Genomic DNA, 71,328 nt, shown 5'->3' with positions numbered 1-71,328 from the left:
GATAAATTTCATACTGACACAGGGATACGTTAAATGTTCCAGTACCATGTCATAGTTTGGCATTTAGTCTGCTCCCAAGCTCCTAATCGACCCTTCCTTTTAGTTTTATAATAACCTTTTATCCACTGGACATAGAGAAGTACGAAAACGAGAATACAATGTCTGGACCACGCGTGGTAACCTGAAATCGGCGTCGGAGAGACCACTTCCTGCAACAAGCTCCACAGGCTCGCCTCCTTCGAGGTGGACGATATGAGTCCGGATGGCTTCTTTTTCAATCGCCATTCTCGTAAAGCTTCTCCTCAAAGACAGATTCCAAGGCCGCACAGGAGATGATAGCGAAAACAGAACATCAGCGGTAAAAATGAGAGAAGAGTAGCCAGCGGCAGAGAATACTGGCTGTTTCCGATTAGGTCTTTTATGCGAGCAGATGAAAGCAGGCAGTTTGGCTAAGCTGTGGAAACGACTCTGCATCGTCATCGGGGACGAGAGGAAAGGAGCATGTCTAAAGGTGCCTCCGATGCTCGTTGCGAGTCAAAATGTTCAAGCTGCATGGGCCCCACTAACGTCAAATCATAGCTGTTCACATTCTTAACCTGTAGTGCCAATTCAAAAGCACTTGAGTCGAGTTAAAAGAGAGACTATTTTGGAAAATGTATTTACCGGAAAAAAAATAAAAACATATGTACTTCCATTGCCGGGATTTGAACCCGGGTCGCCTGGGTGAAAGCCAGGTATCCTAACCGGACTAGACGACAATGGAAACGTTTATTTGTGTAATCCTTTAAAAAATATATTTTAAAACCAACGATATTCCTAATTAATGAAAATATTCATATATCTTTATATAACATCATCTTCAGAAATATTAATTATTAATAAAATTAGTTCCAACAACAACCTGATCAATCAATCGTGGATGTAGGGGCGTAAATAATATATAAACAAAACGAAATAAATAATTCCATATATTATTCAATTTATTTATAGTACATCAATATGTGAATACTCTCAGTATATAGAATAAATTACAAAATAAATATTTTTTTACCTATTTAAAAAAATGGTGGAATGGGGTAATCTGGTATAATAACAAAATTGACTTAAAATTTATAATTATAGATAAATCACATTATCATATATGCACATACCCTAAAAAACAATGTCATTGTTACATAATTTCTAAAATAATATAATAAATTTCTTAAACAAAGTAATTTGAATCATGATTTATCTCAAATATAAATTTAGTGAACTACTCTTACATATAATTGGCTACGTCCTTAAAGAGGTTCAGCATATGACATCATCTATATTCACGATGAATTCATTCTACTTGGATTTTCTAGATATTACTAACGCATCCTTATACTTATTTAGATTAAAATCTACAATTACCATAACATAAAGCTTAAGAATAACCTATCAATTGCACACAACTGGTACAAATCGTCATCACCAATCTTAGTCTAGGCTACGTTGGATTATCTTACAATTGAACCTATCTTTAATTATTATTTGTCATTTTCCATATCAACTCTCAAGGAGTCTTTTTTTTTTAATTCCTTTATTTTTACTTGCAAATTCTTTCCATGTTATTTTTTGGCTTTTTCTTCTTTTTGTGTGTGCATTAGTCACATAAGTGACATATTTTATTTGATTTCGTTTTTTGGTTTGCTGAATTTATGAAAAAGAGAATAACTTCATTGACTTGATGTAATCTGAGTATATGAACTCCTATTTATAATAGATGAAAATAATAAAGTTCAATTACAATTAAACTACCATTGTCCCAATTACACCCAAACTCTAACACTTAAAAATAAAGTCTTAGCATAATTAAATAACTCAACATAAATAGAAGACTAAAATAACTAAAACACCTTTAAATTGAAACTCTTATGTGAAACATTCTTCTATAATAATTTCGGCTCTGAAAGACTTCTTATTGTGAGAGTCATGTAAGACTCTTCCATATTTGCTCTTCAACACTCCCCCTCAAGTTGGAGTTTATAACTTTAGCTTGCAATGAAAATGATTTTTGGTCTTCAATTTTCTTTTGCTGAAAAAAATTTCTTCACAAATACTATTTGTCATACATGCAAAAACTTCATTTTTTGTGTTCCCCCTTTCTTAAATATTTTGGTCACATAAAAATTACCACAACATATAGAATAAAATGTCTTTTTCTTGTACTTCTACTTCTCCCCCTCAAACTGGGAGGTAATGGCGGCAATCTCAGATTGAACTAAATAACATACATGTAGTAATAAGTTCCTCCATCACGGTGTCTCAAAGATAAGTACGACACCAGGTACAAACTATCAAAGGGTATATATGGGTGATAAAATATAAGTCAAAACCAAACTCAAAGGATTTCGAATAAATATAGTGATAATAATCACTAAAGTGGCTAATGCCTATCATTCATAAGACGACGATAAAAGACCCCACGGATACATATAAAACCTCAATGGACTTAAACCCCTACACCCCCCCTCCCCTCTCTCACACACACATACCCTAAACCCCTACATATAAAACCTCTTGTGTGTGTGTGTGTGTGTGTGTGTGTGTGTAAAAGGTAAACCAACCGAAGCAACACACAAGAGGTTGGCCCAAAGGGGTATGTGAGAGTCAAATAAAGGATGGAAGGAGAAAGGCTACCAAATAACCAATGGGTAACGGGTAAAGAGGAAGATAAGATGATGAGGCCACCATGTGCTTTATTTATCTAAGAAATTCAATTTCTGCATTAGACGAACCAATGTCGACAATAATCAGCAAATAATGAACCTAAGGCAAGCAACCAAGGTGTCTCAATCAAAGAGACACAATAGTAGCAGCGAAAATGGGCTAATGCCCAAATAACATGTACCAAATTTGCAGAAGTATAGTATTAGATAACCGGAAAATAATGAAAGTCCTTAAGAGTAATAAAGACACGTGAAATAGTCCGTAATGAGTCCATCAGTAAATAAGGAAGTTGCAAAAAATAGTATGTTGGAACCGAGTAATAATCTAAGATAATAATTCAGCAAGAGATAGAGAACCAAGTCTAACCAAGTAAAATAGTAGACCAATATAGCCAAGTAAAAGAAGAAATATGTATAAAACTTAGGACCCGAACACGTATAATCGAGGCAGAAAAATAAGTGGGCCGACTCAGGTTGACGCAGACCGAGTTGACTCAATTGACCCAGACCGAGTTGATTTAGTTGACCCGACCCGCTGGTTTAACCCTGTATGAAATAAAATGAGTCAGTGCCCGCTCGCTAGGTTAACCCGGTGAAATAGATAACTCTCGGATCACTCTTGGGCTTGATTATAACCTAGTTTCCTAACTAAGGAACATTTTAATTTTTCAAAAGTAGCTTCTTCCCCACGGCGTTCTGGTTTCCGAACATTGCGTCTTCTTCCTCACGACGCCGATGATTGCAGAGAGACATCGTCCTGGCCGTTTGCTCAGACAAGTATTTTCGGAAGATGTCGACAGTTGGTAAGATCAAATAACTCGACGAAAATAAAGTTCTCGATGGAGGAAATAATCCAGCGAGCCGAAACAGAAAAAGGACTCAGCAGAGTCGTATTCTTCGACAACGACAATGGGAATCAATCAGCGAACAGAAATAGTATGCAAAACCAACATAATGTAATACTGGGCAAAAATAGAACCTCAACAGAGATACTCGACAAGCAATCGGCAACAACAGTGGAGAAACAATCTCACGATGTTGGAAATACGATGAACCAAGCTTAATTCGAGCAGAGTCAGTACTGCGATGGCAAGCGACAATTACGGGAACAACAGTAACTTCTGGGATTGAAAAGAGATTGAACAAGTTGGATCAAGCCAGCCACAATCTTCCAACCAAGCTCTAACCGAGTAGATATGCTTCAGAAAAAATATGCTAGCGACGAAGACAACAACTTACCAAACGAAGCAGAGAATCGACGGCTCGGTTCCAGCAAAATGCCAGCAGATAGAGGCTTAATCAAAGTCTCCTTCCTCCCCGCGATGCGTGAGCCAATAGAGATAGAGCAATAAGGATATTCCAAAAGATCACCGAGATACAACAGCAACATAGTTGGCGTTGAAGACGAGCCAGAGAATTACGGGAGCAACATCAGAGATAGCTAACGAACCAAACATCCCAGAGAAATTTTTCGACAGATCGATCATCCACCATGCAGATTGAGCTCTCGAAATCAATCGATTATGTTTTACAAACTGATTCAACTAGCAACATTAAACAAATAGAGAAGAAGATTATTCTCATAATATAACTCCATCAATATATAATATGAAATATTAAAAGCTCATTATAGAGGTGAAAGAGTAAAACAAACAATGGGTATAGGGACTGAAAAGAGAGAGAAAAAAAATAGATAATAAATCAGAAAAATGATCACATTATCTCTATGGGTTGACCGAGTCAACTCACAGAATTTGCTCTGATACTATGTTGAATTTATAGAAAAGAGAAAAACTTTTTTGATTTGATATAATCCAAGCCCATAAGATATGGACCCACCATGATCACACAAGCTAGTGGGACCCACCATGATCACGTGAGGTGGCATGATGAGTCATACACAATAAAAAGTCTTACAGAGCCAAAATTATTATGGAAGCAGGTCTCACAGAAGAGTTTTAGTTTAAAGGTGTTTTAGTTACGTTAGTCTTCTATTTATGTTGAGTTATTTAATTATGCTAGAACTTATCTTTAAGGGTTAGAATTTGGGTGTAATCGGGACAAAGGTAGTTTAATTGTAATTGGACTCTACTACTTTCCTCTATATAAATAGGGGTTTATGTACTTTGATTAAATCAATTCAATGAAGTATTTCTCTTTTCCATAAATTCAACATGGTATCATAGAAGGTTCTATGAGTTGACTTGGTCAACCCATAGAGATAATGAGATAATTTTCTGATCTATTATCTATAGCAGTTTAGGTTCATATTTATCTTTTTTCTATCTATAAAGTCCCTATACGTTTACTTTGCATTTTTACCTCTATATTGATATTTTTATATTGCATATTATATATCGACAAAAATATATTCGAGTATACTTTTCAATGCAAAATGAATTTTGGAAATCAGAGTTTTTTAAAAAAATAAATCATATTTTAAGCTGTAGAGGTCAGACTAAAAAAGAGGTTTGAACAACAGCAGAAAGTTTCAACTTTCGAGCTATTTTATGCTATCAAGAACAAGACTTTATATGGAAAAATATTTATCAAAAGAAAGAAATTTTGAAAACCAAGAATCCTGACTCGCAATAATAATTGTGGTAATTATTGGTGATACCTGACTCGACCCACTTATTTTCTGCCTTGGTTATACATGTTCAGGTATTGAGTTCTATACATATTTCTTCTACGACTTGGTTACATTAGTCTACTATTTGACTCAGTTCAACTCGGTTCTCTATCTCTGGTTGGATTATTATCTTGGATTATTACTCGGTTCCAACATACTATTTGTTGCAACTTCCTTATTTACTGATGGACACACTGCAGACTATTTCATGTCCTTATTACTCTTAAGGACTTTCATTATTTACCTGTTATCTACTGCTATACTATTGCAAATTTGGTACATGTTATTTGGGCATTGGCCCATTTCAGTTGCAACTATTGTGTCTCTTTGGATGAGGCATTATTATTGAAGTACTTCTCAGTTGCTAATTTTTTGGCTATCCTGATGGATGACGAAAGCCAATATGATCCGAAAATATTATCTTCCGAGTAATTATCCATTACCCCCCTTAATTGGCATTTATTACTCCTACCACTTGAGAGTTGGTGTCCTAGGTTGGGACACGATGATGGAGGAGTTTTATTAAACTTTTGAACACTGCGTATAAACCCACTACCTACAGAAGATAGGAGTGTGCCCTACCTCTAACATGGGTTATGATTGGAGTATGGAGCAATGTCATACGGCTTGGAGTGATTTTACTTTCACTTATCTTATGCCAGCTGGGCCTCATGAAAGAGATCACCAGTGTGAGGGGGAGTGTTGGAAGATATGGAGGACTGCCATTTTATACGAGAAGATCCTATATACCATTTGCAACAAGTTGGGAGTTCATAATGTTCTCTCACCCCCAACTCGAGGGGGAGTGTTGGAAGATGGGCCCAAGGTCATAAGATATGGACCCCCCATGATCACACAAGCTGGAGGGACCCACCATGATCACATGAGGTGGCATGATGAGTCTTACACAATAAGAAGTCTTACAAAGCCAAAATTATTATGGAAGTAGGTCTCACATAATAGTTTCAGTTTAAATGTGTTTTAGTTATGTTAGTCTTTTATTTATGTTGAGTTATTTAATGATGTTGACTTATCTTTAAGTGTTAGAGTTTGAGAGTAATTGGGACAAGGATAGTTTAATTGTAATTGGACTCTACTACTTTCCTCTATATAAATAGGGGTTCATGTACTCTGATTAAATCAAGTCAATGAAGTATTTCTCTTTTCCATAAATTCAACAAATATTGGAATGTAAGAATGATATTCTTCCTTCAATCTATGGATATGAACATATGGCGTGTAACCAAGAATGACCTTTTTGCACCTCAAAAGGTTGAGAATGGCATTTCAGCTACAAAAGAATTAAATGAGCTTAATAGGAAAGACAAAGAGCTGCTCGAAATAAACTCTAAGGTAATTAACCTTTTGTTATGTGCCTTAGGACCCAATGAGTTCAATAGGGTTTCCACATGCAAAAATTGCTAAGAAAATTTGAGAAAAATTAGAGGTTACACATGAGAGACCCATTAGAGTCAAGGACTCTAGAATTATTTTATTGATAGCCCAATATGACAAGTTCAAAATGAAGACGAGTGAATCAATTGCTGAGATGAAATCTAGGTTCACTCATAGAATCAATGAGATGAATATCTTAGGAGAAGAGATCTCCTTATATAAGCAAAAAAAAATGGCTTTTCAAGGCTTTTCCAAAGTCATGGGACATGAGGAAGACCTCCATTCGTGAGAATGTGAATTTTAGAACAATGAGCTTGGAAGAGTTACTAGGAATCCTTCTCGCTTATGAGATGGAACCCCAAGAAGTTGAGGAAGAGTGACCCAAAAGAAAACTATTGCTCTTAAGGCGAAAATGAGTGTTGAAAGCATCTCTAGTAAAGAAAGATCCGATGAGGTGAGTTTCATCACTAGACACATTCAAAGAATCTATAGGGGAAAGATTTTTTTTGAGAAAAGGCCGACATAGAAATGAAAATGACAAATCATTCAATAAATCTAATGTTTTTTTTTTTTTGAGTGTGGGAAACTAAGGCATAGAAGGAATGAATACCCAATCTACAAGCAAAGATCTGAAGAAGAAGAAGAAGAAGAAGGTCTTGATCTCACCATGGGATGCAATAGAAGATGAGTCTTGTCACTTGGAAGAAAAAAAAAAGCGATGTTGGACTCATGGCAATTGAAGATGATGAGTCTACTACTTCTAAAGAGGTAAGCGACTCAAACTACAAAACCAAACTTGAATTATTATTAGAAATGTACAATATAAACAAGTATAAAAAATGCAAAGCTCTATTACACAAGATTGCAAAGATCGAAGAAGAACTTAGTGTCTTGAAGGAGGCAAATGAAAATTATATAAAATACTAATCTACCTCTTGTATGAACAAGTAGAAGATGGCTAACATCAACAACTTCACTATTCAAATATTGTAAACCAAGTAACCCAAGCCAAGCAAAATATTTCAATATTTTCTTGCCTTAATTTTTAGGCAAGAATACTAAATCAAATTATTTGTATTTTTTCAAAATACCAATAAAATCCCACAAAATTCATTGAATGAGCGGAAAGTATTTTTGACTTTGACCATTTGACTGGAGTATGGAGCAATGCCTAATGACTAAGAGTAATTTTACTCTCTCTTATACAATGCTAGTTGGGTCTCTTTGAAAAGAACAAAGAGACCACCAGCTAGAGGGGCAGTGTTGGAAGATATGGTGGACTACCATTTTATACGAAAAAATCTTATAAATCATTTGCAACAAGTTGGGTGTTTATGATGTTCTCTCACCCTCAGATTGAGGTGGAGTGTTGAAAGATGGGCCCAAACCCACACATCCAAGTGTGTGGAGGATGGGCTCAAGCCACATACAAGGAGAGAGCCCACAAGCCCGCACAATGGTGTCATGATGGTAAATAAAGAGTCATCTCATAAAGATGACATTGATGTAATTAGTTTATGATTTATGTCTATTATTCACTCTTACAAGGTTGAAGGGTATTCTTGTAATATTAGTACTTTTGATATCTATAAATACAACTTAAGGGGGAGGGTTTGGACAAGTCCATTACCCTAATCTTCCTCCTCTTTTCTCCAAAATCGTCACTCTACCTCTTTCCTCCTAAAACCTTCTCTTCACAAAACTTCTTCTTCTTCTCACCCTTTTATCCTTTTCAATTGTGATTATACATCATGGAATCCTAAGTTTCAAGAAAATCCAACCCCAACTCCAATTTCTGATGATGAAGAGGGAAATACTTTCGATTCATCCTTGGGATCTCAACCTCACAACCAAAATCTTAAAGAAAACCCAAATAATCCGAATAACCAAGAAGAACCTCTTGTGGAGCCAAAGAACTACAAGTTCATGATTGATCATCTCTTAGAAAAAAATCATTGGTGACCTTCAAAGAAAAATTGCAAGTAGAAGAGAAACTAGCCCAAAAGCTTTGACAAAGCCAAAAAGGATGACTTTTGGATCATGGCCAAATCAGTTTGAAAGAAACAAAGTTTGGACTCTTGTACCTAGATCCAAAAATCAGCAAGTCATAGGAATAAAATGGGTCTTTAGGAACAAAGCAAATGAAGAAATTAAAGCAGGGAGAAACAAAGCTAGGTTAGTAGCCAAATGATATAACTAAGAAGAAGGAATCGATTTTGAAGAAACCTATGCAACTATGGCAAGACTAGAAGCAATTCAAATAATTTTAGCCTATACTTGTCACATGAAATTCAAATTGTACCAAATGGATGTAAATAGTGTATTCTTAAATTGGTACATCCAAGAGGAAGTCTATGTTGAACAACCCAAAGGTTTTGAAGACTCGAGCAAGCTTGACCATTTTTAAAAAATTGCAGGATTAAAGAAAACTCCTAGTGTGTGGTATGAAAGATTAAACAAATTCTTAGAAAAGAATGGCTATAAGAGAGGTAGTATAGATAAGACATTATTTGCTAAGAATCATAATCAAAAGTTGAATATCATTCAAATCTATGTGGATGATAGCATATTTGGTTGTCCAAACCCCTCTCAATGTGAAGAATTTGCTAGTGTAATAAAGAATGAGTCTGAAATAAGTTTAATGGGTGAACTCATATTCTTACTTGGAATTCAAGTAATGAAAAATGAAAATCACACATTTATAAATCGGTTCAAATATACTAAAGGATTGTTTAAGAGATTCAACATTGAAAATATTCAGTCAATTAGTACACCCATGAGTTCATCCTTGAAACTTGACTCGAACAACTCCAGTAGGACCATAGATAAAAAATTGGATAGAATCATGATAGGATCCCTACTCTATCTTTCAACTATTAGACCAGACATAATATTCTTGGTATGCCTATGTGCTAGATTTCAATCCGATTCTAGACTATCTCAGTGGAAAGAATTTTCCATTGTCAACTTGGGACACTCAACTTAGGTCTTTGGTACTCAAAATATTTAGCCATAGATCTAGTAGGGTGTTGACTTTGTCGATTGCAAAATTGAAAAAAAAGTACGAATTGTAGTTGTCAATTACTTAGAAATATGTTTGCCTCTTGGTTTTCCAAGAAACAATATTTGATTGCACTATCCACCACATAAGCTGAATATATTGCACGTGAAAATTATTGTACTCAACTTCTTTGGATGAAGCATCAAGTAGATGACTATGGCTTAGAGCAAAAAGAAAACTCAATTGATTGTGACAACCTGAGCACCATAAGTCTAATTAAGAAATTGGTTCACCACTCTCGATCAAAACACAGTGAAGTTAGTTGGTTCAAACCAAGGTTATCAAAATTGAATTTCTTTCCACAGAAAATCAATTAGTAGACATCTTTACAAAGCCATTGGGATTTGACCATTTCTCTGAGCTTTGAGGAAAACTAGGCATGAACAACCCACCTTGATTTACTTTGGTATAAAAGTATGAGCTTAATGGACACACTCCACCTTAGTAGTGCTAAAAGAGTGAATTGCAAAACAAAATATTATATTTTTGTCACTTTGCTTAGGTCATTGATCGATCAACTTGAATGATTGATCGATCAATCGAACTTGAATGATCAATTATTCATGGGAAAAATGTAAATTCGAAGTGACACAAATGATATTCAACCTAATTTGTTCACTATAAATCATTTCAAAACCCTATTCCAACAATTTCTCAGTGCTTTAAAGCCTAGTCTCCATTTTCCTTTCGATTTTGAGTGATTACTACTTCAATCTAAGGCTAAAAACCTCATTTTAGCCTCCCTTTCTGTCAAAATTCGTTTCCCCACTATGGTACACACAAAGGTCATTGCGAAGAAGAAAACCCCATCAAAGTAACCTGAGATCTTCGAGGATATGCCCAATTGGAGGGGACACTTCTGGATGAGGCAACAAAGGGGTAGGTATGTCTCCAACTTTGTAAATAAAATTATAGTGGAGTCGTGCAAAGTTGATATGCTTTTTTGCATGAGGGAAATATATGGTTTTGGGAGGATGTTCTCCTCCTATAAGGGGCTACTTGAACTAGATGAGCTAGTCTATCCCCTCCTCGTGAAGGTCTTCTATTCAAATCTTGAAATAGAAGAAGTGGGTCCAAACAATTTGAAGATCTCTTCCTATGTGAAGAAGACCCAAATTTCAATCCACTCTTTGGATTTGAATGACCTTCTTGGGACTATGTTCATGGGGATGACCTAGTATGTGAAGGAAAACTGACCAATTGACTTTCACCCCAAGTGCCCTCGAAACATACAAGATGCAATCATGTTAGGAGTCAATCAACAATCTAGCAGCTCCCACGAGGTCAAGAAGAAGGACCTCATGATGGCACACAAAATAATTATGGATGTTGACATTCACATTCTCAACCCAAGGAAGGAACGTATTCAAGCTTGACGACCATCGATATATTTTGGATGTAGGGGCTCACTCAAGGAATGCAACTCAATTTTGGCTATTTCATGGCTAGTTAGATGGCTCATATAGCAGCTAGTTCTAGAACAGATGGACTACCCTTCACTCAAGCCATCACTACCATCCTCCATCGGACTGGAGTTGACTTGTTAGATGTGTTAAGTTGTGGAGCCTAATCAACGCCTTATGCTGAGTCGGTACGCAGATCAACCTTCGTGGTAAGGTCACTGTGGGGGTTGGAAGAGGGGTGGAGCCCCCGAAAAGTCCACGATATATTGACTAGTTTTTCATTAAGAGTAGTTTGGAGATTTCTACTTGTAATTTGGTTACCCTAATTTTCTCTTTATATTTGGGGGCGTTGTTGTTAGGGTTTTATCATTCATCATCTGAGGAGCATCACAACTTTCACCCCAAGTGCCCTTGAAACATACAAGATGCAATCATGTTAGGAGTCGGGCAACAATCTAGCAGCTCCCACGAGGTCAAAATGAAGGACCTCATGATGGCACACAAAATAATTATGGATGTTGACATTCACATTCTCAACCCAAGGAAGGAACGTATTCAAGCTTGATGACCATCGATATATTTTGGATGTGGGGGCTCACTCAAGGAATGCAACTCAATTTTGGCTATTTCAGGGCTAGTTAGTGGCTCATATAGAAGCTAGTTCTAGAGCGGATGGACTACCCTTCACTCAAGCCATCATTGCCATCCTCCATCAGAGCGGAGTTGACTTGTTAGATGTGTTAAGTTGTTGAGCCTAATTAACGCCTTACGTTGAGTCGGTACGTAGATCAACCTTCTTGGTAAGGTCGCTGTGGGGGTTGGAAAGGGGTGGAGCCCCTCAAAGGTCCATGATATATTGACTAGTTTTTCATTAAGGGTAGTTTGGAGATTTCTACTTGTAATTCGGTTACCCTAATTTTCTCTTTAAATTTGAGGGCGTTGTTGTTAGGGTTTTATCATTCATCATCCGAGGAGCATCACAAGTCACAACTCAAGAAAGGTTAAAGGAAAAACACATGTAAGTGTGTGTGATTTCTCTTGTAAACTAGTTAATCTTTACAGCATATTATTGCAGCAGTAGAAGATAGGACATAGTCTCACTTTGAGGTGAACTTGTATAAATCTTGGTGTGTATTTTCATGTTTGCTATTTTCCCTTTCCTTCATGACTATTATTATTGCTCTCATTAGTTTGGAATTAGGGCGTTTAATTCCTAACGAGATGAAGAGACTGTGGACATTAAGAAAAGAGATGTATATTGGGGAGACAAAAGTTGGAAAGTTTGGCATTGCCAAGTGGTGAGGTCAATGGATTCAAAAGGACACAATTCAGAGAGAAGCCGCCCCCAACCAGTTGCATCCGGAGATGAGTTGAGTCCAAAGCCTCAATTAGATTAGTCTGAATTAGAAAAGAGGAGACAAACTGAAAAAGGCACATCGTCATCCATTGACCGTCTCTCAACACTTGAAGAAGCAATGGATGACATGCGGGAGACTAATGTTTTAAAGAGCAGTTATGGAAGAGTCTTACATGACTCTCACGATATGAAGTCTCATAGAGTTAGAATTAATATGGTGGAGTCTTACAAGCGTCTCACATGAGGAGGTCTCATAGAAGAGTCTTAGTTCAAAGTGTTTTAGTAATGTTAATCTTCCATTTATGTTCAATTGATAAATTATTCTAGGAATTATCTTTCAGTGTTTAACTTTGGGTGTAACTGGGATAAGGGTAGTTTAATTGTAAATGGATTCTACTTGTTTCTTCTATTTTAAATAAAGGCTCATTGTACTCAAATTAAAACAAGTTAGTGAAATATTTCTTTTTTCTAGAAAGTCCACATCGTATCAGAGCGGGTTCTATGAGTTGAGTCGATCAACCCACAAAGATAATGTGATCCTTTTTTAGATCTATCATTTGTAGTAGTTTAGGTTCGTATTCTATTTTTTTCTTTCTTTCTTGTCTCAATACCCGTTTGTTTTCATGGTGTTCGCACCTCCATACTCAATTTTTCTTATTTTAAATTATATATTGATGGAAAGATTTTAGAGTCTACCAACACAAAATGAATTTTGATAATCTGAGGTTTGTACAAAGGTAATTTGATATTTGAAAGCCGTAAAGGTAAGACTACAAGAGACGTTCGAGCAACGACAGAAAGTTTCAAAATTTTAGGCATTTTATGACATCAATAATGATAATTATATATCAAAGATATATCTGTAAGTATATTTTCTTAAGTATTAAAAAATTCACAATTCGAGTTTTCTAGAAGGAGATTTCAGAAGCGTCAATGGTCATGCTGGCAAAAGAAGAAAGAGCACTCAGTTCAGCCAGATTACAAAGTTAGAAATTTATCATATTCTTTCTAAAAAAATAAATATATTTTCTAAAAAAAATTATACTTCAATGAAGGGTATCAAGGTCTAGTTTCATAAGGATAAAATTTCATGTCAATCTGATCTATATGTAAGGAGATATTTGTATTGGAGTTGGCAACCATCAAGTTATAGAATGAATATAATAAATAAGTCATAAGAGATTCAATAATAATTTTTTTATGTCAAATTATGTATTAAATTAAATTTATTTGATTCTAGTTTCTTAAGAAACAAACAATTTGAGATTCTAATCTATATTGTGGAAGATATTGATATCAGAATTACTAAAGATTAGTTATGCCAAAAATCTCCCATTTTTCCTATTTTCTCTCCTATTATCTCTCCATACATTGGTGAGAATTGAGTTTCCTTGTTTTTAGCCAAATTTTTCTTCCATGATATACTCATTCAAGGTATGCAAAATTTTCCTGCTTCCATGTTGTTTTTCAACTTTTGCGTTTTTGTCACTTGGTTGTGTATCTTACACATCATCAACTACGAAAAATTGTGGTCACCCAAAAAAAATTGTACTTGGTCAAATTTATTAAGTTTTACTATTATAGTCTCTCCTAGTTTTTTTTTTTTTTAAAAGATCATTTTCTAGATTCGTTTGGAAGTATAAATGTGGCATAGTCGCCTACATTCGGTTAAAGTTGTTTTCCTCTAGTTTTTCTTCAGGTTTTTTTCTTGCATTTTTATCACTTCAAAGCAATGCCTAGACCCACTACCTAAAAATTAAATGAATGTACCCAAGATTCAGCTTGACTCAAGTATTTTTGTTTTCACCCTAGACATGATTTTTGTTTGAACTATCTTTAAAAAGTGAGTAGTCTCTTTATTAAGCCCTAACGTTGGGCCATTTTTCCGCCTTTCAAATTGAGCGGTGTGTGTTGCAGACTATGACTATTTTAACTAGTGCATGAAGTTTTGTCTTATGGCTAGGAGTCATTTTTTTTTCTCCCACATTGTGTTTCTTCCAAGTTGGGTCTATTTGTCCTTTTCTTCCTCAACTTGAGAGGGAGAAGTAGAAAAAAAGTACAAGAAAGAGGTATTGTGTTTCACATTTTGTGGTAATTTTTATGTGACCAAAATATTCAAGAAAGGCGAAAAACAAATTATGAAGATTTAACATCTATGATGTTGGAAGATGTTATAATGTGGGATCCACCATGAGAACGTGAGATGACATGATGAGTCATCACACGAGCTGGAGTGAGTTAGAAGATTTGAAGACCAAGTGGGACCCATAAAGATAACCACGAGCTGGTATCTTTATCACTTGAGTTGGAAGATCAAGTGGGACCCACAATGATAACCACGAGCTGGCATCTTGTACTTGTTAGGGACTTCAACATAAATAGGTCCTACAATGAGAGCTTAAATGCACCTACTAGCACAAATGCATCAAAATAATCCTTTTCAGAATTCATAACAAAACAACAAGCATGTTGACGTACTTGTTGCAGAGCCTCCTTTACATGGACTAATCTAAGGTAAAACTCACATTAACAAAAATTAATTGATTATTGGCCCTCAATCTTGGTTGTATCACTTTCCTCTAGGAGCTAGAAGAATGCCGTCGAGACCAACTTTAGACCATTCACCCATCCTCTTTGAAAGGAAATCACAGTCATGGGGCCTCCTTCCCGTTAGATTTGAGGAGATGTGATTACTGATATTACATACTATTATTCATTGGGAATGATGGAAAGAAAATCAGCCAAGAGGCTCCATAGGTCTGAAGCTTGCCAAGAAGAAAGAAATATGTAAATGAAAGATAAAAAAATGGTGTTGAAGCAAGTTAGGAACTATTGCAAAAAAAAAAGAAAACATTATTACAATAGATCCAAAAATATGATGTACGTGAATCTTTGATCATATAGAGTTGTTACTGAGAGATACACGGAAAGAAGAATTTGGAAAACACAATCTCACAAGAAAGAGTTTAATGGAAATAGAGATGTACAAATATTACCTTTAATGTCTTTTTTGTTCCGTCGACAATAGAAAATGTCGGTAAAAACTAGTTGATTGAAGAGGCTAAGAAATAGGGTAAAAACGAGAAGACATTCGGTGATGGTGAAGAACATGTGATGACTCTGTTGAAATATGACTTCCTACGATAGAGTTCAAGAAGACACAGTTATAAAGACGTGAAAAGTGGATGGGAGACTCAGAGAGGAAGAGGATGGCTGAAGTTTGGAGGAGAGTGGATCTTATAGGATCTTTATAACATGAATTTCTCAATAAAAACATAAATGAAACTCATGAACATACCTCTTTACATGGCATCAATTTCCAGAATGTGGCGTCTATCGTCTCCGATGAACAGAGTGAACGGCGTTGTCTCGTCTATCACAGAGGCCCGTCGATGGCAACGTTCAGGCATGCCTCTGCTAGACTAGACCCCCTCTTATAGCCTCATCTCCATCAAATGAGACCACTAAACCAACAGGAAACTGTAAAGTTGTAACCGACGACTACCTTTAATGAAAAATACCAACCGATGACGACAAGTCAGAGAAGATGACGGGTCACTTACCGAACCGTCAAAAATATCTAACCTTTTATGAAAACTCCTCAATGTCCATGAAGGACTGAAGTCGAATACATTTAAGTTACTGAGCCAGTTTGTGAGCTTGTGAACCGAACTAAGGCTTGGGCGATCTTGGCTCATATAACTAAATGAAGGGAATTCTGATCTCAAATTTGATTTAACATCGGAACGATTCAATTCGAATTGAACCGAGCCCGGAGCTCCACTAGTGACCACGAAAGCAAAAGGCTGCCGTACGGTTTCTCTTTCCTCTCGGCAAGTTTCACGTGTTATACATATCACTGTCCTGTTTATAGTCTCGAACGCTGTTCGTCTATTTTGCTATGCTCTTTGTTCTTTAATAAATAATAGATGGAGTTAAAAAAAGAAAAAGAAAAGAAAAAAAGCGTGTCAAGTATCCGTTTTTCCCAATAAATTGGATAAAATTACATTCAGCGCTCAACGGGAACAGCAAGAAGAGGCACTGCTTTCCTCAACGTGACCCCAAACTTGTCTGTCATGTCCATCTTCTCCGGTGTTACTGCGACTGGCAGATTCCAGTCAAAGGAATGCACAAGTGAAGCTACCATCAAGTGCACCACCCTCACTGCAAGAGGCCATCCTGGGCACATCCGGCGACTCGCCCCGAAAGGGATGAAACCAAAATCCGTTCCTCTATAGTCCACCTCCGACTCCATGAACCTTTCCGGCATAAACGAAGTCGCATCATTCCATTGAGATCCATCCCTTGCGATGGCCCAAGCATTAACCAGCACCTGGGTATTCCTTGGAATAAAGTACCCACAGACCTCAGTGTCGGTCTCCGCACGGTGAGGAAGGAGAAGAGGGGTAACCGGATGCAGCCGCATGGTCTCCTTTACCACTGCTTGTAGGTACCCAAGTCGGGAGATATCCGATCGTTCGACTGCGCGACCGGACTCCACAGCCTGCCGTAGTTCCTCCTGCACTTTTGCCATAATCCAGGTGTTTCGCATCAGCTCAGCCATTACCCACTCTACCGTGTTTGCGCTGGTGTCTCCTCCAGCAATAAACAAGTCCTAATCACCACAGAGTTCCAAATCTTCAAATTCCAGAAAATTAATGGGGTTTTACGATTATCACCATAATTAACACTATGCTTGATGGCAGCGAGAAGCAGCAATGATTTAAAAAAAAAAAAAGAAACAAAACATGTACTACCGAGATTAAAATTTTGACGCAAAGACGGTCGAACTCGGAGCCCTGTTCCTGGCTGTGATCGAGAAGGATGTCTAAGAAATCGTTCTTCCTCGACAAACCCAGCGATCTACTTTGCAATCTTTGGTCGATCAAGTCGTCTATTATCAGCTGATGATAGTCGTAGGCCACCTTGATATGGCGCCTTATGCCTTGCAAATCAAATGACTTCAGAAAAGGGAAAAAATCGGACAAGTTCGGTTTCCCTGCATCCTCCATGATCCTCACCATCATGTCCTTGAATTGTTGGGCGCCGTCGGACTTGTAATCCACCAAATCAACGGAGAAGACAACGTTGGATATTGCGTTAAGCATGGTACTGAAAGCCAAATGGCCAATATCAACGGCTTGCCCAGTCGGGGAAAGCTCTCGAACGTAGTCAACCATCTCGGTCATCTTCTGGTTCAGGATGGTTTCCAGCGCGTCAAGCCTGGTTGCGGTGAAGATCTGGGCGTTAAATATTTTACGGCGACTGCGCCACTGCGCGTTCGGAGGAACCCATGCGGAGGAAAGCTCGTAATGTGCTCCTGCGGTGACGGCATCGGGAACTGTTCGACCGGCGAAGGACTGGCCGTTCTTCTGCAGTATCTCTTTAGCCATTTCTGGGGAAGAAGCAACGACGGTAGTGACAAAGCCAAGCTGCAGGGTCATGAGGGGGCCGTGGGACTTGGCTAGGGCAGCCAAGGATTCATGTGGCCTGTCCATTACCAGAAACAGATTCCCGACGATGGGCAATCCGAAGGGGCCGGGTGGTAGCTTTCTGCGGCGAAATGCTTGGAGGATGGCATGGACGGTGATCAAGAACAGTGAAACGCAAAGGAAGACGATCCCGCTCTCCATGAATGCTGTTCGAGTCAACTCTCTGGTTCAGATTCCCTCTCAATTCCTACACCAGCAGATTACCGTCTAAGTTAACATTGATTGAGACCTCAGCAAAATTGTTTGCAGCTAGAACCTGCCCTATCACGAAGATTGAAGAGACGTCTTGCGAACTAGACAGAAAAGAGAACAAAATCGGGAAGAGATGAAACCTTTTGACTTCCCAGAAAAGCTGAGCAGCAGAAAAATTGTTAGAAAATGTAAAAGAATATTAAAAAAAGTCCCTTATTATGTTCTTGGCGGTGGATCCAGGCCTTGAGATTAAGTTTTTTTTTTTTCTTTTCTCGTTTTTCTTCTGCAGGCTGAATACATCAGGTCATTGTCTACAATTAGTTTTCTTATATATGGAAACACACTTTCACAAGTTTCATACGTAGGAAAAATTAAACCATGATACATGGGATAAGAAAAAAATTAAAGAATAAAAAACTAAAAATAAAACCAATAAATTGAAATCTAGTCATCTTATTGGTTTTTTGCTCTAATCATCTTATTTCTTGTAATACGCATGTTTTGTGTACATCAAGCTGTAAATCATACCCTCCCTTTTGTGATATTGCTCTAATCATGCTCCCTTTTATCAAATTATAAATCATACTTCTTTAATCAGCCTTATGACCACAAGAGTTGGAGAGTGTTATCCAAGCTTTAGCCATGCACGTATATTCATTGTGCTAATTGAGAGAAAAATTTAATCATCAAAATATTAAAATATTACTAATTTTCTTTTCTTTTATATTTTCCAAGTGACTCCAAACAAGAGAAACTATATTTGTCTTCCATTTTCTCTCTCATTTTCCTTGGGTATCCAAATAAGAGAGAGAAAAAACCTCTATTCTTTTCTTTTATTTTCTCTTTATTTTTCTCCTCTCTTCCTTTTTTTTTTTTCTCTCCACTTTCTCTGCTCCAAACACTGCCTAATTGTTTGAGATTTCAAATAAATGCTCAGTTGATATTATAAAATTTGGTGGCCTATTTATAAAATTCCCAACCTAACTAGATGTTATCTGCCATTTTTCAAAAAAAATGACAAATATGTTGGTTGATCACGGGAAAGGTATAATCGATCAATCGTGTTTAATAGCTATATTTGTTTTGGTTCCCTAGACTTGTTATTTGATCATAGTATTGATCAACATGTTTTCATACTTCCAGAAATTTTGATTGATAAATCAACCCTATTCAATTGATCAATCATGTTTTATGGCGCTGGCTATGCGGAATTTTGGATGATCTATTATGCTATAAAGTATGATCAATCATGCATTATAACCTTATCTAGTAGGGATTCTATATGATTGATCATACCAATCTGGATGATCAATCATTTTTTATATTGCTAGCCAGTTTGCATTTTGGACTATCGATCAATTTCAATGTGATGATTGATTATCTCAGTTACCAGTTTTTTTAAATGGCTTTTAATTATGATGAAAATTGTTTTTAGAGATTGTAGCAAGTTTAAAATATGGTTCTTCATACACGGCTAGAGTTCTTGAAAATAATCTCATTGACTTGACTCTAGTCTTCAAGTCTTCAATCTTCTTGTAGGTGTTTCTTCAAGATGACTTGACACTTCTTGTGGCTTGAGGTCTTATAATGAATTTGTTGATTATTTTGCAAAGACCGTGAATATATGTCTCTTGAAGTAATTGCATATGAAATGTTTAATTTACAATCATTAGCACATTACGTTAAGTTTTGTTATCATCAAAATATGGATGAGGATCAACCTAGATAAACAAAACACCCTTAAATTGAAATATTTTGTGATACTTCTTCCCATGAGACTCCTATAAGAGTCTTTCATATTAATTCTTCTTCTACGAGATTCCTTACGATAAGAGTTACATAAGACCCATCTATATTTGTTCTTCAACATTATATGTTGATTCTAAATTCTTTACCATTTTATATTTTTATATTTATTTAAGGATTCAAATTATATTAAATAATATAATATTTGAAAGTGTAATTTATAATTATTAAATTGATTAAAATAATAAAATATATTAAGCTTTCAAATTCATGTTACCTAATTTAGAGATTTTTTTATAAACCTATAATTATCCATTACTTAACTTATATTTGAAACTATTATGTCTTAGTAATTTAAACATTTAAAGTAAGAAAAAAATAATGAATTAATATCTAAATTATCATTAAATTTAAAACTTGAATTATAAGTTTTAACTTATTTAATTCATAACTTAAAGCCTCAAAATATCACGTATTCGTTACAATCATAATTAAATATAAAATAAATACTTATTACAGTTCCATATGCTTACTATTTGTATAATATTTACTCGGAGTAGCTAATATTTGAATGAATCCCCACTTCTCTCTCAACTACATTTCAAAAAGTTATTTTATTAATAAATTTATTATGTTATTTCATAAAATTACACTAACAAAAAAGTGTATTATGTTACACTTTCTATAGGACACTTATAATGAAAGTATGTTATCTAGGGGAAGCAGATCACCTTACAATTCTATTAGTAGTACCTTTACTTTTTTTTTTTTTTTTTTCTGATTAGTTGGTGTGAATGTAGTTATGAATTTTACATTGTATTGGGTGGAATTTACCCAATTTAGTTACATAAGGAGCTAAAATCTTAAAAGATAGTTTATTAAAAAAATTAGGTCATTTCATAATAAGCCTTCTTAGATTAGATATTGAAGTGTAGTCAATTAGATGACGTAATTATGAATACAAATCCGTATCTCGCATCTAACGAATAAATGAAGTAGCATTGTTACTAGATTTTTTAATATTAAATTAACAATAGTAAATCACTCTATTTAAATTTTTTTTTATTTATCACATTGTTTGGAAACTCAAAAATCAAAATCGGAAGGAATAACCTAAAAATAAACTCGGGTAACTTGGATCGGTAATGGGAACAACTTTTGCAAAATTTGTCTCAGTAGTATAGTTAAAATATCTATATAAATATAAAACCGCGTATATATACCAGTTTTGTGCCATATGTAATTGAATTCTATGTAAAAATAATGTATATATATACCACATTAAGTCGTGGGATTAGCCTCTTTTACAAACTAATCCAATAAAGAAGAATTGTACTAAATCCATACCATCCGATGGGGGAGGAAAGAAAGCTCATAAACCCACAAATTGACTTATAGATTGCCTAGATGGTACACTAAAAATCCTTATATAAGGTGTCAATTGAAAATCTGGATCATTTGATCATAAGCCTAGAATTCTTCCTCTTTGTTGCTGACGTTTGGGTTTAGAGGGAACCACAGAGTTTATACCTCCAAGAGGAAGGCACCAAAGGAATCCTCTCACTCCAAAGAACATTTTTACGACCAATTATTGTTTGGTTTTTGGCGTTTTTAGAGGTTTTTTGTCACCATTTTCTGCTATTTCTAGCTATAAATCACTTTTTTCAGTCTATTATCTTCCTTAATTCGACCTCTTCCCAATCACCTATGCAGCTTTGCTTTTGATTCCCTAGTTTAACTCGGATGAGTCACCGAGTTAAGAGTGAAACTTGGACTCTCCCGAGTTTTGTACTTCAACCGGTTTCTAGAGAAACTCCATCGAGTTCAAAGTCAACTTGACAAGTTTCCAATTATGATTTCTGAATATCTTTTACTAAAATACTAAGATAGTTTTAGGTCTTTACCCAATTTTTAAAACTTAATTAGATAAACGATGAACTTTTGAACTTATTTAGAAAAATAACCAACTTTGACTGATCAACTACACATGTGTACAATCAAAAGTGACACATAGGTTCTGACCGTTAACGTGTCGCCACATCATCATGCCACATCAGTACTCAATGAGTCAAACTGACATGTCATTTTGAAGACTTGTCATCATCCATGTAAGATGCCACATCATTAAATGACATTGAAACCCTGAGTTTAAAATATTACATGGCAAACTACGTCATCATCCATGTAGTACCCTTTATCATTGATTTAAAATATTTATCAATTAAAAAAGTTATTCAAAAAAAATATTTTTGAATTCAAAAATCAAAGTTATCGATACACTTTTTATTATCTTTTATTTAAAATAAAAAATCCAAAAATATTAATTAATTAAAATTCTTACTCTTTCCTTTTTAATACCATTTATTATCGATTTAAATAATTTATTAATTGAAACAATTATGAAAATTTTAAATTAGAGTTTAAAAATAAAATTTATAGGTACACATTTTATTAATTTATATTTAAAATAATATAAAATAAAATAAGATTACTAATTAATTAAAATTTTTAATTTTACCTATTAAAATTTTATTATTGATTTAAAATATTTATTAATTGAACAAAATTTGAAAATTTTATTTTAGAGTTTTAAAGTCAAATTTATCAGTTCACTTTTTATTACCTATTTAACACATTTTATTATCGATTTAAAATATTTATTAATTGAGAAAATTATTCAAAAAATTTACTTTAGAGTTTAAAAATCAAATTTATTGATACACATTTTGTTACCTTATATTTAAAATAATAGAGTATAAAATTAATATATTAATTAATTAAAAAATCTTACTCTTACCTATTTAATACATGTTATTGTTGATTTTAATTTTTATTAATTAAAAAAATATTTGAAAATTTTAATTTTGAGTTTAAAAATCAAATTTATTGATACACATTTTATTACCATATATTTATAATAAAAATTTAAAATTCGTATATTAATTTATTAAAAAATCTTACTCTTACCAATTAAACACCTTTTATTATTGATTTAAAATATTTATTAATTAAAAAATATTAGAAAATTTTACTATAGAGTTTATAGTTGAGTACTTAGTATTTTTAAAATTTAGAGTTGAGTACTATACTTAGAGCTCTATTGGATAATAAGTTAATCAGTAATCAAATGAAATCATACTATGTTGATGTCAAAGCTGGAGCACCAGAGGTGAGACAAGTAGAAAACATCAACAATAATCAATTACCAACAACATTCTCATTAACGGTGTTTGGATAGCAAGGGTTTATATTGAAACATTAAACATGAATATATCAATAGTTTCTATCAGTTGTAATACTTTACAAGCCTAAAGTTGAATGACTTCACTAAAAGGCAACAAGATAACCTCTCCCAAAACAGATTGACACCAGTGATAAGATAGTGAAGCTCCAACCAAAATCCCCTCTACCTATCACAGTGAGTACTGCACAAGGAGAAAATCCATCTTACCTTCCCAACAGAACTTCTACTTCGATCTCTGCCTCATCTTTTGGCTTTTTCTCTTGAGTCTCCTCATACACTTCTTCTTCCACTACAAAATGCAACAAAGAACTCATCAGAAAAGTATAGTTGACCAGAGACTTAGTCACAAAATGATAAAACCAATAATTACATGTACCCAAAGATGTAAAAAATAATAAATATAGTTTTTTTTCATTCAATTTAGGTCAACATATAGGGATCAGTAGAATGACTTGTCTAATACAAGAAAACAATAAACTCTAAGTACTGTAGTGAGTAAGTCAAGGTCGTTACTCACACATCTTGTTAAGCATGTCTCTGAGTCCAAATTCGCCGAACACCCTTGGTAGCGCTCCATATGACTTCGCAGTCACTACGAACCGTACATCGTCAGTGATGGGGGTTGGGTTTCGTTAGCAAATGGACGCTTGTGGAAGTGACTCAGTTTAGTTTGAACTGGACTCAACCCACCTTCCATTACCCAACCTACTCTTAATCAAACTCTCTACCCGTCCCTAGGGGTCACATGGAAACACAATAAAATATAGACAAAAAAATACCATGTGGTGATTATTTATAACACCTGAATCTCCTTACCACTTGGCAAAATCATTCCATAGCACTTCAAAATTATTTAACAACATTTAAAAGTTAATCAAACTAACTCCATAGCAGATGACTAGTCTTAATAATGCAAAAAGACACCTAAGTCCAAATTCACTGAACTCCCTAGGTAGTGCCCCATTGACTTCGCAGTCACTACGAACCATACCTTGTCAGTGATGGGGGTCGGGTTTTGTTGGCTAATGGACGCCCGTGTAGGCGACTCAACGTAGTTTGAACTGGACTCAACCCACCCTTGGTTACCCTGCCTACTCTTAATCAAACTTTGTACCCATCCTAGTAACAAGGGCAAACACAAGAAAATATAGACAAAAAAATACCATGTGGTGATTATTTATAACACGTGAATTTCCTCACCACTTGGCAAAATCATTCCATAGCACTTCAAAATTATTCAACAACATTTAAAAGTTAATTAAACTAACTCTATAGCAGATGCTAGTTTTAACAATACAAAAACACACCTAAGTCCAAATTCACCGAACTCCCCAGGTAGAGCCCCATTGGCTTCGCAGTCACTACGAACTGTACCTCGTCAGTGATGGGGATTGGGTTTTTTGGCTAATGGACGCCCATGCAGGCGACTCAGCCTAGTTTGAACTGGACTCAACCCACCCTTGGTTACCCTACCTACTCTTAATCAAACTTTGTACCCATCCTAGTAACAAGGGCAAATACAAGAAAACATAAAAAAAAAAAACAAAAAAAAACCAAATGGTGGATATTTATAACACCCAAATCTCCTCACCACATGGCATGATCTTTCCATGACACTTCAAAATTATTTGACAACAACTAACAACTGAAAATTCTGCAAATCTTATCTCAGTAGAATAAACTGCAACTTCATAAATCAAAGAATTAATCTAAATGCATAAATCAGAAATTAAATTAGCAACTTCAAAAAATATAACATTCAATGCATAAAAGTCCATAAACTAAAATACAGAAAATTAATAAATGCAAAGATCAATTCAATCAAGTTTCAGTTAAACTTTACAATAATTTTAATTTATCTCTAATTGATAGAAATTTCATTAATAGAAAATCGGAAATTAAATAGTAAAAAACACAAAAATCAATACAATAATCAAATACCTAAATTAAAATCAATATAATAATTAAACACAGTAATTAGATTCAATTAAAAAAAGCCCTAAAAAATCACCTTGCTAAATCGGTTTCTAAAATTCAAATTCGGGTTTGGAGGGTGAGTAGGGCTTCAATTTTGAGATAGGGGGAGGCGAGAGTGTAAAATGATAGGGTATTAAGAGAGGGGGTATTGAGAGAAAATTATAGGGTTCAGTTTTGAGAGAGCGGGCGGCAAGGAAATGAAATGATAGGCTTCGATTTTGAGAAAGGGGGCGACGAGAGGATAAATAGAAGGGAACAAAGAAGAAGTGTGAGACGTGGTTGAGATGAAGTCTAGGTTGAGAGGAAGAGAGGGTGGTTGAGAGGGGGGCATCGAGGGCAAGGCCAAGCGGCGGTAGCAGGGGAGTGTCGAAGGCGAAGCCGAGTGGCAGCAACAAGGGAGCAGTGGGGAGTGGCGGCAACTAGCACGATGAGAGGGCGAGAGGAGAGGAGAGGAGACGAGAAAGATCGAGCGGTGAGAGAGAGAGAACAAAAAAAATAAGAAGGGCTATGAGGGCTTACGTGGCATGAGATGATATGGCATGATGATGTGTTAAGGTATTTAATGACATGACATCTTACATAGATGATGACATGTCTATAAGATGATGTGTCAATTGACTCATCGAGGGCTGACATGGCATGATGATGTGGTGACACATAATCGATCAAAACTTACGTGTCATTTTGATTATACACGTGCAGTTGATTGGTCACAGTTGGATATTTTTCTAAAAATTTAAAAAATTAGATAAAAATCTAAAAGTCTCAAATACTAATTACAGTGAAGGTGGCTTCTCTCTTGCTTGAGAAGGAAACTCAGTAAGCAAGAGGGGTGAGGGCTGTATCCCTCCCATTGGGGAAAATCGGAAAGCAAGAAGCCTCCGCCTCCGTTTTTTTGTCCATGGAGGAGCAATCCTTCCTCTTCCAACGGAAAAAAAACAGAGGAGGAAGGCTTATTCCACTGCTTCTCCTGCAAGTAGGCTCTTTTTTATTTCTTAATTTATTGCTAAACTTTGTGTCTTTTGTCATTTTTCCAAGTCAATGAATTGAATTCTCAGAATGACGCCACCCAAGATGTGGCAGATTTTTACCGGAGAACGATAACAGCGGCATGAGGGAAGACCGATGCGAGTAGTCACAATTCGGAGGTACTTCTTGCTTCCACCATTAACCTTTCGAAGAAAGCTCTACATGTTTTTAGCTTCAGAAAATTCGGTAGAATCTGAAATCATGAGAGCGGGGCTTTTCTCGAAAATTCGGTTGAATCTCGAAAGGGTTTCTTTTTCTTGCCGCTTTTTCATCATAATCCAACGAAATATCTCTTAGCTTTTGTGTTCAACGTCTTCTTCTGCTGCAGCTGTCCTCAGAGTACGCATTGTCACCTAAGGAATAGTCGGAGTTCCGAGTTTTTGACAGGGGATCACAATTTCAGCAAATTTTGGTGTTTGCATCTGTTGCATACTCAAATTGGAGTTGTCACCTCCTTATTCTGCTTTTTTAGGTTAATAGCATCGACCTGTTGATCTTATCATGGGTGACGGGGAGGTTGATTTCTCCAACCAAGAGGTCTTTTCGAGTCCAAATATGGGCGACCAGTTTCCAAGCAGTTGTTCAATGGAGAGCTTCTTTGACGAGATTCTCAAAGACACCCATGCCTGTACCCACACTCACACATGTAACCCTCCCGGTCCTGACTTTTCCCATACTCACACCTGCTTCCATGTTCATACTAAGATCCTCTCTGGTCCTCCTGAGGACAAGGTTACGGCTGATGAAACCGCTGAATCCACTGAAAAATGCCCAAAGAAACGTCCAGTAGGTAACCGGGAAGCTGTTCGAAAGTACCGTGAGAAGAAGAAAGCCCGGGCTGCTTCTTTGGAGGATGAAGTTGTAAGATTAAGGGCAATTATCCAGCAGTTAATTAACCGTCTGCAGGCACAACCTGCACTTGAAGCTGAGATTGCTAGGCTTAAGCGCTTGTTGGTTGATATTAGAGGGAGGATCGAAGGGGGGATTGGGTCATTTCCTTGTCAGAAAATTGGGGAGGGAGGCGATGGGGTTATGAGCTCAGGAAATAGTTCAAACATTTCTGCTGGTTATTTATTGAATTCATGTGATATAAGGTTCAATGATCAACATTACTGTATGGATCCTGGTGTGCAAAGTGGAGGACTGAGGGGGCCTGGCTTTGGGGTTTGCGATATCAGTAATGTTCATTGCATGAGCAACCCGAATACTGGGTTGGAGTAAGCTGGTTGTGGTAGTCCGAATGTTGCATCAGCTGGTATTGCTTCCTCTTCAAGTAAATTTATAAGTAGAAGTTTCTTATTCTTTTTATTTTCAGTTATTTGTTTTAGAGTAGATATGGAAGTTTTACATGACTCGACTCGCACAGTAAAAAGTCCCACAGAGTCAGAATTAATATGGTGGAGTCTTACAAGAGTAACTCACGGGAAGAGGTTTCACATAAGAGTCTCAATTAAAGTTATTTTAGTTATGTTTGTCTTCTATTTATATTCAGATGTTCAATTGTAAAACGCTGGGTATACCTGGGATAAGGGTAGTTTAATTGGATTTTACTTATTTTTTCTATTATAAATAGAGACTCATGTACTCTAATTACAATAAGTTACATAAGTAGTTATGTTTTTCCAGAAATTCAACATTTACTTATTTTTACTTTCACCTTAAAAGCTTAAATTTTTATTTTATACTCAACACACGCACCCAAGTAGTTATTTTTTTTAGAAATTCAACATTTACTTACTTTTACTTTCACATTAAAAGCTTAAATTTTTATTTTACACTCAACTCACCCACCACCGCCCCCCCCCCCCCCGAGAAGCCACCTAGTCCAATAGAAAGTCCTTAGAAGTGGATTAGAAATCTGAAATATAATTAAAAATATTACAAATTTGGTATATTCTTTGTGTAGATGATTCCTTGTAATGCACATTGATTTAATTTAAATGATAAAACACACAAGATATGCAAATAAAGAAGAAAAAATTAGCAACCAGGTTTCACAAACCTATTACACGCCCCCTCCCTCCAAGTTTGTTCCTCATTGGACCGAATAGATTTATCAACTAAGCGCTATCTTTGAGTAATGGAACACGATCAAGTAAAACTCAAAGTGAATGAACCCTCCTTTACGGTCTGTCTAGGCAATGGTAAAGTTGGTAGGTTTACCATTTTAGGTATGAACTTCAAAATATTATCAATTTTTGGGTTGAAAACTCTCTTTTGAAATATAAATGAAAATCTAGTATAGAAAGTAGATTAGTAGCAAATAATTTAAAAATCTTAGCAACATAGGTTGTAGGATGCACATATGCTTTCTAAATGGTGCATGTAAAATTCACATGCCCTAAACACCCTCTGGTTGATCGGTTGGCAAAAGGTGTGTTGACCAAAGATAAATAGAAAGTTCTGGAAAGACTATTCAACATGGCCATTTGACTAGATAGTTTCATACACATGAAAAAAGGGTTGAAACGAATAAACCATCCAAACGAATACTATTTGATTGAATGATTCCTGTTAGGTTATGAAAACCCCAAGGAGATTTGGAAAGTTAGAATCGGGGTTGACAACTTGATTTGTGAGGCATGCAAGAGGAAAGTTTCAAATTGCCTCTATGAGTTAAGGAAGAATGAGTAAACCATTGGGCACATTGGGAAAGAACATCTTCTAGGAACATTGACTTTTAATTGCATCTCCATAGAAATTTCATCTAAAGGTACCTACCACATCTCTTTGACCCCTAGATACTTCATTTTGATGACGTAAGCAAGTTCATGAAATGCCCATTTGAACATTGACTCTTTGTCTACGAGAACAAGAATTGAGTATAAAGCATCTAGTGAAAGTACTAAAGAAGTAAGAGGACGTGAGGAAGAAAATCCCCAAAAGAGTGAGTTAGTATGGAAAGACCCTAGTCGACTCATGATAAGTGCGGGTATGGAATCAAGAATGTTAAGTTCTCCTTTCAACCCAAAGGACATGATCCATGGAGTAAAAGAGAGAAGACAAAATGAAGAAACCTAGTCATCTCGGCATGAGGAAGTTGGAAGAGTTGGTAAATAGAAAGGATAAACATATTGACAGAGTGGTTCCGTCCACTCTTGTTAGAGTTTGTAGTCTGAGTTAGGTATTTGGCGTTCCGCACCTTAAAACGGCTAGTCTTTTCGGGTTGTATTGGTTAGGTATCTGACTCAGAACTCCGAAGTTAAGCGAGCTTGGGCAAGAGTAATTCTAGGATGGGTGACCTCCTGGGAAGTATTCTTGCCTAGGACTTTAACATGGTATCAGAGCTAGGCACGCCACGGCCCGCGTTCGTATCTCGTGAGAAACGGCTCCAGAATGGGCGGGGTGGGTGTCAGAGTGGTTCCGTCCACTCTTGTTAGAGTTTGTGGTCTGAGTTAGGTATTTGGTTTTCCGCACCTTAAAACGGCTAGTCTTTTCGGGTTGTATTGGCTAGGTATTTGATTCAGAACTCCGAAGTTAAGCAAACTCGGGCAAGAGTAATTCTAGGATGGGTGACCTCCTGGGATGTATTCTTGCCTAGGACTTTAACACATATTAGATGCAAAGGGTTGTAGAAATAAGATGGAACTAGACCTTGAAATCATTGCATCTCATTTATGAGTTTTTGGAAGAAGAGAAAATAGCTAAGAAAGAAGCACCACTAAGGAATTAAAGAGAATGCAAAAAGAAACACTTTATGAAGTTGGGCAAAGGAAGAAAGGAAAACCTTAGATTTTAGAACAACTAAGGGATGAAGCAATAAGTGTATGTGTGCAAATAGATAATAGGACAAAAAGTTAAGAAGAAATAGTTGAGTTGATGAAGATTAGACCACATAGCAAGAAAGTTAAAGAGGAAGAAGAATTGGAACATGTCGACTAGCCACTTCCTCAAGCATTGTGGAATTATAGGTTCTAATGTGTTAGAACCAATGAGAAGCCCATAAGTTATAGAGACTGAAGATGACGATGATGCCTCTAAGGAAAATAGGAAGAAGAATTTGTTGCATGATTAGGAACAAGAGAGGACGGATGGCTATAGGCAAGCTTTTGCTATGATATGTTCATGATTATGTGATAACATAGTGCCCCTCTATTACATGATAAGACTCATTTTGATGTAATGAGAGTGAAAGTTTCTTTTGAAACCTAATACTACTCATGTTTGATTGTATACTTACATAATTTGAATGTTTTTTTATAACTTATATGTATTTTGTGTCTTGTTTGTGTTGATGATGCACACGAATGATCGAGCATCTTGTTCCTATGCTAAGTGAGGGCAATGGCGACAAACATTAAAAATTGGACAAAAAGGATAAATAGAGAAATGCAACAGAGCTAAAACTTTGAAATCACAAATCTCTTTTGATGTGTAATAAAGGAGCTAAGAAATTTTAAAGAAAAATTAGTGAAAGTAGGGTGAACAAAGTTGCATACGAATGAGAATGAAAGAAGGAGAAAATAAAAATTTGAGGGAAGTAAATGTTTATAATAAATCCAAAAATCAAAGGAAGGAGAAGCTAGAAGCAGAAGCATAAGGTAATGAAGAAAATGAAAAAGATGAAAGGAATGTTGATGATAAAATATGAGAGAAAATGAATCTCTAAAATGGGACCGAGCTAGGAGAGAAGCCCAAAAATGAAAAGGTGGCACTAAAAAGTAGATGATGTAGCCCAAAATGAGGCCATTCACCCTAGAAGAAGATGATGAAGAGAGCACACTTAGGAGGATGAAGTCATTGCTGAGTCAACATCATATGGGTACCGTATGTGAGCTGGGTTTAGGACATCGTGAGATAGTTTTGTCTATATCCAGTGTGCACATTAAAGTATTGATTGGACTTTTTCCTAGTACGAAAAGGACCAGGAAGGAGGCACCTCTACTTTATTGGTTATCGTGCCCACTTAAAGCACTGGGTAGCCAAGCGTAGAGTGAATAACTGTTGAAAGTATCTAAGTAGTAAGCTCAGCCCAAGATGAGTGCTCTCCTAAATTGACTCTCCCAAAGTCCCCCCGGTTGTACAATCGAAACATCGATGGGTTCTCTGCCCATGCCGGGATGGTGTTACATAAGTATTGAGAATTCCACATAAGGTCACAATAACACAAGCCATTTATCATTATGATAAGTGTCAAGTTTCATCAGTAAAGTTAAGAGCCTCAAGGACTCCATCAAGTTAGTGAATTTTTTTTCTTTTCTAGAAATTTAACATGGTATCATAGCAAGTTTTGTGAGTTGACTTGGTCAACCCATGGAGATAATGTGATCATTTTTTGATCTATCATCTCTAGTAGTTGAGGCTTGTATTTTTTATTTTTTCCTTCTTTTATGTTCCAATACCCATTGTTTTCTTGTCATTTGTACCTCTATAATAAAAAAATTATATTAAAAATTATATATTTACAAAAATATATTTGAGTTTATTTTTCAACACAAAGATAACCTTGCCAATCTGAGTTTTTTACAAAGAGAAATCGATATTTGAAGCACCAAAGGTCAGACAACAAGAGAGGTTTGAGTAGCAATAGAAAGATTCAACTTTTGAGCTAATTTATACCATCAAGAATGAGACTTTATATAGAGAATTATACATCTAAAAGTCTATTTTCTCAATCTGAGTTTTCAATATGGAGAAATCTGACCAAAGAAGAAAGTATACTTAGTTTGGCCAAATTAAAGAGTCTGAAATATATCAGATTTTTTCTATATAAAAATATATTTTATGAAAAAAAATTATACTTAGATAAAAGGTATCAAAGTCTATTTTTAGAAGGAGGAAATTTCATGTCAATTTGATCTAAATTTAAGGAGATATTAACATTGGAATTAACAAGGGTCCAGCTACAAAAAGAAGAAAATCAAGAAGTCATAAAAGATTCAAGATCAAAGATTTTTACGATAGATATTAATTTAAATCTCTTTGAGTTTGGTTTCTTGGGCAACAATGATTGACAGTGATCCAATTTGGTTTTCCATGCAATTTCCAACAAGCCTCAACTAAATGAATAAATGCTCCACAATAACTACAAAACCAAGTCAGACTACCTATCCATTAGAAGGAGTTATCATTGGTCCTCCCTCCTTTTCAGCCACGTCATTTAATTTTCCCCAACCTCTGTTGTTGGTACCTCCTCCTCTTCCTTGAGTGTACATGGCAAATGTTTCTGTAGGCATTGTTGCAGTTTTATAGTCTTTATTTAGTGCCTCTCTCTACTTCTCTTGAACAACAATGTTAGTGAATACAACTAGGCTGACTTCCATTCTTTCAGTAGACCTCTAAACCAACCAAAGTATTAATACAAGTCTTCCCTTGTTTAGTTATAATACATGAATTGAAAGAGAACATATAAATTTTGCAAACTATTAGAACTTAAATGCAATTTAGCACCACTCTCCCAAATAATCTTTGTAGATTTCAAGTAAACTACATTATCAACCACATGTTCTTCCATATTGTTAGTTAACCAACTAATAACAAGCAAACCATAGGAAGAGGGCTTAGTTAAATGATTAGATAGGTTTCTAATAATTAAAAGTCTCTTAATTGACCATGCTAGCTCAAGTAATTTGACAATCCATTAAGTGAAATTGTTTTAATTCTTAGAAATTCACTTTTGCTAAGCATGTGTATAAGATTTTCTTCAACCATGAAGTAAATAAGTAAAATTGAGATAAAAAACACCAATGAACTAGGGATTGATCCATGAGAGCTAAATAAGGAAAGTGAATTAGAGGGGTACTAGGATATCCATGCAAGTAAACCATTCTATGCAGGTTTCATGCAAGAGTTCTTACAACATTAGAAATTCACATAGACAAAGTAGGGTTTCCTTAAGGCAAAAGACTGATCAAATTAGGAAATATAGCAATCCAACAATGAAAAGTGAGTCAAAGGAGTTTCTGAAAACTCCTTAAGTGTTTAGCAATCAAATTTTGAAGGGAAAAAGACGACTAAAAATAGGTATTGTTTCAAGTATTGCTGCAGATCTAGTGTGGTTTATAGGTGAGAAAACAATCCAAAAATTGTATAAAAGTAAAAAAGGCATCAAACCAATGTACATGGGGGATTTCTAAATCAACAACTATTAGGTTAAGCCTAGGATTCCATTAATTAAGCTTCACGAGCTCTCTTATATGAATGTGTGGTAGATGAAGAGGGAAGAGAGATGGAGAAATGAGAGTGAAAGAGAAACGAAAGGAGGTCAAATGTGGGATGAGAGATTGAGAGGAAAGGAAAATGATTCAGGTTTCGAGTTTGTAATACTCGACCCCTTCCATCCTTGCTTCCTTTTATAATTATCACTAAGTCAAAGATTATAAGATTGCTCCTTTACATGGGCTAGAATAAGTCACACAAACAAAAAGATGAAATATAAGATTAATAACAACTTTTATTCAGTAGCTTTAACCTCCAACAAGATCTTGGTTTAAGTAGCATCTTTCTTTCTAGAATATGTGCTCTTATACTTTGAGAAATCGTATTATTTTAGTTTATTGACTTGTTGGGGCATTTAAAAGGGGGTATTTACACATATCGAATATTTGGGGGTGGTTTTCAAACTCCAAGAATCATCGAACTTATACTTTGAAATCTTTGAATAATCTTGGTCAAGTTTGACTGAAATAGATTATTGTTCAAATCATAAATTGTGAGCTTGTATTATGAAATTACATTTGAGATGCATTGCTTTATGTCTTGTCCCCTATTTGAAATACCAATATGAGTTTATTGAGCTTATATTTTGGAATTTGGTTGTTCAAGAAACACTGAGTTGTTGTTACCTTGATTAGGTACTTAGGATAGGTCTACCTATCTAGTTGAACTTTAATTGTGAAATTTGTCTATGGGAGAGACATTTATATTGGGCTAAAGGGTAAGCAAGTAACTTTTAAAAAACAATAGTCACACACTTGGCAAGACAAGACCATTCATATCTCAACTTGATAGAGAGAAGTTATGTGTGGCTGAGGAGAAAAAGCTAAGATGCCCTGCTACTATTGTTGTTGAATCAAAAGTCTTTGTGTAGGTAGTATTGAAAATCTCATCTTTCAGTCTAGGCCTGGTGTGCCTAGTGAGTTATTGATGTGAATCCTTGTGTGGGTCTAGGTAGGATTGCCGAAGTAACTATTGAAGATTCCTTTTGCGGATCCAAGTTGTGTGCCTAGCTTGTTATTGTAAATCTATGTGAGGGTGAGCCTATGTAAGTTGCTTGTTGCAGTTAAGTGAGTAGAGTAAATCCTTGATTGAGCAAAATTATAATTGGTCATAGAAGAAATTTGTTGTAAGTGTCACTTGACATCCTAGACATAGTTGAACTCCAACGTACAAAACACCTTACGAGTGAACTAGCGATCGAGGATAGAATTATGAACCAATATAAAATTTGCTGATTGTGTCTAAACATTTGATTGTGAAACACATTTCGCATATTGAACCGTACAAGATTTTGAACACACACGTAAATTAAAAAAGGAGTCAAAAAATTTAGCAGCAAAACTAAAGAAACCTATTGAGACTCTCTGCCTCCCTTCCCCAAGGTTTGTTCCTCATCATACCTAACATTGGTTTGTTCCTCGTTGTACCTAACATAGGTTTGTTCCTCATGATAGCTAATCAAGACTGTTTTCTTCCATGGTGATCTACATAAGGAAATTAATATAGGAAACCAAAGTATTTGAAAGGAATCATTGAGAAAATATTGTGGGTAAAGTGCAAAAATTGATTTAGGGACTTAAATAAAACATCTCTCTCATGGTTTAAAAAATATCATCAAAGGATGGAAAGTTATGGATTACACAACCAGAGTTAGATGACTCTTTATTCATACAGAAGGAGAGGTTCCCCCATTGCCATCACTTTAGAATATATCAATGACATATTACTAGAGACAATGATAATTTATTTGTCATTTGCAGCAACTCATACACAATCATTTTCAAATCAAAGAATTGAATCTATTAAAATACTTTTTGGGCATTGAAATAAGGTTGTCACAAATCAATTATGCATCAAAATTACTTGACCAATCTAAATCGTCCATGTGCAAGCGTGTGAGTACCCCTATCGCTCTTGGTTGCAATGTCAATTAAGTTATGGATGATGTTATTGAACATCCACAACAATATGTTTGCTTAGCATGGGTTTTGTAATATTCAACTATAATATGTAGAAAGATTATTTACGTGGCAAAAACCATTGTTAGTTAATGCATTCGCCATATTATTGTCATGTAGAGGCATTGAAAATAATTGTTTGATACATTTAAAGGAACCTTGCATAGATGTTGCATTGGCGGGTTGTGACCCTGTTAGATTGAGCCTATCAAATATGGTATTCTGATTCTAACCGGTAAATGATATTGATACTAGCAGGTATGGTAGTTATACTATTTTTGTCAGCCCTAGCTTAATCTCTTGGAAATGTATGAAAAACCATATGATGGTTATATCCAGTACTAAAGCAGAATATTATGTGATGAGGGTTAACCTTATCTTACTTGATCAATGAAACACCATTAAACTTGAATACTATTTCATACGAGAACAAGTTAACTAAATAGCTATTCAGACATCTTGCTGACATCCCCACCAAGCATGATTACCTTTGTAACAAACTTTCCATCTTTAATACCATCCACGATTTTGCTCCAAATATATAGTATTCAAACATGTTATCTTGAGAAAGCCTGGAGATGGAGGCCCCCGTCAAGATGAAGTGTGAACATTGTCTTGTACTTCACTTCCTTCTTCTCATCCTCCAATTGAAACCTGAAGTAGTGCAGAAGAACCATGGAGATTATCTTCATTTGTCGATATGCAAATTCCTTGCCCAAACAGATTCGAGGGCCGGCCTGCAATAATGGCGAAACATTCGTCAATATTCATTTATGCTTCGCCTGTTTCATCCGATGGTGCATTGTGCGTTAATTAAAGTGGACGTGGGAAGAGCTAACATGAAATGCCACAAATTTGAAAGATGATTCAGGCCGGAAAATCCCATTCTCGATCCATCTCTCTGGTCTAAATTCCTCGGCGTCCTCTCCCCATATCGTTTTCATCCTTCCCATGGCGTATGCCATGTAATTGATTCCGTCTCCCTTGTTCAATCTAAAACCGTCCGGAAGCACATCGTCCACCTCTGCACACTTCCCATCCTGAAATTTTACCTTGTCTATCAGTCATTGGAAAATAGAAAACGAAACAGAGAAGCTAAATGCTTTCCATTCATTAAACTCAAAGAGGAAGATGAAGTATAATACAATAGGAACAGCAGGGTAGAGTCTTAAGGTTTCAGTTAGAGCTGCGTGGAGATAATGCATCTTTTCCAGTATTCCATCCGTTAACTTCGACACGAAATCATCCATGTTTTTTTTATCTTCTTGGATCACGTCCCGAACTTGTTGAAACACTTTCTCCTGAATCGAAGGGTGCTTACAGAGCATGTAAAAGAACCACGACAGAGTGTTTGCGGTAGAGTCTTTTCCAGCAATTATGAAATTTAAGATTATATTTCTAAGGTGTCGGTCTTTCATGTTTTCTGGATCCCTTTCGCTCTCTGCCAGGAACCTTGAAAGCAGATCTTCCTTAACATTCTGTGAAGAAACAAAAACGGTAGTAGTCAAAGGATATGATGCCTCATCCAGAAAATGATAAGAACTTCTGCCAGTAAACTTACATCATCGCTTAGATTATGGTGTCTTTCCCTCTTGTTCCGGATTTGGCTATACACGAAATCATCAACTAAATCGATGTTTTTCCGAAGCCTAGCTTCTGAACCCACATTCAGCCGCCTCTTAATCTTCCACAGAAAATCTGCATATCGCCAATAGACCAAGGCATTTGATTCATCGAACGCCTTGATGAATGCACTCGCAGATTTGCTCGATCCCTCCAAGCAATTCAAGTCCACCCCAAAACCCACTTCGAATATTGAATCCAAAGCGCATTTCATTAGCAAGTCCTGAAGCGAAACATATAATCAATCAGATTGAAGAACCACAAGGAAAGCTGAATATCACCATGGAGCATACTTGAATATCAAAGCCACTTCTTTCTTCTGAAAACTTGTGAACGATCAGCGCAAGTTTGATTGAGTTTTTCCGGAAGATGCCGCAGCTGAAGTCTCTGAGGACCCTAGTGGAGAACTCAAAGCTGGCGAGCTTCCTCTGTTTGCGCCACTTATCGCCATCAACAGCAAAGATGCCATCGCCGAAGAGATCGCTCACGATGGTGTAGGTGTACTGACCCTTGGGGTAATTATCGAATTTGGTTTTGAGAATATGCTCTACGTTCCGTGGATCAACGGTGTAGAGTTCGCTGTGTTTGAGCCCGAGGAGTCGGAAAGTCGGGTACCGACGGCTGAAGTCAGTGAGGTAATCAAATAGATTGTCGAAGTAGAAAAGTTGATGGAAGACGGTCGCCACGGCAGGTGCGTAAAGAGGGTTGGTCGTCGACTTCCCTGTGAAGATTCTGAGCAGGAAGATGAAGAAGCTGATTAAGAGAAGAAATATTGGAATCCCTGTTGCAACGAGGGCTGACAAGCAGAAATCCATCTGTGAATTGGGTTGTGAAGAGAATCTGAAAAAGAAAAAGGGAATTTGTTTGCAAGAACTAGAAGAGACGTTTGTCACATATACGAAGAGACTGATCTTACTGGAAATCTATTGATGGCTGATAATGGCTGTTTTGTCACCTGCTTATTTACCAGATTAATATTGCATAATTGGGTAAATGGGTAAAATAAGTAAATAAAAATTTTAAATTTTTAAAAAACTAAAAATTATAAATTATAAATAGAAATAGAAATATTGTAAAAGAAATTATATATTAAATAGTCTCCTTCTAAAAAAGTCCACCAAAATACAATGTGGCCTTTCACAGAGAAAATATCCTTTAAAATGAACGTAAGAGAACGTCATTTAAAATACACCTAGATTTGTTTCAACTCTTGCTCTCCGTGGACACAAAGACAGAACAAAACTTAACAGTGAGAACAAATGAAATAAGACAGAAAACTACTACGTGACGAAGACGGAGGCTCGATTATGAATTTATATAATTTTTCTGTTCGAGTCTGAAGATAGCTTTCAGTAGACAGGGAAAAAGATCCAACTGAAAGACGATAGCTTGACACAGACTAATTGGATTTGGATATTTGGACAAGAGCAAGAGAAGTTGGCATTGCTCTTACCGTCATCTCCTTGAAGGATGGTATTGATAACTTCCATTGCAATTATCTTCATTTGTCGATAATCAAACTCCTTCCCTAGACAGATTTGACGACTGCCTTGCAATGAAATGCAAGTATAAAATAGCTCACTGGTCATCTGTATGCTCACGTGTTTCCTATAACCAGTGATCGTGTTCAGGTGCATGAGAACCATGATTTTGCAATTTGGGATCGGGATTTGATTCGGCCATGCCTGGTTAGGGCCAGAAATATAATTTAAATTATAAAAAAAAGATAAAAATATTTATTATGATATATAATATAATATGTATAATTAGTTACATATTGTCATAATATTTTAGCATAAACTTAGTGGATTGTGAGTCTTAAGTACATGTTTGATAGAAGAGAAAAACACGAATATAAAGTTTAATAGTAAATTTATCAATACCCAATTCAACACCCAATAGTCCCGTGCCAACTCGGTTGTATAACATTTTATAAAGAGATTCGAACAAAATAGGACTAAAAAATATAAAATTTTTAAAATAAAATAAAAAAAAACAACTTAAAATATCTTGATTAGCCCTTGTCAATTTTAATTGTCCATTGGCTTTATAGTATATTTCTATATAATGGCCATATTATCCACAGTAAGTGCATGCCTTGGAATCCTTGTAATAGCATTGAACTATAGTGTGGCCAATTTTTTTACAACGAATACATTCTTTCCCAGCTGCTCTGCCAGCACCAGTCCTTCCACCTCTTCCTCTGCCTCCTCTATGACCTCTACCTTGGTCTCAGCCGCGATCAGATGATGATCCTCTATGATCGGAATACATAGTGTACTTCAGTAGAGAAAGAAGTATTTGGAATATGAAGTAGTGTTGTGCATACATCATCAAACTTGGGGATAGCATAAGCACTCAAAAGTTGACTTTTGGCAATCTCAATATGGGGTTTAACATTTGCATGATAAATAACAGTAATTAAGGCTTCCTTCTGTTTGTCTTGGATAGAAATATATGTGGTTGAAGGTTCAGCTAACTTCCACTCTTGAAGAAAGCCTCTAAAGCAGGCCGAGTACTCATGGATATTTTCTCCTTGTTTAATATTCAACATTCTTTGGAGAATGTCATATGGTCTATGTAGAGTATCCAGGCAAGAATACAATTTAACACATGTCTCCTAAATTTGTTTAGCAGTGTCAAGATGAATGACATTGTTGGAGAAATGTTCTTCCATGCTATTGATTAGCCAACTAATCACCAAAGTATTATTTTTCAACTATTTATTATAAAAAATATCATCTTCATCACTAGGTGGTCCTCGGGTGGTGAGACGACCAAGTAGGTCTTTTGTTATAAGAAACCTCTGAACCGATGTGGACCAAATCATAAAATTTGATACCCCATGTAAGGGTATGGTGGTAATTCTCAGTATATCACTTTTGATATTCATATTCTCTTCAACCATGATAGGCCCTTCCTCAAAAAAAATTCTAATAATAACACCAAGTAGTACTCTTCAAACAAATCGATGTATGGGAAATTTTAGCATTGATGCTAAATTATCATTCTGATTTTTTTCTCTAATACCACTCATAAGAGACTCAATAACAATCTTCTATATCAGGGGATTCTTGTTCCCACGAAAAAAAATTTCAAGAATCTGATCATGGACTGGTCTCGATAAACAGAATTTCCAAACTGGCAAAACTGTTTTGATATCTTATTCTAGATAGAGAGGCATGCATATCCATAATATAATAATATGAAAGTATTCACATACTCGTCCTTAAATCACCTTCTAAAATTTGGAAACCAGTAACATAAAAAAAAATTGAAAACTTATCTCACTGCTTGTGTTCTTTCTTCACAAAAGAGCCTTCTTTGAGTGGTGTTGATCATCACTTCTTTAGAGCATTCCCTTAACGAGGGATCCTAAATTTAATGCTCTGATACCATGTTGAATTTAGGATCCCTTTTCCATAATTCCGAGCAAGAGAAAGAAGAAAGAAAAAAGAAGAAAAGGTAAGAAGAGCTTTCGGGTAGAGATAAGAAAAAATAAAAGAGAAAAGAGAGGTGGCGCCAAGCAAAGAGAGCGAGAGAGAGATTAACTCAAGAAGGAGATGTATAACTTGATTAATTCTGAATTAAAACACCTCTATTTATAGTAGAGGAAGAGTTAGAATCCTTATACAATTTGCATTTCAATCCTAATTACATTCCAACTCTAACTCTCTAAGATAATACTATTCAAACCAATCTCCTAGAAGAATTATATGAGTTGAACTAGAACTCTTTCTTCATTCACGTGAATATAAGGGAGGAGGCCAGCTCATGGCCTTATCCTTGTGGGTCCCTCATGATCTTCCAGCTTATCTTGATAAGGTTGCCAGTTCGTGAGATATTTGTGGGTCCCTTGATCTTCAAGTCTTCTAACTCAATTCAGCTTGTGCTTCTTAATTCCTCAACTAGTGCTTGCTTGGGTGAGGACTCTTTTTGGTGTCCCATGTCCTCATGGTGGGTCCCACATTGTAACATTCTCATTCTCACCTCCGCTAGCCTTCACCACCTCTCACCTCTTCCACAAAAATCCTTGTCAGTCGCCTCTCATTCCCTCCCGCCTAGGGTCTACATCAACGTCGCTTGTCATGTCATCACATTCATCACTGTTTGGTTGCCATTTCATTGCAAGGTACAAAGCCACTTAACCAAACTTTCACCTTATCAATTTAGTTTTTTGGAAAGTGCTTAGACTAATTTTAATGACTCTTAGAATAATTTTAGTATTGAATCCTATGAAATGGATTCCAAACGGCTCAATTCATGGATTTGAGTAGCCAAGTTAGACCTTTGCTTATTCATTCCTCACTTTTCATTTCTCAATATTGGAATAGAATCTCATTAATTTAATATGAGTGACCAAGTTTCAATTTATTTTATGGTGCTTCACTGCCAATGAGTTGTTATAATATGAATTTCCTGAAATACTACGTTTTAGATTATAGCCATTTTGTGTTGATAAATTAAAAATCTTGTGAATGTTGTTCTTTACTATTATCATCTTCATGTTAAACTATTTTTTTATTAATTTAATATTCTCTCTATTGAATCAATCTAGAATCTATTGCAACTGGCTCATTGGAAAAATAAACTGGAAATTTTAGGGAAGAAATGCTAGTGCCTTCATAAATCCTTTTTTCAAAGGATTCCAAAAAGTATTAAATACTTAAAAGGATTTCCATTGGTTATATACCTGTCTATTGTTAAGTTGTGGAGCCTAATCAACACCTTACACTGAGTCAGTACGCGGATCGACCATCATGGTAAGGTTGCCATGGGGGTTGAAAGGGGGGACAGGGAACCCCCGAAAGGTCCACGATTGGGCCACCACTATTAGGGTTAATCATTGGAGAAGGATCTTGAGTTACGGCCTGAGAGACGTTAGAGAAAAACACATATGAGTGTGTGCAATTTCTCTTGTAAACTATTTTATCTTCATAGTGGATTACTACAGCAGCGGAAGATAGGACATAGTCTTACCTTGAGGTAAACATGTATAAATCTTGTTATATTTTGTGATTATTATTATTGATCTTGTTAGTTTAGAATTAGGGCATCTAATTCCTAACATCTCTTGTATAAAGCATGAATTCCACTAAAACAAAACTAATGATGATATATGACACGTCCCTAAAAATTTTGAGTTATTGTCATCATCGTTGCCTTTATATGTTTGCACTTACTCGTGTCATCATTGTCTATTAGTGGTAGATGTTTTATGCATGATTTTAGGGACTAGTTGATCATTTAATTCTGTCATGAACATGAAGAAGGATGGTGATGACTATAAACCCAAGTTGACCGAAACTAATGCCATAAAATGCATACAATAAAGAGTTAGATTTTGTGGCATGAAACTGATAAGATCATGGATCTTAAGCTTTTCCCTATGTGTGTACCATTTTTGTGGATTTGACATGTGGTTGTAGGTAGGGGTGGCTTCGAACCGAGCCGGCTCGAGTTCAGCTCGGTTTTGGCTCGGTTCAATTCGTTATCTCTCGAGCTCGAGATCAGAAATTGGCTTGTTTAAATTAACAAGCTGAGCTCAACCAGAGCCAGGTTCGGCTCGCCGGCTCGCGAGCCGACTCGTTAATTTAACTAGCAGTAATTCAGGAATCGGAGGGATTTTTGGGAGGGCCGCTCGCCCCCTTTGGGCACAGCACCAACACAGAACCCCCCGATATTTCTTCTCTCTTCTCTCATCATCGATTTACCGCCGAAATCGGTAGACCCTGCTGCCGCCTTTTGCCCCTCCGGCCACGGCGCCAACCACTCCCGTTTGTAGGTGCCGCCACCCCCCCTCGCTGTCCGTCTCGGTAGCATCGAGACAACCTAAGTTCAAGGGGGAAAATTATTTTCCCCCTTGCACGCATCATCCCACGCAGCATGCGAACTCGAACATGAGCTTTCACACATGTGAGTTTCGCACGTGCGGGATTTTTTTTATTAAAAAAAAAAAATCCTTCATCCTATCCAGACGATGTGATTCCATCTTCCCCAGCCGCTACCTTACCCTTCCTTCGAACGATGCAATTCCATTCGCCTCTAGTGCCGCTGCTCTTCCATCGAACGAGGCAATTCCGTCCGCACTAACCGTTTTCAGTGTTGCTGCTCTGCCACCTGACGATGAAATTCCGTCCACACCAGCGCCTCCAATGCAACTGCTCTTCCACCTGACGATGAAATTCCGTCCGCACTAGCTGCCGCCCGTGTCGCTGCTTTGCCACCTGACGATGAAGTAATTTTAATATTTTTTACGACATTAAGTAACTAGTAGTGGAAGAGTATTTTTTTATCCAACAATAACCAATTTTTTTTTTTTTTTTTGTCATAGGTGGAGATTTTCCTCATGCAGGGATGTATATTATTTTCTAGCATGAAGAGAAACAACTATAGTTTGTAAATTTATAATAGATTTATAGATTTTATTTGGGTGATTGTAAATTGATAGTGATATTTTATTTTATTTTATTGTGTTTGATTATTGTATGGAGTTTATTCATAATGTTATGCAGTGTATGGAGTGTTTAGACTATTTTGTGGAGTGTATGAAGTGTATAAACAATTTCATGGAGTGTTTATGGAATGTATAGAAAATTTTATGGAGTGTTTATGGAGGTATTATGTATATAGATTACGTCCAATTTTAAGTAGAGGTTATGCCAAATTTTATACAGGTATTATATACATAGATTATGCTCAATTTTAAGTAGAGGTCATGTCCAATCTTATACATGTATTATATATATAGGTTATGCCCAATTTTATGTAAAATGTATGCATAATTTTATATACAATTTATTTGATATATATTTTTTGAAAAGTTTTAAATGTATGTTGAAGCTCGAGCTCAGCTCGAAGCTCGGCTCGAACTCAATTAAAATTTTTGGGCTCGAGCTCAATAACAATTTTAGACTCGAGACGAGGCTCGGTTCAAAGCTCGGCTCGAAATATATAAATTAAACTCGGCTCGAACATAGGTAGGTTCGGGCTCGGCTCGGCTCGATGCCACCCCTAGTTGTTGGTACAAATGTGTCATCTTTTTTTATTGTGATTTGTCTGGTCATTTTAGTCAATTTATATTGTGCTATTAGTTGCTCTTTATCCTAATACTTTTGGTGGAGGATGATTCAATTTTAAAATGGGATAATGGATATCAAATCTATTGTATGTGCATATGTTCAGTTGGTTTTTAGGGATTTGTAGTTTTGGATGAATTTTTATTTAGTAATATCTTTATCTTGCATTTTGTAGGACCTACCATTTGTTGACTTTAGCTATGCACCTTCAAAATGCATTCTTCTCTCATACAAACCTTCACTCATCAAAGTTCATGGTATGTCGTAACTAAGTTTTGCTTCCTATTATTTCCTTTTTTTATGCTTGTTTTGTGTTGTCCTTTCCTTCATTAAGTGTTTCAATGGATATCCTTTTCTCAACAGGTCGGATATGGTCGAGTATGCCTTCAGTCAATCTTGGTTCAAGAAACTTGACGACAATGTGAGAAATGTGGCAATCAAGTACAAGGGCATAACCATTTCCAATTTGTATAGGTTGGTTCATGATGATAACCTTTAAATCAACTAGCAGGGGCAAACACTTGTGGCAAGGCTGATGGAGTTAAATCTAAAGCAGGTCCTTTGTCCATTGCTGATAATAATTTGCAATTCGTGTATTCACAGGAAATTGTCATTAATGGTAGTTCATGTTTGGTTCAAGAAACCTTTTGCACTATCAAGTTCTAGAGTATTGAGCTTTGGAGTTCAAACACATACTGGTGTTTTTGGTGATACTTGAGTCTGTAATGGTGAAGTTTGGGACTTTGATAAAGCTTGCTCATGTTCTTTGTCTGAAAGGTATCTTCTCATTTTCTGTCAAGAAATTGATTTGTTTTGTTAGCGTTCTATTTGGCATTTAATAAAGACTCAAGCCATCCATAAAGGACACCCAATTATGATAATAGCTATTAATTTATGTTGAATGCGTGTTGACTCCCTTATTGGTGTTGATGATAACAAAACTTAATGGAGTTGATAACTATAAATCTAGTATTTTAGATACTTTGCCTTCAAGAGACATAAATTTCAAGGTCTAAAGCATTCAATAGATGCAAGCTTCTCAAAGACTTATCATATGAAAGTCAAGAACTCTTGAAGAAGCACCCTCAGAAGATGAAGAAAAACTGAAGACTAGAGTTTTAGGATTCACTGAGAAATGTTAAAAACTCAGTCTATGTAAAGAGACTTGTCGACTCCTTCCAAATTTGAGGTACAATACAAACTTGGATTTTTAGGACATATTTTGTATTCTGATATGTTTTCACAAATTCAAGTACACATTCATACATGTTAGAATCACTAAGGATCATTCAATCCCAAGCTTTAAAAGTCTATTAGATGAACTAGCATAAGAATGATCGATCAGCATCTGCAATTAATAGATCGACCAGAAGTGTATAGGCCAAAAATATAAAGCATGATCAATCAGACAAGGTCGATTAATCGATCATCCAAAACATAGCGAATATGTGCTATAAAGCATGATCGATTAATCTATTTGGACTAATTGATCAATATTGTCCAAGCAAAGCAAAATTCTTGATGATTGATCGATCAACCTCTGAGACTGATTGATCTTACAGAACTTTGTCAATCAAGGACATCAAACATGATCGATCATACTTGCAATGCACTGTCGAGGGAATTCTAATTGATCGATCATACCATTTATATTGAAAATTTCACACTCTCTTCTCAAAATCCATCCTTTACATGTGCATTAGACAAGCTCCCTCATTTACACTGTGTTACAAAACTGGAGGCTTGGATTTCTCAAGGTGAATATACTCTCCAAATGTTAAAGGGTGTAATTTTATCCTCTTCTTTTGTAATTTTATTTTGAGAAAGGTTCATCTAGAACCTATTGTAATCTAGATATAAAGGGCTTAGCTAGAGCTAGAATCTAGCCAATCTCTTGGGGAGATTGATAGTAATAGCATGTATTTGAGCTATACATAGCTTAAAGAGAACTAGAATCTCTTTTATGTAAATTCTAGCTATTAGAGTTATATTAGTGGAATTTCCCAAGCACGGTTTCATGGGTGGTAAATATCAATAAGGGAACATCAATAACAAAAAAAATTGTGTTATCTTTGTTGTGTGTGAATGTTTTATATTTGAACTTGATTGTTTGCATGTTTTCTATTTTCAGCTCTTAAGTAAAATTTTGACTTGTAATTCTCAATACACCCTCTTCTTGAGAAGCCACCTCCAGCCAACAAGTTAAGCATACTTTGGGTAAATCGAGGATATAAATTTGTCCTTAAAGTTCAAAATCCAATCTTCAAGGAAACTTGGGGGCAAGTTTCCTCCCAAAATTTTAAGTTTCTAGAGGAAATGGTGGTAGAAGTTATCCTTCAAATCTGAACTTCAAACTAGTTGCAAGGCGAAAAACCATCTTTAAAAAAAAAACTATACTTCAAATGAATGGAAGGGAAATTCCTCAAGTATTGGAGTCACCTAAATCTTTGATCATAGAATAAATTTGTAGGTAGGAAGTCACCTTGCAACTGAAAAGCCTAACCAACTTTTTGCAAAATATGTTACGCTGCTAACGCTGGTTGGTAGCACCAAAACAAATTTCGAAAAAATCCATCATGCTACTTGAAGACTATGCAAAATAAATTTAAGTGACAATAAGCAACTAACAGTGTGGTAGTGAAGCTGAGCTCCACAAAAACAAGTGTGGTCGTTTTAATAAGATCCCAAAAAGGCCAAGAAAAAAATAGAAAAATCCCCAGTAATTATAAGAAGTTTGACGAGCTGCACTTGTTGATGGTGTTCAACTAAGAATGAAAGTCGGATAAACATGAAGGTGGAAGGGCTGAGCCGAGGTGGGGATGTGGCAAAGGCATAGAGATCGTGCCAAGACACAGATAGCGGCATAGTCGAATCAACACGGACCTGCAAAATTTGTGCGTGAAGGCAGAAAGGCTGACCCAAGGTGCACAAGGGGCGAAGTTGAGTTGGCTCGAAGGAAAAAAGGTCGAGTCGAGACAGCGAAGCTCAAAGTTTGAGCCAAGGTGCAGCAAAGTAGGTGAACCTGAATTGGGGCGAAGGCAGCAGAAAAGTTGAGCCGACACAAATGCAAAGAAACTAAGTTGAAGGGTGGATAGGGCATGTGATGGGGTTGAACTAGTGAATTCAATGTAGATATAAATGTGACAATCTTGAATCGAGTCACAAATGTAGAGAAGTTGAGTTAAGCAGTGGCTTACCAAAAAAAAAGACTTACTTTGAGCTTAATGTGTGGTTGCACAAATAATCCAACAAACTTAATTCGATGGTAACTAGGGGTGGCATCGAATTGAGCCGGTTCGCGAGCGGCTCAGTTTGATTCAATTTTTCTAGATCTCGAATCGAGTTCAACCGAACCATGGTTCGGTTCAAAAATTTGCAAGCTGGCTGTTTAACAGGCTCTAGAGTAGGGACCGCGAGCGGGAGTGGGAGCGAGCAGGGGGGGAAGACGATTTCATACGTGCGAGATCATAAGAAAGTGAAGAAAAAAAATCTTTTTCTTAAACTCCAACTGTCCCTTCCTCATGGCTCTTGAAGAAATTGAAAAAGACATTTTAGTAGAAATACGTTTCTAGGGACTATTAGTGGTTTTTGCAAGAAATATTGAAAAGATATTTTTAGTAGAAATGAGTTTCTAGGGACTATCAGTGCCTCATGTTTTTTGGAAATATTTTTCTAATTGGAAATTCTTATTAAAAATCATATAATTTTCTAAGTTACTGCCAAGATGGGCTAGAAAACCATATAGAAAATTTTTGAATAAATAATTGACAATTGATGCTGTAATACTTTTAGAATGAAGCAATTTTCATAGCAATTTTGTGTTTGACGTTTTATTTGATTAAAAATATATCGATAAATATAGTAATATATTAGATTGATTATTAATTTTTATTTGTTTCACTAGAAGAGGCAATAAGGGGTCCATTTAACTTTCCTATGAAAATTTTAAAATATTTCTTGTAATTTTCTAGTAAGTCACTAATAGTAATAGGATTTTATTTAAAGGTTTGTTTGGAAATACATTTTTAGTTTTTTCTAGAATATAAATTTTCAACCAGGGGCACTAAGGAGGCCATAGTAAATTTATGGTCAGATTCAAAAATTACAAAATAAGCTAGACAACAATTGGGGTAAAAAAGATTAATATTGGTGTGTTCTAATCAATTATCAAGATTCAATCCCGAACCTCCCCTATCATTTTTTTTATATGTGTGCATAATTTTGTATATAATTTATTTGACATATATTTTATGTAGAGTAATAAATGTAGGTTAAGCTAGAACTCAGTTAAAATTATTAGGCTCGAGCCCGATTACAATTTTAGGTTCGAGGCTAGGGTCGGCTCTAGCTTGAGTTCAAAATATTTAAATCAAACTTAGCTCGAACATAGGAAGGTTCAGACTCAGCTGGATTCGATGCGACCCTTATGCCTAATTTTAAGTAGAGGTCATGCCCAATTTTATGTAAAATGTATGTATAATTTTATATACAATTTATTTTATTGGTATTTTTTGAAAATTTTTAAATGTATGTTAGAGCTCGAACTCGAGACATGTATTTTTTGAAAATTTTTAAATGAATGTTGAAGCTCGAGCTCGGCTCGAACTCGGTTAAAATTATTGGCCTCAAGCTCGATAACAATTTTAGGCTCGAGACTGGGCTTGGCTCGAGCTCGAGTTCAAAATATTTAAATCAAACTAGGCTCGAACATAGGCCGGTTCGGGCTCGGCTCGATGCCACCCCTAATGGTGACCTTCTTGAACAAACTTCAATGAGAGCAACTTGAAAGGGTCATATAAGCAACAGGGATTAGGATTTAGGGGGAAAAGTTGGTGCATGATGAGAGGCTCATTGTACTCAAATTACAACAAGTTAGTGAAATATGTTTCTTTTTAAGAAATTCAACATGGTATCAAAGCGGGTTCTATGAGTTGACTCTATCATCTCTAATAGTTTAGGTTCGTATTCTATCTTTTTTCTTTCTTTCTTGTTCCATTACCCATTATTTTCTTGGCATTTTCACCTCCATAATGAACTTTCATATATCAAATTATGTGATGACAAAAAGATCTTTGAGTTTACTTTCCAACATGAAATATATTTTGGCAATCGTTTTGTTAAAAGAGAAATTGATATTTGAAGCAACAAAGGTTTGACTGCAAGAGAGTTTCGAACAGTAGTAGAAAGTTTCAACTATCGAGACATTTTATGCCATAAAGAATGAGAATTTATACGGAAAATCATATATCAAATTAAATATCTATAAGTTTATTTTTTTACCTATCCAACCAATTCTCAATCCGAGTTTTCTAGAGAGATATATTGATCTCAGAAGAGTCAATGGGCATTCTAGCCAAAGAAGAAAGAATACTCAGTTCGGCTAGATTAAAGAGTTTAAAATTTATCAGATTATTTCTCTCAAAAGAGGTATATTTTATGAAGAAAAGTTATACTTGGATGAAAGGTATCAAATTCTAGTTTCAGAGTAAAAAAAATCATGTCAATCTTATCTGTATTTTAAGGAGATATTCACATTGGAGTCAGCAAGGATCAAGCTACATAACAAAGAAAATCAAGAGGTCATAAAATATTAAAAAATGAAGCGTTTTTATGTCAAATTAAGTGTCAATTTAAATCTCTTTGAGTTTATTTTCTTGATAACTAAACCTTTTGTGATTTTGAGTTATATTTTTGGAGATATCGATATCAGAAATGCCAAAGGTTAGTTCTACCAAAAATCTCTCTTTTTCCCTATTATCTCTCTTGACATGAATTGAGTTTCCTTTTCTCCTAAAATCCAAGTTTTTTAGCCAAATTTCTCTTCTAATCAAAGATTTTTTGCTAGACTTAATCACTCAATGATGTGCTCATTCAAGGTATAAAATATCTTGTTTCGATGTTGCTTTCAAGTTTTGTATTTTTATTACTTAGTTGTGTATCTTCCACATAGTAAACTCCGAAAAAGTATGGCCACCCAAAGTTATACTTGGTTAAATTTTATTAAGTTTTACGATTATAGTCTCCCTTAGTTTTCAAGGAAAAATAAAGGTCACTTTGGAAGTATGAGTCTTGCATAGTCACCTCCTTCCGGTTAAAGTTGTTTTCCTCTAATATTTCTTCGTTTTATCATATTATGTTTTTATCACTTCAAAGCAATACTTAAACCCACTACCTAAAAAGTATAGGAGTGTGCCCAACATCCAGCTTAAGTCAAGTCTTTTTTTCATCACCTAAGAGGTGATGTGTGTTTGAGCTACCCTTAAAAAAGTGAGTAGTCTCTTTGTTGTGCCCTAAAGTTGGGCCATATTTCAGCCTTTAAAATTAAGTATAGTGTGTTTCAAACTATGGCTATTTTTTACTGGTGTATGGAGCTATGACATACGGCTAGGAGTGATTTTCTTCTTCCATATTATGTTTTGTCCAAGTTGGGTCTTTATGTCATTTTTATCCCCAACTTGAAAGGGAGAAGTAGAAGAAGAAGTACAAGAAAGAGGTATTTTGTTCCACAGGTAATTTTTTATATAACTAAAATATTCAAGAAAGGGGAAGAACAAAAAATGAAGTTTCTGCATAATGATAAAGTTTTTGTATCTATGAAGAATTTATTTCGGCAAAAGAAAATTGAAGACCAGTAATCATTTTCATTGCAAACTGAAGTTATAAACTTCAGCTTGAGGGGGAGTGCTAAAGAGGAGGTATGGAAAAGTCTTATATGACTCTCAGAGTAAAAATTCTCACAGAGCCAGAACTACTATGGTGGAGTCACTAAAGAGTCTCATGGAAGAAGATCGCACTGAAGAGTATCAGTTAAAGGTGTTTTAGTTATGTTAGTCTTCTATTTATGTTCAATTGTTCTAGGACTTTTTTGTTAGTGTTTAACTTTAGGTGTAACTAGGATAAGGGTAGTTTAATTATAATTGGATTCTATTTGTTTCCTCTATTATAAATAGATGCTCATTGAATTCAAATTACAACAAGGTAGTAAAATATTTTCCATTTCCAAAAAATCAACATCTTTAAACAAGATTAAATCTCATCATGCGAACTCATTTAATTTTAATGCAAATAATAGATGAAAAGCTTGTCCCTTCCCAAACAACAAGATATATGCAAGTCAAAAGCCAACAAAACAAAAGGGCATTGGCATAAGTTGGATGACAACTGAAGTCGAGTCCACAAAACAGGAAATGATGTGTGTGGTTCTTTATTACTTCGATGATTGTAACAAAAAAGGAAATGATGTGTGTGGCTCTTTAGTGCTTTGATGGTTGTAACATAAGTTGGGCTTATTACCAAAAGAAAATAAGAAGCAAAAAAGAAGCTTTGAGACTTGTCCATCTACTGGAAGAACAAAGTCTCGAATAGGAGCCTCTGTAAACATGGATCATCAATCTTGATTAAAAGATTCGGATCAAAGGAACTCAGCTACCAATTGACCAATGGCCAAAGTTGAAGTTCCTATTAATCAAAGCATAGTCACCAAGATCGGAATTTCAATCAAAATTCAGATTGATTATTGAGATTGAAGCCTATCAACAGTCAGGATGAAGCCAATTGTACTGGGTCACCACTAAAATCAAATATAGGAGAATGCCACTTGGATGTCACTTACATGTCATACAACCAAAAGTGTTGGGACATAAGTAACACATGGCGCCAACAGAATCCCACATAGCATAAAATGATTTACATCATCTACCACATGTCGAAATCTCATGGGGTGAAGACTTGGTCCTGCCATGTATCAAAAACTCATAAGATGAGGAGTTGGTCCTACCATGTCTCAAAATGTCATAGATGAGGACTTAAAGTCCAATCACATGTCAAATTTTCATAGGATTAATAAAGAGAAAATCGGAGAAAAAAAAAGGGTGGGTGGTTAACCACTCTATCAAAGGGATCACTGAGGACTAGAAGCTTAACAAAAAGCAAAGAGAGCAGATACTCCACCAAATTCTCGTTTCGAATTCCTAACTTGTCGTGGAGATAAGACCACAATCATGGTGTTCACCTGCCCATTTGTACGTCTAACTGTGTTCCTCGTAAGGAAAGAATTAAGTCTTCCTTACAAGACTTGAACATGATTTAGAAAAAAATGAGTTGAAACCGACCCACGAGGTCCTATGTGAATCTATCGTGAATATGGTCCCAATGTTACTAGTTTTGAAAGTTTCATGTCATCCTCGACGATCTTAGGAATAAGGCTGTTCGTTTTAGTCACTTTTAATAGTATGCCAACCATGACCATTTATCAGGCCAGAGAAAGGAAGGTATGATCCACCGATGCTTCAAAAGTTTGTTCTCCTTTCTCCATTTTTTTCTGAATCTGAGATGTGAATTTCGCCTTAATTCAGAGCAAATACTTAGTCGCCCTCAAGATAATATTCAAGCAACATCTAAGGAAGTAACCCATTTACCACCAGTTGAAGCGAGAGATTGAGATCCAGAGCATCCTCAAACACACGAATGTGCTTCGCCTCTTCGGCTGCTTCCATGATGAGGAACGAATCTAACTGATTCTTGAATTTGCAGCTAGAGGAGAGATTTTCAAAGAGCTCAGAAAATGCAAATTTCTCCTGGAAAAACGTGCAGCAACAGTAAATCAGTAATATATTATCTCTTTTTCTTCTTCATGTGCTGTTGGATTAACAAATAGTTTTTTGGAAAAAAAAAAAACTCCCCTACCCTAATTTCTCAGCTCTTTGACTGCAATAAACGGCGAGCCTTACCACGGCTTTAATTTATTGTCATTAGAAGGCTGTCATTCACCGTGATATCAAGCCTGAGAACTTGTTGGTAGATTTCCAGGTAGCAGATGAACGTCTAGGTTACGCATTTAAGAGCGAAAGGTGAGAGATTTCGGATCGGAGACTCGGTTAACTTTTGATTGCTTGCCTCTAGCAGGGCTGCGTGAAAATAACGGATTTTGGCTGGTCAGTACAATCGAGGATGAAGAGGTAGACAATGTGTGGTACTCTGGATTCGTGGAGAAGAGATCACATTATAACACAGTTGATAACTGGCCTTTGGGTATCATCTATGGTGCCTCACCCTTGAATCTGAGAATCGGAAGAATACCTTTACTCTGGATTACCTTGCCCCCGAATTGGTGGAGAAGAGAACACATGATCACACAGTTGATAACTGGACTTTGGGCTATGAGTTCTTTTTTGGTGCCTCACCCTTTGAAGCTGAGAGTCGGAAGAATACCTTCTGAAGGTTGTAACAGTCACCCACATATAATCTTCAGATACACAGATCTACAGGTCATTCAATTGCTAATGTGGGGGAAAGCATCATTCGTAGTTGTTTGGAAATCAGCACAAGGTCTTGCATGACATTTTTCATTCACATCTTGACATTATTTTTCTCTAACATATGAAGTGAAAATCAGAAACAGAAACAGGATAATGTTGTGAGGAATGTATGACTGCCAACTGCAATGGTACAGCAGATTAGGGAGCTTTCAAAAACCTGCCGAGTCTGTGAAAAGTTGCCAACATTATTAAATAGAATATAGGACTCAAGAGATCTCACATTCGGGCTCTAGTTCTGTTCAAACTAATAGTCTCAGAATCATTTTCCCCACTATTTCCTACTGCAGTAGCTGTGGTACTATGAATATGCTTGCCCCTAGAAGTAGAACAAAGATAGGAAACTGAATGAAGCCATGAAACCAAACTTGGCTTTCTTGTGACATCATCCGATTCTTCTACAAGAGAGTATATTTTATCAAGGACCAAATTTTGACCATCCTGTGGCAGTTGGGTGATAAACTGTGCGACCAATTTTAGTAGGTCTGGCAGTATCTGAGCAAAGAAAAATAGAAGCATATCAGTTCTATGAAAATATGACAAAGTAATATCCAAATCATATCGACTATATAGGAAAAGATGACCAACTATTTCTGTGTTGTGCCCACTAATGCTGTCAAATATAAGTCTCATTCTCATTTTCATAGAATTAAAAAATAATTCAACAACTAATATCTGCTTAAAGAAGGCACAACAAACATCCAAAGGAGGGAAAATTTTGATGATAATGTCATTAGGTAATAACAGAGCTTACTTTCAAAGTTGCTTTTCAGAAGAACCTTGTGAACCCGACCCAGCCATCCACCTGGAAAGGTGACCAAGTACAGCTGGAAGGACAAAAGCCCTCCACCCAATTGAAAACAGGAGGGTACAGAGGAGAAAGGCTGTTTCCCTCCCATGATGCTGAGAGAGGGAGAGGGGCCACCTCCACCTCTGTTTTTCAAGATAGAAGAGAGTGGCCAGTAAGGGAAGGTTTCCTTTCCTACTAGCAAGTGTGAAAGGAAAAGAGATTGGTGAAGTGACCTATCTGATTTAATGGTTCATCTGTTGTACTGTCTAAACTGCCAGTTCAACTGGTTTTTTTACCCTCCCCTGAGCTTTGGGTTTTAAAAAGAAGAGGAATGGAGACAAGGTCCAGTTGGGTGTGGTTCAACTGGCTGGTCTGCTCCGGGTTATGAGGAACTTTTTCAAGCCAAAACCCATGAGACAAACCCAAAAATTGACATTAATGTATCAGGGTTTAATGTATCAGTATATGATCCAATAGTCATGATACAACTGTTTACATTGCCCTTACCAAATCAGCACTTGTCCCCAGATCCCTGATACATATAGGTGATTAAGCCAGCCAAGCTTTTGAATCATTTTCAACAATACACATGAATGCTTCTTATCCATTTTGTTGTGTTTCTTTTATGTTTATGAAATAGTTTCTTACTTATTTTATTAATGCATTAAGGTTTCTAAAAAAAGGTACCTGATTTGTTCTATGATTTTAGTTTCTCTCCTTGTTTACAGTTCCTTCGAAATTTTGATTGCAATAAAGGGCCAGAGAGTGTAAAAATACATTTCTGAGAAACTTCGCGTTCAGCTTGTAGATTATTTTACCTGTATATCTACGAAAGAAATAAGGCGTAGTAGCAACTCCAGAATTTTTTTACTAGGCAGTTCCATGTCTCCTTGCCACTTTGTCCACAAATCAGCTTCTTGATTCAAGGCTTCTCTGCAGAGACTTGTTGCTTTTTCAGAAAGGCAATAAATAGAATATAGAATTGCAGGACTTCCAGCAGGAAGATGTCTAACCAAGGCTGTGACCCCTGATACCATTCCCTCATATGGAGTTATTTCAGGAAATGCCTAAATATAAAGGAAAAGTCCATCAGTACTACAGGATGATATTCTCTATTTTTTAACAGAGAAAAATGACAGTTTTAGTACCTCTAAAGATCTTTGCATGTAATAGAAAGCAAGTTGTTCCTTTAATAACATCCTCTCATCCTGATTCGTATCCATTCCAGAAGATACAAAAGATGCAAATAACATATGAGAAGCACGGGTAACTTTTACAGAGGGATGTCTAATATATCTAATAGACACTATTTCAAGGAAAATCAATTTCAAGGAACCTTTTAACCAGATTGTCCAAATAGTAAGACCAGGGAATTAAAAAGAAAAAAACAATATCAGACCTTCCACTAAATTTCAAAAGGATACAAGAACATGGTTGGAGCAACTATTTTGCCAAATTCATGATGAGGAATATGCTCAATGCTAGTTGGAATAACTCGAAGGTAAAATAAAATCCGGGCAGTCTGCACCTCATCTTCAGACCAATTGAACTTTGTTTTCCCCAAACCTAGAGAAAAAAAAAATGGAAAATCCATCAGCACAGACTTCATAAAATGTCTAAAGTCTTGACTTCGGCTACAATAAACTAGTTAAACCAAAATGTTTCTATATAGGCACATTGAGCAAGTGGAGATGAATTTACCTTGGTGACTTGTTAAATCAAGATAGGAAGGCATTGAGTTGACAAATGAAATACTAGCAGATCTATCTTGTTGAATGCTTTTAACAACAGCCTTAATCGTTTCTGAGTACTCAGCAAGCCGAATCCGCCTCATGTACTCTAAGCATGAAAAAGCAACTAAGATTCTCACTGAAACCTCTGATTGGGTCCGGCTTGAGTATTTTGGGTTTGAATTCACCTTGTGCTTTGCAACTACAGATGAAAAGACAACAACCATAAGAAATGCCGCTTCAGCAATCTTCTCCAGCTCAACAAGGACTTCATTCCTTCCATTTCTGAGTAATAAATTGGCTACTCTGTGAGCTGAATAAACTTCCTCGCAGTACTTCCACAAATAACTTTCCACAATAGATTTGTCTTCTTCAGCAGCCAAGACATACTGGTTACAAAATGTGTTAGTCACGCTGCCTGCTTCCCTGAATAGAAGACTGTCTACATGTTCTCTAACTTCACCTAGCTCAAGCATAAATGAAGTCCCATGTGCACTCTCAATGGCTCTTTTATAGAGCGATGGTAAAGGAAAGATTTCATTCAACAGTGATATTACTAGACACAAAAGAACAGGTTTACAAAAGGAAAAGGGACCAATTCGAGCCAGACCTAGTGTGATACACTTGAGAGAAAGATGACAGCTGTGATCGCAACTGCTCGAGTTACTGAAGTTCTCTGTCCTGGCGAGTAACTCTAATGCAACATTACAAATCTTATCTTCCATCAGAGTTCTGAGTGTAGAACTAATCTCAAACCGGCTCCCAGACCGCACTCGGTTGAAAGCCCTTAAGGTACCAGCACAAGTCATAACCACTAAAAACTGAGGATAATTTCTCTCACCAGATTTCCCAATCTCTGCGCTGACAACCTCAATTTTACGAACAGAATGCGTATTGATAAAGCCAGAGACCACCCACTCCATCAAATGCAGGAGCATAAGACCATCAGAGAGAGAAGCAGTTAACCCATCTCCGTTTCTCCAAATTCCCAACAAACAATTAAAATTTGTAATCAAAAAATCCTTTTCGGAACAAAGAAGAGCATATCCAATCCCAGCAAGTACCTCCGGAACAAGTTCCTGGCGCAGTCCGGTGGAACTTAACTCTTCTCCCACTAGCTTCGAAAGCAGCTTCAGACAAACGCTTCTCGAGCTATGTGATAATCCAGGTACCACGGAGATGGCCCCTAACAAGAGAGCTCCCCTCGCGACTAACAGATCATAGATGTAGGTACGCTCGGAGAGGCGACGAGAGAGAATTGGGATGAGGGATTCGAGTAGCGATGGACTAGGATTAGAGGCTTTGCGAGCCCATATGTAGAGGAGCCTGAAAATTAGATGATGAGATTGTGGAGGGGCAAGAGACAAGAGGGAAAGGAGAAGCTTGGCTTGGGGGTCCGCAACATGGAGAGACGTTTGCGAAGAGAGGTTTAGGGTTTCGAGCGATTGGAGATGGTGAGATTGGAAGGAATTCTGATGAAGGCAATTACGAAGGTTGGACCAAGTTCGGATTATGGTTTGAGCAGAAGAGGTATGGGAAGATGACGAGGGCTGCGAGATGGAAAACCAAACACTGTTTCTGAGCCACTCTTCGAGGAATAGCGTTGGTGTTAGCTTCGCCATTTTTGTCTACTTGGGTTGAGCTTCACACTCTTCCATTCTTCTACGGTGAGTATCCGGATGAGCTGACAACAATCTGCATCAACATTTGCTTTACATAGTATCGAGTTGAAGGGCCAACGTCGAGGTGGTATGCCTGTATAAATCAATTATCAATCCTGCAACCAAAGCTCCGGTAAGTATCAATCCTCACCGCCCTTTGGGGTCTGGGTTTGGAATTTGGGCGAGTGGAGTTACCGTTAATTCTTTAACTCAGAGCATCATTAGGACTCCGCACCCAACAATGTAACAGGAATTGTTCGAACTCCGAACTCCGAACTCCGGAGTTCGCAGCAAATCAAGCAGAGAGTAAGAGAGGATTTTTTTTTATTTTTTTTTCATTTGGATGCTATGAGACTGCCCGTCTCATTCCGGCGACAACAATCATCATAAGGTGACAGTAGAACCATGGTTTTCCCGATGTAACTGTGAACCGATTCGAGTCAGACCTGTCAAAGCCAGGTTAGGTCATTCGAATTCAACATAGGATTCGGGTCGATGGGGAATTGCCCAAAATAGAAGGGGTAATTCTGCCTTCGTCTCAACTAGATAGCTTCCATAGGTAAATCGACTCGCTGAGTCAGAAAATTATAATCATAAAAATATTTTCAAGTATGAGAAAGCTCATTGAAAAAAACGTTATGACTCAATTATGTTCTTACTTTGAGTCTAGCTCGAGCTCAAACTTGGAATAAGTTAGTTAAGTATATGAAACTAAACTCGAGATTTTTTAAGTTCAACTTGTCAGTTCATGACTCATGAGTTGACTCGTTATTATATATTATTTTATAAAAATAATTTTATCCTAATTGCTCTTTTTTCTTGGAATAAAGTGTGTTAGGTATAAGAAACTAAAGTCTGTGATTTTTGAAGCTCAACTTGTTAGCTCATAACTCATGAGTTGACTCATTATTATATATTATTTTACAAAAATAACTTTACCCTAATTACTCTATTTCCCTTCTTTAGTCGGTTGATGATTACTATTATTTACCTCAAACCTCAAAGATGATCTTTCAACGCTTTTTGGGTTCCTCAATATTTAAAAATTGTTTTTTTGAATGTTGATTATACAAAAACACACTTTACAACTAAGTTACTTTGTTTTTTTGTTAGTATTAGTATCATATTCTAATGCTCAATTGGTTATGTTAATACCAATTTCCTGGGCTTATACCATTCCCACTCCTCATCTTAGCGACTCCTACTTTGTCCATTGGATACTCATGAATCCATTTGGTGCTCCATTAGCTTTTATTAGAATATTAATTTGGAACATAAAATTTTCTAAAGATGACAGAAGAGCTAATGACTCTCATTAGCTTATTTTATGATGAATGTGATGCATCTACACTTATTCTTACATTATATTATTAATTATCTTTTTATATTTACAAGGGAGCCAGTGTTTCAACTCCATTTGAGGTTTGCACGGGGGGGAGCGGGTGCCGAATTGCCCTGTGTTTTGGGCAAAATCCCTCTTAACTGGCCTCTTCAAGTATTGTGCTATACTTCCAATAAAAACTACAAGACTTAATATTCGATTCTTTCAGTTTAAACAAATCAAGAAAAGGATATTAATAAATAAGATTACAAAAACTTCATACCAGCCAGCACTTTGGTGCTCTTCATCTTAATCCTGAGAACCTTTGTTAGAGCCAAGAACCTTTGTTAGAGCCAATCTGCACGCCTTCTACACCTGATAATTGTTTTCTTTCGTGAATATCATATACTTTTTTGAGTAGCGCGCCTGACGGAGGTATCAAGCCTCATTTCCACGATGTTTACCAACTTAAGAATCACAAGACCATAAAACCTCAACACTCAGCGCCCACGATTTGATCTGAAGCTACCTCTCCCTCCTGCAAATCCGCCACCCCTTCCACCAGAAAATCTCCCACCACCATTATTTCCTCTTCTTTCAAATGAGCCACCTCGGCCACCACCAAATCTACCTCCCCGTCCATTACCCCCTCTGAACTGGTCTCCAAATCTTCCTCTTGATTGATCTTTATCTTGAAGAGGAGGCAACTCCTTCAATACTACAATTGTGACACCCTCGGCATTGTCCTGACCTGCAGGTAAGAGCATATCAATAATAAATCGGAGATTTCTGTAAACAGGGTTTCATCTTTACGAGCTTATGGAATAAACAGACTACTTTAAACAACTAACAGTTTCAAATAGGATATAAATAGTGCCCATATGAGAAATTCTCATGCAGACATTCAACTCAAGATTTGAATCGACAATCACCTGTCTCTCCAAAACATATAAGATAGGAAAACAAAATCTAAGAACACTGGTTGAGATGCACCGCTCAACCAGTTCTCAAACTTGAAGGGTAGAAAATATCAATCACATGTAGCGGCCTAAAGGCAAAATCCAGTCAATTTCGACCCAATTCTCACTTGTTTTGCCCAATTCTAGTTTAATAAGAAAAGGTAAAATGACAAGTGATACACCACCAACAAAGTTGTTTGCTCAAATACTGCACCTGCAAGAAACAAGTCAAGATCTTCACTCGGTACATCAAATACAGCTCCTGTCCCATCTGCTGTGAGAGAAAGTCCTTTAATGCCTTCTATCTTCTCCTCGGGCATAAACCTTCTCAACACGCTAAAAGCAAACCTGATGAAATAACATGAAAAAGGGATTACACAACAATTGAATTTAATCTGCCAATATAGGAAAAGCATCTAGAAACTTAAGAACAAGCAGACATGTATGTAGTTAGACATGGAGCATACGATGGTGAGTAGATGTTTCTTCCCAACTGAAGGAGCAGTGTGACATAATTCTCCAAGGAAGTAAGAAGTGACCGATTTGTTATATCTGTATAACCCTGCAGACAATAAACTTTGAGCGGATATAGCAAAATCTCTAAAAAGAACATTTCAGAACAAAGAGAAATGCAAGACTAACAGCTGTCTTTGCAAGGGCTTTTGCAAGTAACTCCACAGCAGAGAGGGAAGATGAGTTCAGAAGTTGTTCTGCGGTAGAAATGAATACTGGAATGACACTGCAATTTGAATAAAATTATAATGAGGTTTCAATGGCTTAAAAATCTACTATTTTTTGGGTGGATCTAAAAGTAATTATTAAAACAATAGTTTTATGGTACTAGCAAATAATACTGGTAAATAATATTAAGAATAACAAAAACAGACAACCAGGACCTACTCCTAGAAAAACACATCACAGGGAGCGCACTGTTCAAACTCATTTCCAGAGGATTTTACTGGACCCAACCAGGCCCATTTTTTCTAAGAATAATAACTAAGAAGAACAACTATATCAATAATAACAATAAGTTTAGTTGGACAATACCTATCAGAGACATTTGATATAGATTCAGCTGCTTCTGAACCTGATGCTTTAGCAATATCAGCAGGCTGAGGGACTGACACAAGCTCAAATTTTACTCCAGATTCTCTCTCAATTCTAGTTACAGTGTATGACTTTTTGGGATCATACAGCAACACAGCTACCCCAGTATTTCCTGAAATGACACCAATAAGTCAAGGACCATCGTCCAACAAAACCAAACCAATATTGTCAAAAAATAAATAAATATGATAAAACCAAGACAAGTTAATAATAAGATCACGAGACAGATGAACTTAGAACTCACCAGCTCTCCCTGTGCGTCCTGAACGATGGATGTAAGCTTCAACATCTTTTGGAGGCTCACACTGAAAGAAACCAAAATATGCACGTTAGAAATGGTGTAAACTGCATGAATCATGCCAGAAACAAAATAAACAAATACCAACCTGAATAATCAACTGGACATCATTGATGTCCAAGCCCCGTGCTGCAACATTTGTGGCTACCAAAACTAAAAATTTGCCTGATCTAAATCCAGCAAGGGTAACCTGATACAGTTACATTTTAAATGAGCCCACAAAAACATTCAGCCACATGTGCAGATATATTTATACATATGCAAAGGAAAGAACTATAATTATTCTACAATATATTTATACATATGCAAAGGAAAGAACTATAATTATTCCATGATATATTTATACATATGCAAAGAAAAGAACAATAATTATTCCAAGATATATTTATACATATGCAAAGGAAATAACTATAATTATTTCATGTGATTGTATTATCATACTAGTGTTCCCTTGAGTGCTTACTTCACGTTGAGACTGTTGTATATCCCCATGCAATGCACGTGCTCCCCGTAATAAGTCAGCAAGCTCAGAAGCAGAGTTCTTTGTCTCGGTAAAGATAATAGTACGACCACCACTGATAAACACAGTTCCAGGAAACACAAACACATATGAGAAAAAAAGGCTGCTATGAGAGTATAAAACAATTTGAAGCTGGAGTACCTAAAAGAACCAACCTGCTATAACAACGAATAATGTCAGGAATGACTTGGGCTCTTGCAGAATAGAAGCATGGAAGTGCAATATGTCGTACACTAGTACTTGCCTTCATCTTTTCATTACCCACAAGGTCTACAGTTTTCTTTTGAGAATTAAGAAACCTCATAGCAATCTGATAAATACAGGAACAAGAAGTAAAAATGAAAACATTAAAATGACTCCGTTGCAACTGAGGAGAAAAAACATTGAAGGAATCAGTATCCTCCGCTCAGTTAAGCCTAAGTAGCAGCAGACCGATCAAGAACATTTTATTTTCAGAGGAACTGACCGCTTTCACCCAACTAGGTAAAGTGGCACTGAAAAGAAGTGTCTGCACTTTGGTTACATCCTCAACTTTTCCTGCATGATATGAATACAGCACTATCATAAGTCGTGAAACTCATTCAGCAAAGCAAAAACAATCATCCCAATATGCAGATTCCAGTACCCAGAATCAGTTCAACATCTTCAACAAAACCCATCCTAAGCATCTCATCAGCTTCATCAAGAACACGAAACTTTAGTGAACCCAAGTTTAGATTTCCCCTCTCCAAATGATCCTGCATCACCGAAGCTTTGAAGTTAACAACCATGACAAAGAAATGTCTAAACTAACTGAAATTCAAGGGCATCTAGTTCAACTGCTACATACCAGCTCGAAATTTTAGGACGTTTAACCAACAAGCATTTTCATTTACGATACGAACAGATATTGATAGGAACTGAAATTCAAATTATCTAGTTCAGCAACAACATAAGCAACTCAAGAAATGTTTAGGACCTTTATCCGCCCAGGCGTTCCAACCACTACATCAACCCCTCTTCTGAGGGCAATCTCTTGTGAATTATAAGGGGCACCTCCATACAAACAAGTTGAAGTTAAACCAACAGCCCCACCATAGACTTCAAAATCTGCATACACCTGAAAAGAGGGGAAATACACACTGCTTACGTAAACAATAAGACAAAATAAAGGACTACGTTCATTCTCAATATATTTTTCTGCAGAACCTGAGTTGACAACTCCCTCGTAGGTAAAAGCACCAGGACGCTTGGTGACCTTCCATATCCTGTCTTCCTTGATGCCTTTGCATTTCCACTTGTTAGAGACTCCAAAATCGGCAAGACAAAAGCCAAGGTTTTACCCTAAACAAAATTTGGTTAATATCTAATAACCAGCAAGGGACAAAGAATGATACTACTTCCAACACGAGGGATAAAAAACAATGAAACATAAATAGTTTTTAGATACAAAAACTAAATGAATGTAAAAAATTTATTTAACATGAAGAAAAAATAGTGGCAAAAATCATCAAATATGCCATTGTCTTGCCAGTATCCAATATAACTAACATTACCATATATACTAGCAGAGCCACCACAGTTCCCGAAACAAACAACTATTAAAATTAAAGAGTAATTTCCAAATATGACTAGTTAGATGCGGTATTTTTAATCATGACTTTGTAATTTGAATTTAACAGACAATTAAGGTAACATCAGTAGAAGATTTAAACAGAAAAATCAAAATGATAAAATCGACTTTTGTTTAGGGTTTTTATTTTATTTCAAGTAATTCTTTGATGTTGTATAAGCATGCACAAATGCACACTTGCCCCTAGTGAGACTTGAACCCAATGATCTCACACCAGAAACCCCCATGTGCCCATTGAGCCAAAGGCAATCGCCAGTTAAATAATTCTTTATTTAAATAACTTTTATTTAAATTATTAAAAAAATCGAGAAGGTTCATTCCCCTCCCCTTCTCTGAATGCAAGAGAGAGAAAGTGAGGTGGGGTGCACTACGGGAAGGTGGCACTCTCTCCCTAAGATATCAAGAGAGGGTAGGCACCATCCTTCCCACCTCTCTCGCTTAGCAAAAAGAAGGGTAGACTTCATCCCTCCCCCTCCTGCCAAACAAAGAAGGGAAGAAGGACCCTCAGTTCACCTTTCGCACTCCTCTCCTGCGTCAGAGAATGGAGCTCCCCCTTTGTCGCAAAGAACAGAGGGGAGAGGGGGGACCCTCCCCTCCTTTTTGTAAACAGAAAGTATGGAAGAGGGAACCTTCCTCTCTCCTGCATCTGGGGTTTCCCTCCGTCCTGCCAAAGATGGGACCATAAGTAGGCCCCATAATATTTTTCTTTTAAAATTATTAATAATTTTAATTTAATCGTCATTTTTAGAAACTTAATGCTTATTTTACTTCTAAATTTAACATATTTTGGGGACCACATTTAGCATTTAGCTGTCTATAAAAATACAGCATCTGATAGCCATATCTGGAAAGTTACCCTAAAATTAAAGCACGCCTCAAGCTGTTCTTTTTTTATTATTTTTTCCCGAAAACGATTTCAAGTGCCATCTTACTAAATAGCTATTGCAACAATAACAGTATCCGTCAGGGCATTATTCACCTGGCAGGTCAACTTTTCCTCAATGGGGAGTTGAACATATAATGTTTACCAGCGTCGTCTTAACTCTGGAAACGAAATTTTAATGAACAAAAAAATTTGATAGTAATTTTCGGATTTTGAAATGGAAACAGACCCACTTAAAATCCAATGACGCTCCAAGCACAGAACCTCTGCCGCCGAAAACAAACTCAACACCCTTCATGAAACTCCCTAGGAGACCCTTTTTTCCTTCTATTCAAAGTCTCAAAAACTAAGTCTCTACCGAGTGGAGAGAATGTATACGAGCTTATATGCTTAATGAGGATGAGATGCAGCAGTAAAACCGCAACTAGCTAATCTAAACAAAGTCATCAATAGTGCATCCGCCAATTCAAGGGCCGAGTAGAACAATATACTGTTAATTACTGAAACAAAAAATTTATAGTACTCACCTGACCAGTGCGTGCACGTCCGACCAGGTCAGACCCATTCAGAATTGTATCAAACGTCATAGCCTGGATAGGGAAGAGCGACTTGATCCCCTTCGATTTCAATTTCTCCCTCAAAGCAGTTGAGATCTTAAAATTGGATACCACATTCGGGTTCTCTTCGTCATCATCAGCAGTAACGTCCTCTTCTTCACTTCCCTCATCCTTCACAGACAACCTCGGCTTCTTCAAAGCAGCAATATTTCTCGACTTTAGACCTATTGGTTCACCCAGTTCGGAGCTCGTCTCGCTCTTCTCCTCCTCCTCCTCCTCGTATGCCTTTCTTTTGCTCGCTCGGCTCATCTTCTTCTCGGGTGAACTACGGTCTGGCTTTGATCCGTCCGAGTCAGTTCCCGTGCGCTTCTTGTCCTTTTTCTTCTTGTTGTTTGAGTTGACATCGGCAACGACTTTCGCCACAGCTTTTTCCTTCTTCATCGTTTTGGTCTTCTCTTTGAGATCGTCGGAGAAGAACGCGTCGGAGATAGGAAGAGAAGGCATGACTGATAAGCTAACTGGACGAGTATCTCTAGCCCAGGCTGCCAGAAGGAGAGAAGAATAAACACCGCGCAGTGGCGGTAGTAAGAGGACGACAAATAGCTAGGGTTTCAGAATTTATACAGTTAGATTTTCCATATACAAGAAATTAAATTAGTTTTAATACAATTATAGATTATAAATTAAATAAAAATAATATTTACAACCGGTGTCGTGGTGTAGTTGGTTATCACGTCAGTCTAACACACTGAAGGTCTCCGGTTCGAGTCCGGGCGACGCCAAATTTTAATTTTTAATTATTTTTTAACCTTGTGGGTTTAATTATTACTTATATTTTATGATTATCCATAAAATTAAATTAATTATTAATTTTAAAGCATTATACTTATTATAAAAATAAAAAAATGAAAGAAGTCGAAGAAAATTTCTTTGTTTTACAAAAATTCTTAATAACCTATCAAGATGTTTTGGTCATAAATATAAAATTAAAGTTGTCAATTAACAAATATCAAAAAAAATTATTGTTCCTGACCAAAAAAATTATTTTTAAAAATAAAAATATGTGAAAATCTTCTAATTCTAACACACTGAAGGTCTTCGGTTCGAGTCCGGGTGACGCCAATTTAATTGTTAATTATTTTTTAAACTTACTGATTTAATTATTACTCATATTTTATGATTAACCATAAAATTAAATTAATTATTAATTTCTTGTTTTAAAAAAATTCTTAATAACCCATCAAGATGTTTTTGTCATAAATATAAAATTAAAGTTGTCAATTAACAAATAACCTAAATTTTTATTCTTCCTTACCAAAAAAAATATTTTTTCAAATAAAAATATGTGAAACCTTCTAATTCTTCAAGCAACCAAACTCATGCACAACATGCAACACACAAATTTGTTATTAATTTATTCAAAGAAAATGAAATAGAAATCTAAATGATTGTTCCTGTGATGGTCTACAAAACCTCTAGAAAAATAACTAAAATGATATATATACAAACTGCACTATAAGACTGGAAAAGTGTTAGATGCCTCCGAATATCCATCAAAGTTTCAATTTAAATAGCTAAAGAAATAACTAAAAATCTAAGGTTCTATAACAATAACTAACAATTAATCACAAACAAAATTTTTATACAAAATATCACTGTTTGTTTACGTCCAATAAGAAACTTAATAGATTTTTATTGGTGGTAGTGTTAGAGTTCATAACGTAGGATTTGGGTAAAATTTTTGGACCAAAAGATGGAAGAGTATTTTGGAAACAATGATAATGATTCTAGAAAATATAATTGAAAATATATTAGAAATCATGTCTAATGTCAGTGAGACCCACAATATGTAAAACTTTTGTGTAACTAGAAATTAATCAACTTACCAAGTTAAGTTCAATTTTCTCCTTTTTTTTATTTGAGTTGTTAGGTCAAAACTTCACTCTTTTGTTGTCGAACAATTGAAAATCCATTTGAAGATTGAGAACTTAACTAAGTTTATAAAATTTTATACTAAAGTAATTTAATTTAAGGTAATTGAAGACATTTTTCTCCATTTCTAAAAGGCATAGCTTAGGTAACCTATCCATTTTCCTCAATTTTTCATCATCAAAACCCAATTTTTGTTTTAGAAATTTTACATTTAAAGAAAACTTTATGAGTCAACTTTTCAAAGAAAAATAATTTTTCATTTTAGTTATTTATAAGAAAAAGTTGGTGTATAAATAAATCAAACAAGGTTAAAAAGGAAAAGGAGTAAAAATAAAGCTTCAATCAATTGAGGATTTCCGCTATCAAATCCAACTTTTCTATCACACATTACACTTTCAAAGAAATCTATGATAGTATACTTTCCATTGCAATACATAGTTCATCAATCTATTTTTTTTAAAGAGAAATAAACATTAGAAAAAACAAAATTATGCCAGCAGTAAGTCTCAAGCGGCAAAAACAATGTTTCAATAGATTCCTCGTCAATTGGAAGATAATAGAGGCGAGTGGTAGAGTATCCCAAATTTGGAAGCCCTATGAGGTGTTAGGCCCAACCGGGACTAACCTTGGGGGAGATATTTGTTTACAATCAACAATCAACAATCAACAATCAACAAAATAATTTTTATAGTGCATAACTCAAACTGAAGTTGTTAATCTGGTCCAAATATGTTTCCATACTCCAGACTTCAATCCACAAATAAATTTGCCAAACAACTTCGCAATCAAATAGCCTTGAGGCTAAATACAATAATTGCCCATAAAGAGTCTCACACGAATTCAAATAGGCTTCACAAGCTTAATTACAATATCGTAGGCAATCAATGTCTTCACACAAGTGAGTATCTAACTCACTTGACCTCCAACACACAAGTTCTAACAATCAAGGCTATGTGAATAAGATGGGAAAAGTTTTAGGACTTGCCTACACAAGGCTTATCTAGTAAAACTATGCAAGGGATATTTGCTTACAATATAATTACTTTAAATGGCTCAATATAGGCTAATTTTATAATATAAGATTAATTGAAAATGGTACACCCGATCTCAGGTAGGATCTAAGTGACGAGGAAGTCAATTTGATGCCACTAATATGATCTGAAAAGATTAAAGCTATCACATATGCAAGCCACTCTATTGAGGAGAGAATGTGAAATTTAGGTTAAAGTAAGATTGTTAAACCATATTCAAAATTTTCAAAAACAAATTCACTTGAGTTCAACATATAAGTGGTAATCACAATTAATTATTTTAAAATCTAAGGTAGAAGTACTTAAACTATTATGGAATAAGAAGAGTTTGAGTATTTGAATTCCAATAGAAACGTCCACATATGATCTGCAATTGTTTGGGAATTTTAGAGTTGCAAGGAAACAATTGTGCTTTCATTTCATGGTTTCCAAATGGCTAAAAATTGATTAAATAAATTGGTCTCTAACATTCTAAAAACTAGTCATTGACAATAAAAGGGACCTCTTGTCCTCATATAAAAATTGATCAACACGTGCATGGAAAATTAGAAACCTATAAACTTTGGATCAGAGCTCAAAAGATCATCTCAACATATTTTGGGTTTGATTTGATCAACCAAGATTTTTTTTTTATGTATGTTAAAGAGCAGATATGTAAGAGTCTTACATGACTCTCACAGTAAAAAAATTCACAAAGCTATAATTAATATGTTGGATGCTTATAGCAATTTCATAAGAGGAGGTCTCACAGAAGAGTCCTGCTGCCTGGTATCTTCTGTTATTTGTATTATCGTGCTGGTGTTGTTATCATACCGAATATAGTTACCTTGTTGTTCTCAACTAGTGATATTTGATCCATTGGAGTCTCCAATTTATATCAGGAAACTCAATTCTAACGGGGACATGTAAGACAAAATTATTTCCTAATTGGAAGCAACTATCATTCAGATAAGATTCATGGTCATATTTGCATAAGATTCCAAGTCTTTCTCTTTGTTAAAAATTATTTCTAGTATAGAAGAGAGTTGGGCCCGATTAAGATTTCCAGTTTTAATATTGAAGGGTTTCGAAGCAACAATTGTTGTTGGGGTGGGGTTGGTAGTTACTGAATAAGTTGTTGGTCACATATTCCCAACAACCTTCCATTATATTGTTATTGAGGCTATGCGGGATGGTTTATAATAATTAGTCAAGGACATCTTCCAACCTTCCATTATTTTCATGCTTCATGTTACATCATAGTTATGCATACTTCGGAATTAAGCTCTATTGGTGATGTTTGATGATTGGCTAAGACTCTAAGTTGTAACGATTTACAAAAATCAATTAACATCAATGGAAGTGTTTTCATTCTGCTCACACTGACGAGTAGTAGAGGACAAATTTTTTTCCATCTTTCTCTTCTCTGCTACCTTCTCTGCTTCCACACCCAATTTCTTCTTTGGTTTTGAATACTTAACACCGATGAGTATGCCTTGAGGAGAGGAGTTTCCAGCATGTTATTGATTATTCAGCAAAGCTTCAAAATGTTGTGACCTTGGTTTTTGGAATTCCAGGATGAGGCGTTCTTGTTGTTCTTGATTGTTTTATCCAAGTGGTGAATCATCTAGGCAAGTCACATTGTTGTCTTTCAGGAAAGTCTTGCCATTGATATTCGGAAGTTGTTGTTTGATGCTATTATTCAGCAACTTATTGATATATCACTATTTATTGTCGATTCCATCACATGCATACTTATCTTCATTGTTGGTCACATGCCTTTTTAAACCAGGAACTTCCATTACTTAAATAAGAAGACTATAGCATGATTATTCCCTCTATTTTTCATGCCTATCAACATGTCGTTGTTTTTTGGCTCTCACTCAAAAATCTAGTTCAATGATTGACTAGAACTCAAGCTTCTAAGTAAGGTTAAAATGGTATTTTTGACCCTTGAATGCTGCTCTGTTATTCTTACTAAATATCTTTGCTATCTCATTTTTAGATACATATATTCTTGTTGCTATTTACTATTGTTCGAGTTATTGTTTTCAACTCGGACTCGATTTGGTCTTGACTCGGTCCAACTTAGCCAACTTGCTCTCAGCCTTTGGTACACTGGGCTGGGTTCTAAGTTTTCTGTCGATTCCTCCCGCGACTCAACTATATTGGTTTGATACCTTATCTGACTCGACTTGGTCCCTTGTCTATGATTGGGTTATTATTTCAAAGTATTGGCAGTTTATTCCTTGGTCAACATATTATTTGGTACATATTATCCTTATTCAAGGATGAACTCGCAACGGATTATATTTTGGGTTATTTTTGAAGACTTTCATTATTTGGTACGTGTTCTTGGGCCCATGCCCATTTCAATTCCTGCTATTGTGTCTCTTTGGATGAGACATTATTATTGAAGGACTTCTCAGTTGCTGACTGTTGTTAGCATTGGTTATTCTGATGATGAAGAAAACACATGGTGGCCCCATAAAATAATCTTCTGGGTAATTACTCGTTACCATCCTTATTGGCATTTATTACTCCTACCATTTGAGAGTTAGTGTCCTGCGGAGCGACACAGTGATGGAGGAGTTTTAATACACTTTTGATCAATGCTTATAGACCCACTACCTACAGAAGATAAGAGTGATCCAACATGAGTTATTCGATTGGACTATGGAACGATGTCTTATGACTAGGAGTGATTTTACTCTCACTTATATTATGCCAGTTGGGCCTCTTGGAAGAGACCAGTAGCTCGAGGGGGAGTGTTGGAAGATATGGAGGACTCCCATTTTATACAGGAAAATCTTATACACCATTTGTAGTAAGTTGGTGTTCATGATGTTCTCTCACCCTTGAGGGGAGTGTTGGAAGATGGGCTCAAGCCAATAAGACCGAGGAAGGCCCACACATCCAAGAGATGTGGAAGATGGGCCCAAGGCCCACAAACCAAGGAGAAGGCCCACATGCCCATCCAATGATGGTAGGATGGTAAATAAAGAGTCATCTCATAAAGATGACATTGATGTAATTAGTTGAAGTTCCAAGGGTATTATTATAATATTGTAGTTTTATCAATCTATAAATTGAGCTTCAGGGGGGTTAGGACACAAGTTCATAACTTCTTCTTCCTCTTATTTTCTCCAAATGAGTCTCCCTCTCTTTTTCACCATGAGATAAATCCATGGAATCCTAAAAATAAATAGGTATTTTTAGGGCAAAATCCGAGTTCAAAACAATAGTTTTTGATTAAAATCAGCCTTGCTCCTAATTCATGTAAAAAATTAGTGAACAAATAATTAAAAAATTATGAAAAATACTTAATAAATTCTACTAGTGTTTCTTGTCATTTTGATAGGTCATTTAAAACAATGTAGAATTTAAAACCAAATTTATGGACTTCGAAAGTTTTAGATTTCCATATTTATAGTATAGAGTTGAATCATTTGCTTGCGGTCGATCCTTTTTGCACCATGACTCTTTTGGAGGTCAAATTCTTTGTTTGATTCGAATCCTATTTCTATCCTATAGGGTCGATTCCTTTTTTAGGGGTTGAATTCTCCATGTTTAGAATCTTCAACTTGGGTTG

The 71,328-nt window shown here is 36.0% G+C and overlaps 6 protein-coding genes, 2 non-coding genes and 1 pseudogene across 10 annotated transcripts in view; 3 read left to right on the top strand and 6 right to left on the bottom strand.

Annotated features, from left to right (window-relative positions):
• Positions 1-459, bottom strand: part of LOC137934357 (nudix hydrolase 14, chloroplastic) — a 10,611-nt gene extending 10,152 nt beyond the window's left edge. Inside the window, exon 1 of the mRNA XM_068778640.1 lies at positions 182-459. Within this exon, the coding sequence (XP_068634741.1) occupies positions 182-285 (104 nt within the window). The 5' untranslated portion in view covers positions 286-459. The remainder of the gene's footprint in view (positions 1-181) is intronic.
• A 230-nt stretch (positions 460-689) lies between these two features.
• Positions 690-763, bottom strand: TRNAE-UUC (transfer RNA glutamic acid (anticodon UUC)). Its single transcript has one exon. It is a non-coding gene; the product is annotated as a tRNA-Glu (tRNA).
• Positions 764-16,553: 15,790 nt separating this feature from the next.
• LOC137935360 (geraniol 8-hydroxylase-like) lies at positions 16,554-18,177 on the bottom strand. The gene is made up of 2 exons (XM_068780021.1): positions 17,302-18,177; positions 16,554-17,159 (listed from the first exon to the last, which is right to left on the bottom strand). Exons 1-2 carry the CDS (start codon positions 18,175-18,177, stop codon positions 16,554-16,556), a joined length of 1,482 nt encoding a protein of 493 aa, XP_068636122.1.
• A 7,888-nt stretch (positions 18,178-26,065) lies between these two features.
• On the top strand, positions 26,066-27,569 carry LOC137935137 (basic leucine zipper 19-like). Of its 3 annotated transcripts, none has more exons than XM_068779800.1 (3): positions 26,066-26,171; positions 26,279-26,343; positions 26,553-27,569. In XM_068779800.1, the coding sequence occupies exon 3, from the start codon at positions 26,726-26,728 to the stop codon at positions 27,443-27,445; it is 720 nt and encodes a 239-aa protein (XP_068635901.1). In that variant the 5' UTR covers positions 26,066-26,171; positions 26,279-26,343; positions 26,553-26,725; the 3' UTR covers positions 27,446-27,569. The 3 variants fall into 3 exon arrangements, with proteins under 3 accessions (XP_068635901.1, XP_068635902.1, XP_068635903.1); XM_068779801.1 differs by having other exon boundaries at positions 26,254-26,343; XM_068779802.1 differs by having other exon boundaries at positions 26,066-26,343; positions 26,563-27,569.
• An 8,328-nt stretch (positions 27,570-35,897) lies between these two features.
• Positions 35,898-37,778, bottom strand: LOC137935359 (cytochrome P450 704C1-like). Its single transcript, XM_068780020.1, has 5 exons — positions 37,257-37,778; positions 36,902-37,186; positions 36,486-36,818; positions 36,180-36,380; positions 35,898-36,077 (listed from the first exon to the last, which is right to left on the bottom strand). The coding sequence occupies exons 1-5, from the start codon at positions 37,776-37,778 to the stop codon at positions 35,898-35,900; spliced, it is 1,521 nt and encodes a 506-aa protein (XP_068636121.1).
• Positions 37,779-52,282: 14,504 nt separating this feature from the next.
• On the top strand, positions 52,283-53,259 carry LOC137935358 (serine/threonine-protein kinase Aurora-3-like; annotated as a pseudogene).
• LOC137934415 (uncharacterized) lies at positions 53,101-57,915 on the bottom strand. Its single transcript, XM_068778728.1, has 6 exons — positions 57,733-57,915; positions 55,848-57,653; positions 55,571-55,712; positions 55,295-55,442; positions 54,965-55,213; positions 53,101-53,851 (listed from the first exon to the last, which is right to left on the bottom strand). Exons 2-6 carry the CDS (start codon positions 57,496-57,498, stop codon positions 53,576-53,578), a joined length of 2,466 nt encoding a protein of 821 aa, XP_068634829.1. The 5' UTR covers positions 57,499-57,653; positions 57,733-57,915; the 3' UTR covers positions 53,101-53,575.
• A 1,105-nt stretch (positions 57,916-59,020) lies between these two features.
• Positions 59,021-65,377, bottom strand: LOC137934118 (DEAD-box ATP-dependent RNA helicase 7-like). The gene is made up of 14 exons (XM_068778353.1): positions 64,765-65,377; positions 62,931-63,065; positions 62,701-62,841; positions 62,368-62,479; positions 62,209-62,279; positions 61,898-62,052; positions 61,686-61,797; positions 61,311-61,412; positions 61,169-61,229; positions 60,865-61,036; positions 60,460-60,556; positions 60,285-60,379; positions 60,032-60,165; positions 59,021-59,609 (listed from the first exon to the last, which is right to left on the bottom strand). Exons 1-14 carry the CDS (start codon positions 65,296-65,298, stop codon positions 59,359-59,361), a joined length of 2,172 nt encoding a protein of 723 aa, XP_068634454.1. The 5' UTR covers positions 65,299-65,377; the 3' UTR covers positions 59,021-59,358.
• A 125-nt stretch (positions 65,378-65,502) lies between these two features.
• TRNAV-AAC (transfer RNA valine (anticodon AAC)) lies at positions 65,503-65,576 on the top strand. The gene has a single exon. It is a non-coding gene; the product is annotated as a tRNA-Val (tRNA).
• The last annotated feature ends 5,752 nt before the right edge of the window (positions 65,577-71,328 follow it).

Source organism: Aristolochia californica, unplaced genomic scaffold (genome assembly GCF_029961685.1).
Source record: "Aristolochia californica isolate CCGP_79_NKW_82.1479 unplaced genomic scaffold, dmAriCali1.0.hap1 SCAF_6, whole genome shotgun sequence".
NCBI classification, from domain to species: domain Eukaryota; kingdom Viridiplantae; phylum Streptophyta; class Magnoliopsida; order Piperales; family Aristolochiaceae; genus Aristolochia; species Aristolochia californica.
The sequence above is the reverse complement of the archived record's forward strand: the minus strand, read 5'-3'. Positions and strand labels throughout refer to the sequence as shown.

Excerpts from the sequence above, each read along its gene's own strand:
- LOC137935359 (XM_068780020.1), bottom strand. The coding sequence starts at position 37,778 with ATGGATTTCTGCTTGTCAGCCCTCGTTGCAACAGGGATTCCAATATTT. Across the intron at positions 36,819-36,901 it reads ACCATAATCTAAGCGATGAT|AATGTTAAGGAAGATCTGCT; the intron begins GTAAGTTTACTG and ends GTTTCTTCACAG. Across the intron at positions 36,381-36,485 it reads TCTACCCTGCTGTTCCTATT|GATGGGAAGTGTGCAGAGGT; the intron begins GTATTATACTTC and ends GTAAAATTTCAG.
- LOC137934118 (XM_068778353.1), bottom strand. The coding sequence starts at position 65,298 with ATGCCTTCTCTTCCTATCTCCGACGCGTTCTTCTCCGACGATCTCAAA. Across the intron at positions 61,413-61,685 it reads TACAACAGTCTCAACGTGAA|GTTACCCTTGCTGGATTTAG; the intron begins GTAAGCACTCAA and ends TAACTGTATCAG. Across the intron at positions 60,380-60,459 it reads AAGCCCTTGCAAAGACAGCT|GGTTATACAGATATAACAAA; the intron begins GTTAGTCTTGCA and ends TATTGTCTGCAG.
- LOC137935137 (XM_068779800.1), top strand. The coding sequence starts at position 26,726 with ATGGGTGACGGGGAGGTTGATTTCTCCAACCAAGAGGTCTTTTCGAGT.
- LOC137934415 (XM_068778728.1), bottom strand. The coding sequence starts at position 57,498 with ATGGCGAAGCTAACACCAACGCTATTCCTCGAAGAGTGGCTCAGAAAC. Across the intron at positions 55,443-55,570 it reads GTTGCTCCAACCATGTTCTT|ATATATTAGACATCCCTCTG; the intron begins GTATCCTTTTGA and ends AGTGTCTATTAG. Across the intron at positions 53,852-54,964 it reads TTTCTTTCGTAGATATACAG|ATACTGCCAGACCTACTAAA; the intron begins GTAAAATAATCT and ends TTCTTTGCTCAG.
- LOC137935360 (XM_068780021.1), bottom strand. The coding sequence starts at position 18,177 with ATGGAGAGCGGGATCGTCTTCCTTTGCGTTTCACTGTTCTTGATCACC. Across the intron at positions 17,160-17,301 it reads GCGTCAAAATTTTAATCTCG|GACTTGTTTATTGCTGGAGG; the intron begins GTAGTACATGTT and ends TGTGGTGATTAG.